This window comes from Haematobia irritans, chromosome 5 (assembly GCF_050003625.1).
Source record: "Haematobia irritans isolate KBUSLIRL chromosome 5, ASM5000362v1, whole genome shotgun sequence".
NCBI classification, from domain to species: domain Eukaryota; kingdom Metazoa; phylum Arthropoda; class Insecta; order Diptera; family Muscidae; genus Haematobia; species Haematobia irritans.
The window spans coordinates 158,920,347-158,992,435 of NC_134401.1; the positions used below are offsets into that span (position 1 = coordinate 158,920,347).

General features: G+C 28.9%; 1 protein-coding gene across 2 annotated transcripts; it reads right to left on the bottom strand.

Annotated features, from left to right (window-relative positions):
• Positions 1-50,699: 50,699 nt before the first annotated feature.
• On the bottom strand, positions 50,700-56,779 carry LOC142241159 (uncharacterized). 2 transcript variants are annotated; one of them, XM_075312911.1, is made up of 2 exons: positions 56,321-56,779; positions 50,700-51,531 (listed from the first exon to the last, which is right to left on the bottom strand). In XM_075312911.1, exon 2 carries the CDS (start codon positions 51,511-51,513, stop codon positions 51,205-51,207), a length of 309 nt encoding a protein of 102 aa, XP_075169026.1. In that variant the 5' UTR covers positions 51,514-51,531; positions 56,321-56,779; the 3' UTR covers positions 50,700-51,204. Both variants share the same exon structure in this region, with proteins under 2 accessions (XP_075169026.1, XP_075169027.1).
• Positions 56,780-72,089: the final 15,310 nt, after the last annotated feature.

The window sequence follows — 72,089 nt, forward strand, 5'->3', positions numbered from 1 at the left end:
TTATTTTTGCTGAATTATTTGTTTCATTTTTTGCTGTTTACTGATATGGAAATACAGAAACTATTACTATACCTACTCAGGGATCTGGACTATTAAACACACATATATGGCAGTTTAAACTCTTTTGTATTTTTTTATTTTTTATTTTTAATATAAATGTGGGACCATGATATTATCTCATATCATTGCTATGTGGCTGAGTCGATGGTTGCTTCAATGGATGACTGGCTGGCCGAGTTGACTGCTTGGCTTTGTTGCCTTTTGTTTTGATAGTGTAATTGGTCCCATAATGGTAACCACAAAATGAAAACCTCGATATGCACAATCATTGAATTCCCACTTTGTGTGTGCGATTTTTCTCTCTCTCTCTCTTCTGGATTCTGGGTTTTGCGTTATGTGGGTCTATGAGTTTGGGTGGGTGGGGGTTGTGAGAAAAGTTTTTGCACAGTTTAGCACATAAAAATTTTTGCAATCATCAGCAATGAGGCAAAGCCCTAGACCAAAAAGCTACCACTAAACCAACAACAAACGACATAATCGTCATCATCATGATCACCATCCAATATAATCATCATGATTATCAAAAATTATGATTTTCCAACTTTGCCTCCATCATCCCTATATCATTGCAAATCCCATAACACTGGCTTATATCCATTGCAAAACAAACAAAAAAATACTCTGTTTATTTTGCTACCACCTCAGAGAATCATTGATGCACAAAATATTCAGAGCAGAAAAAAATACACAACTAAAATAAAATAAAACCACCAAGAATTGTTTAAACTTTATGGGACTTTTTTTCAATTACTTATATGACGTTTTCCCATATAAAAATGAAACAACAACGGCAAAATATCACAAACATTGAAAAAATTGCCAAAGCGCGCTCTATGGGGAGATTGTAGTAGAGTGGAATTATAAATTACAAACTCACATACGCGCACAGATATTTTTGTAAATATATATGTGGTAATTTTATGCATAGATATATAGAAATCCCACTTTATATCCTCCATAATAGATAAGCATTTGTTGTGTTTTTAGAACCTGGCATCATATGTGTGCGATAGATGGATTTATACCACAATTGTTTGTGAAAGTTAAGTGCAATGCTAATAAAGACAAATACCACAAATCAATAAGAGATTCTAGGAAAAGGGGAATGAGGAGTATGGGGGGTACCCATTTAATTTTTTTTTCAATTAATCAAAGATTTTGTAAATATAATTTTTAGTTTAGGGTTAATGGGTCACTTATGGATTCAATATGTCTGAGTACTTGGATATATAGACTCTATGGAATGGAACTACTTTACGACTCTGTAGAATTTCTAATTCCAAAATATATTGGAGAAATTTATTTTAGGGGATTTAATGTAAGCTTAATATTAGAGGGAACCAATTGATTCCCTTATGCACTACCAGTAGACGATTAATGAACCAAACTTATAATCCCATACAAAAATAAAAAATCTTGCTTCTTGTAAATCACAGAATTTGGTCTAGGTTAAATCGAAAAGAGGATCCAGGTTTCTGTGTCTCATGTCGGCTGACATACACATAAGTCAGAATTCGACTTCTTTTTTTTTTAGGTGCCTAATCATTATTCCCAAGTCCCTCCTGCCACTCGTCCTAAACTCCATGAATAGTTTTCCACTTATTAGGCTAATTTTCAAAAAATTATGACAAATTTCAATCGTTCTAATTTATTTTGAATTAAGCTAGCGAATTTAATATGGGCTTAACATTGAAGGGAACCAATTGACTCCTTGATGCACCACCAGTAAACAAGTGGTATACCAAACTTTAAACTTATAACCTCTATTGTGAAGATAATGAAATTAAAGTCTTGTCTATGGGTACGTATATGAGAGTAAGAATTGAGAATCATATCTCTTGTAAAACAGAGTACTTGTTGTGATATTCTAAAGGTGTGGTAAATTTTAATGGCATCTAAATTCTTATTATTTGTCTATGTAGTATATGTGTGTAGAAAGGGAGAAGTGAGAGTCTTGATTTTGAGAAATGAGAATCGCATCTGTTTTAACTCCGAGTACTTGTGGTGATATTCTAATGGTGTGGTAAATTTTAATGGCATGTATGAGAGAGTGTACACGCAAAAAAATAATTCGCTGTAAGGAAGTGTATTTGGAAGAAAAGTATATACTTTTTGTGATAAACGTTTATTCTTTTCCAGGATGTAAAAACAATTTCATAAAGACAAACTCAAAAAAAAACACATTGTTTTATTGCTAATTTTCCCTCACATCTTTCTCACATCCACGAGATTTTTTAGTTCTTCCTTTTCCTGTAATACCAACAATGTAGAAGAAATTATACGATTTTATAAATTGTTTACCTTTCGCCTGGACGGAGAATCGAACCGCGGACCATGCACTTTGTAAGCCAACACACTAACCACTGAGCTATCTACCTGTTATGGCCATCAATAGATAAATATCCATATAAGTTATATTTATATAGCATAGCTTGCGGCGCCCACGAACCGAATAAACAAAGTTTATTTAACAGAAACAAACATTTAGTTTGGCACCGTGGAGCGTCCGACTTGCATGCCAAGGGTCGTGGGTTCGATCCCTGCTTCGACCAAAGTTTTTTTGTTTTTTTACATATATTCCAGATATGTTCGGAAGATTCCGAAAAAATTTTCACCACTACATTGTAGTATATTAAATTTTGAACTGTAAAATGTGTCTTATTAAAGACCTAAAGTCAGAAAAGAACAGTGTTTGATATAAACGAAATGGACTGTGTTGTTGTTTCAAAAATATCTTTTTTTATTGAAAAAATAAAAATTTTGTAACAAACGAATTTTTTGGTGATAAAAGTTTAAAATTTTCGAAGCAATTCAAAAAACTCTAACAAAAGAAAAACGTTTTCGGTATACGTTTTCCAAACGTTTTTTTTTTCTTTGCGTGTATGAGAGAGTGAGAGCGCTTGTTTAGTATATGGAGTAATAAAGATCTTCGTACTTTTCTCCATAGGAATTTGTTCTGCTGGCCAAGATAAGGCAAAGCCATTTGAATTTTAATGACTCCATAAGACCAAGGGGAAAATAGTACACTGAAAAAAAAAAACAGTAAACCCACAAGGAAGGAAAATATTGGTTAATTGTAGAAAATTTAGATTATTTTGAGAAAGTTTTAACTAAATCCCAGCAAAGCAAGCGTCGCCTAAAAAGTAGTGAAAATGTCCTTTTTGGATCTTTTTGGAAGCGATGAATTTAACATGGATGAATTTAACAGGATGGATGTCTACCATTTCAACAGCCGCTGCACTTAATTTGCATCACATCTTAAAGTGTGAGGCGAATTCATTGTTTTGGATGTGAATTAAGAAATGGTTGTGATATTTTGACAAATAAATATTTTTTTAAAATTTTTTATGATTTTGAATGCATTTAACGCTTGTCTGGTACGTTTGAAATCAAATATTTTCGAAAACTCTCTAGTTTTCTAGAATGGATTTAGCATTTTGTTGGACAAAATTCATAAATAATTTGTACCATTTTATTAATTCTTAATATGTTTCTAAGCTATTTGAAACAAAAACAAAAAACAATAAATTTCCCATAAAAATATGAAAAAAAAAACGATTTATAAAAAAAAATTGACTCAAAACTTCCTGTGCAGTTAAGATAAAGAACATCTTTGGGAGGGCATTTTTGGCGATTCTTTTAAAGTTGTGCCTTGAAAAGAACTCCGAATTTTTTTTCTGGGATAGTATTACAAACGCTGACATCATGCCAGTATCACAAAAACAAGTAAATATATGTTTCGACAAATTCATGAAAATTTATTAGACACAATTATTTTTTTTTTTCAATTGTTAAAGAAAATTTTGTAGTTTGAAGGAAAAAAATTGCAAAATTGAAAATTGCAAGAATGTCTTTAGTGCCATATGAAGTTCAATATGGGCGAATTTGTAGTAAAATTTACTAAGAAGTACTAATTTAGTAAATCTTTATGCTTCATTTGTGTATAATTTTTTGTCACGTTTTTTTAGTTCATTTAACTAACGTATGTAAAAAATTATTAGAGAAAAGAAAACTTTCTCCAAACATAATAATTCCATGAACAAAAATAATGTTAAATTCTAGTGAATTAGAGGGTTCACTTTTTTGAATGTGTACAAAAACAAAAAAAAAATGAAATAAAATGAAATGAAATGAAGACAAACGCTGTACTTTGCAAAGGTATATACTAAAATCAAGGATCATTCGCTCTCTTAAGATCTTAATCTCTCCCTAAAAGTCTATATTTATTGACAAGAGCATATTGTAATGAGAGGATGCAAAATTGTAAAGAATTGTTCTCTCTATATCTGTTACAAAAATTAATGATAATTTACTCTCTTAGCAATCTCATTTTTAAAATGTAAATCTATCCTTAAAAGTCCATATTTATTTGAAAAAAAGAGAAAATATAATGCATTTGGACGTCAATTGCCTGTTTCGGTATCAGGCTAACATGAAATATAAAGAGAAAGTATAAAACAGCAAAGGTGAACATTTTAAAGAAGTGTTATCTGGCCAGATATGAAGCACAATTTACTCTCTTACCAATCTCATTTTTAAAATGTTTATCTCTCTTTATTATAGAGAAAAATATTCTAAAGGAAGAGGAAAACGAGAAGAGGTAAACAGTTTAAAGAATTATTCTCTGACCATATATACCAAAATTAAGGATAGTTTACTCATCTTTTTTAAAATGTTAATCTCTTCTTAATGGATTATTTCCCCTCTTAGGATTCTCATGTTTATCTTTATCTCTTGTGTGGGAGAAAAAATTCCATAGCGAAAAGACAACAGATAAACATTTTCTAGCAATTGTTCTCATTTTCAAAAAAATAATACTTTCTGGATTTGTTTCTGTTGTTGTTGTTTCTGTGTTTTTTGTTTTTTTTTGTTTTTTTTTGTGATTTAGGTTATTTGGCTTTTTATCCATCAATTCAATAGCGATGATTGGTATGAATAGTAAAACAATAGATTTTCATATTGACTAAATGGGGTAAAGGCAAATTTTGGCATCAATTCAAAATAGTTGTTTAGATAAAAATAATAACCAAAAATAATGGTAATAACAAACAAAACTATTTCAGCCAGCCGCTATTCAAATGATATGGATGTGTAAAATTAAAGCCACATAGATGGATAGGGGTAAAGGTATCATGGGCCACAAAGTGAAATAGGCAAAATGTTTATTGTCATCATGGAAATTTTTTTTGCTGGGTAGAATGTATTCAACAATGGATTGAATATAGGAGAAGAGGCAAAAAATGTCAATATTTATAAAAGGACGATTAGTATATGCCATTTATTTTGTGAGGCCTTACAAATGAAAATTTATATTAAGGTTTGTTTTCTTTTGTAAAATGTAGTCGAAAGTCTCTTTGATCGTAAAGCCAATTTATAAAATTATCTATTCATTGAAATTTTTGAAAGAACCAAAATTTTTATAGGAGTTATAGTAATGAATGAATGAAAAAGTTATAAGAGCTATGTTGAAAAATAAATCTAGGTTAATATTTCAACAATAAATCCTTCGATTAAACAAACAAAAAAAAATGTCTATGGAAATATTAATTTGGGAGAAATTGAATTTCTCCCAAAATTATTCACAAAAATCCTGGAAGTCCATAGATATATAATGAATGAAAAAAAAATATTTTCACTTTAATCAATGCATTAAAAATTTTGAAAAAATTTGCCATACTATGAAAGGGGAGTTTTGAGGCCATACAAAGGCAAAACTAATGGTGATTATTTTTATACCCAGCACCATAAAGGGTATAAAAAGATTGTCATTCCGTTTGTAACACATTGAAATATTTGACTATATAAAGTACAGTCGTGATCAGGAAGAAATTCTAAGATATGACCATGTTGTTGAACACCCTTCAATGATGGCATAATTTTCCTGAAATTTGGCACAGATTCTTTTTTTGTCTGCAGACAAGTCAAGTTCGAAGATGGGATGTATCGGTACAGATTTTGATGTAGTCTTCATACTAACCGACCCTCTGATTTGGGGTCTTGAGCATCTAGAGAACGCAATTTATATTTGTTTTGGTATAGCCCCCATATAAACCGATCTACAAAATTACTTCTTGAGTGTCTAAACACACCCCTTTTTATCCGATTTGCCTGGAGTTCAAAATCTTTTTTTTTTTCGGTCCATTAATAAGTGTGTCGAATAAGGGGTCTATCGGTTCATGTCTTGGTGATTCATCGTGATATTTTTAGGATATTTAAGATTCTACCCGGTCGTATTTAAGGTCGTTTTTTTTAATTCGAAAAATGTAGATTGTTATAATATATTAAAGTTATCGTGTTTGTTGCTCTAGTTTGAATAGAACTTGTTTGGTTGATTGTGTGTTTGGCTATAAGCTACAGTGCCAGCATAGCATGCAGTGTTGCCAGTATTGGGGAATTTTCCCCAAATTGGGGATATTATTTCATGAATGGGGACGAAATTTTCTGAGTTGGGGACATGGGGATTTGGTGGGGATTTTCCATAAATTTGGGGATATTTGTGGGAATTTTTCCGAGAAATCGGTTTAATCTTTTTTAACAAAATTCTATTTCTATAGACAAATTTGCCAAAATTTTATTTCTATAGAACATTTTATTATGTTTTTATTTCTATGGAAAATTTTGTCAAATTTGTATTTCTATATAAAATTTGCTAAAATTTTATTTAAAAAAAACTTGTCAAAAATGTATTGGGGATTTTTGTGACGAATTTAAATTGGGGATTTTTGGGGACGAAAACATCATAATTTGGAGACAAAAGCCAGAATGATACTGGCAACACTGACAGCATGGAGAAAAACGTTTGAGAGTCATTGGAGGATAGCATTAAAAGCAAGAGAGTTAGATAAACACTAACATTGATAGGATTGTTGTGTTGTGAGCAATTGGGTGAGGGGCTATAGTTATGCTGGCTTGGAGAAAATAGTTTGAGAGCCATTGGAGGAAAGCATAGTAAGGACATTGATAGGATTGTTGTGAGCAATTGGTTGAGGGGCTATAGTTATGCTGGCTTGGAGAAAATAGTTTGAGAGCCATTGGAGGAAAGCATAGTTAGCAAGAGACTGAGTTAAAACCCTAGCATTGATATCATTGTTGTTTGTGTGAACAATCAGTGTAGGGGAGGATGGTGATGATTTGGATGTTTTACAACCAATAGAAGGGAATTTAGTATAATTTCTCGGGTACTGGAATTTAATATTTAGTTAAAAAAATTATATTTTTATTACCATTATTGTGCTTCTTGCTCTAGTTTGAGTAACACTTGTTTCTTTGATTGTGTGTTTTACATATGTATTTGGCTATAGTCATGCTCATATGGAGAAAATAGGGTTAGTTAAACAATAGCATTGATAGGATTAATTGATATTATAGATTTTCTCAATTTATTCATGAAAATGATAGAATATTAACGTTATTGTGCTTCTTGCGTTAGTTTGAGTAGCACTTGTTTTGTTGATTGTGTGTCACCCTATAGTTATGCTGGCATAGCGGAAAATGCTTGAGAGTCATTCGGAGAACATTGACATTGCACGAGAGTTAGTCGGTATTTGGATGTCTTACGACTAATAAAATATTTTTTGTGCATATCACGGTTGCCACAGTTGGTAGAATTATACCAAAAATGGTAACTATTTGGTTGATTGTTGATGTTTTGGTAGATTTTGCAAAATATTTCTCTCCATAGGAATAACATTTAGACAAAATTTTCTATAGAAATAAAATTTTTACAAAATGTTCTACAGAAATAAAATATTTGATTTCTATAGAAATAAAAATTCAACAAAATTTTTTTATGGAAATAAAATCTTGACAAAGTTTTCTATAGAAATATACTTTTGACAAAATTTTCTATAAAACTAAAATTTCGACATAATTTTTTATGCAATTAAAAATTTGACAACATTTCTAAGGAAATAAAATTTTGACAAAATTTTTATAAATATAAAATGTTGACAAAATTGTATACAGAAATATAATTTTGACAAAATTCCCTAAAGAAATTAAATTTTGACAAAATTGTATTTCCATAGAAATAGATAGATTTCTATAGATATACAATTTTGACAAAGTTTTCTATAGAAATAAAATTTTGATAAAATTTTCTATAAAAATAAAATTTTGACAAAATTTTCTATAGAAATAAAATTTCGACAAAATTTCCTACAGAAATAAATTTTTGATACAATTTTCTATATAAATAAAATTTTGACAAAATTTTCTATAGAATTAAAAGATTTTGACACAATTATCTAAAGAAATAAAATTTTGACAAAATTTTCTAGAGAAATAAAATGTTGACAAAATTTTCTATAGAACTAAAATTTTGACAAAATTTTCTAAAAAAAATAAAATTTTGACAAAATTTTCTATAGAAATAAAACTTTTACAAAACTTTCTAGAGAAATAAAATTTTGACAACATTTTCTATAGAAATAAAATTTTGAAAAAATTCTCTAAAGAAATTAAATTTTTGACAAAATTGTATTTCTATGGAAAATTTATTTCTACAAAATTTCTATAGATATAAAATTTTGACAAAATTTTCTATAGAAATACATTTTTGACAAAATTCTCTAAAGAAATTAAATTTTGACAGAATTTAAAAAAAAAAAAAAATCTATAGAAATAAAATGTTGACAAAATTTTCTATAGAAATAAAATTTTGACAAATTTTCCTACAGAAATAAAATTTTGACAAAATTTCGTATAGAAATGAAATTGTGACAAAATTTCCTATAGAAATGAAATTTTGACAAAATTTTCGATAGAAATTTCACAAAATTTTCTATAGATATAAAATTTGGACAAAATTTTCAATAGAAATAAAAATTTAGACAAAATTTTCTATAGAAATAAAATGTTGACAAAATTTTCTATAGAAATAAAATTTTGACAAATTTCTAAAGAAATAAGATTTTGACAACATTTTCTATAGAAATAAAATTTTGACAAAATTCTCTAAAGAAATTAAATTTTGAAAAAATTGTTTTTCTAAAGAAATAATATTTCGAAAAAATTTTTTATAGAAATAAACATTTGACAAAATTTCGAAAGAATTAAAATTTTGACAAAATTTTCTATATAAATAAAATTTTGACAAAATTTTCTATATAAATAAAATTTTGACAAAATTTTCTATATAAATAAAATTTTGACAAAATTTTCTATAGAAATAAAATTTTGACCAATTTTTAAAGAAATAAAATTTTGACAAAATTTTCTATAGAAATAAAATCTTGACAAAATTCTCTAAAGAAATAAAATTTTGACAAAATTTTCTATGGAAGTACAATCGTGACAAAATTTTCCAACGAAATTAAATTTTGACAAAATTTTCAATAGAAAAAAAATTTTGACAACTTTTCCAAAAATTTAAAATTTTTAGAAGTTTTAATTTTCTATAAAAGTCCATAGAAATTATTCTTCCTTTTTTGTAGAAGTAACTGAAATTACAAAAATAAAATAATAATATATTTTTTTAGAAGAAAAAACATTTTTTCTTACTAACCACAAAATTATGATCAAAAACTTCAAAGTAAGATCTTGTTTGTAGATTTTTTCATAAAATTTTAAGAAAATTTTGGTAGATTCTTTTTGGCACTAGTGGTAATCGTGATTGCACTGAACTCTATTTTGAAATTTCGAGTAAAAATCTGAGGAAATATTTCACAGAAAAATAAATAACTAAGGCTTTGACTTATAATAAAAAAATCCACTAAAATAATAGAGACTAAATTTTTTCTCAAAATATTCAGGAAATTCACGATAAACCACACTTTTTGACAAAAATCTTTTTTAAATATCCCCATAAGGCCCTACTATCACAAATAAATTTCTTTTCTAATTCATTGTCTATATGAATGTGAGTGTGTGTGTCTGTTTGGTATATGGAATAATTCATTTGATGATTATTTAAGACTGGCATATATATTTCTTCATAGGACTTTAGTCCCCCCATTTGCCAAGCCACAGTTAAAGCTTTTGAATTTTGATCAGTCGACAAGAGGAGAAAAAAATTAATGAAAAAAAAAAAACAAAATAAATTTGAAAAACACACGATATGTAAATCAGTTAAAAGAGGATCATATGTCAACGCTTTGAGCTTATGATAGAAAAAAAAATAATTCACATAGAAATAAAACCAAATGAAGTCTAAAAAAATGTTTTGTTATTTTTTGCATTTGTTGGATTGCTTTTTTTACAATAAAAATTAAAAAAAACAAAGACAATAGTTCTATGGTATTCCATTGTTAGAGTTTCCAAGAAGACAACACACACACATACACCAAAACAAAAAAAAAACGGGGAACCATTTTTATTCTCTTCATCATCATTTCATTTATGTACATATTTTAACTTTTAGTATGAAATGTAAATCCCATCGTCATAGACAAACGTCGAGGACACAATAACAATATACGAGTGGATGAAAGAAGAAGCAAAAAAATGCAAAGTAAACAGTATAAAAATAAATATAAAAATCACTTTAAAACTATGCAAAAAATGAGAATATATTCTTTTCTATGTCGATGATGAGGATGTTTCTGCTGCTGTTGCTGGTTTTTCTGCCACCGTTTGGAAAAATATCACCAAAACTCTCATCTTAATGTTGATACATTCATATTCAGACATACATCACTTGGAAATTCCACTTCAGAGATTGTCCTTCATATATGAATATTTGTCGATTGTTGAGTGTAGGGTTGTCAAATACAAACAAAAAAAGAAAAGGATTGCTAGACCAAGAAGGGCAATGTTTGCAAAAAAGCCTGACACAATTTACTATAGAAATCAAATTTTGACAAAACTTCCTATAGAAATAAAATTTTGACAAAATTTTCTATAGAAATAAAATCTTGACAAAATTTTCTATAGAAATAAAATTTTGACAAAATTTTCTATGGAAATAAAATTTTGACAAAATTTTCTAGAGAAATAAAATTTTGACAAAATTTCCTATAGAAATAAAATGTTGACAAAATTTTCTATAGAAATAAAATTTTGAGAACATTTTCTAAAGAAGTAAAATTTTGAGAAAATTTTCTATAGAAATAAAATTTTGACAAAATTTTGTATAGAAATAAAATTTTGACAAAATTTTCTATAGAAATAAAATTTTGACTAAATTTTCTATAGAAATAAAACTTTGACAAAATTTTCCTATAGAAATAAAACTTTGAACAAAATTTTCTATAGAAATAAAATTTTGACAAAATTTTCTATTGAAATAAAATTTTGACAAAATTTTCTAGAGAAATAAAATTTTGACAAAATTTTATTTAGAAATAAAATTTTGACAAAATTTTTTATAGAAATAAAATTTTGACAAAATTTCCTATCGAAATAAAATGTTGACAAAATTTTCTATAGAAATAAAATTTTGAGAAAATTTTCTATAGAGATAAAATTTTGACAAAATTTTCTATAAAAAAAACATGTTGACAAAATTTTCCATAGAAATAAAATTTTGACAAAATTTTCTAGAGAAATAAAATTTTGACAAAATTTTCTATAGAAATAAAATTTTGACAAAACTTTCTTTAGAAATAAAATTTTGCAAAATTGTCTATAGAAATAAAATTTTTAGATAATTTTTTAGAGAAATAAAATTTTGAGAAAATTTCCTATAGAAATAAAATTTTGACAAAATTTTCTATAGAAATAAAATTTTGACTAAATTTTCTATAGAAATAAAACTTTGACAAAATTTTGGGAAATTTTCCTATAGAAATAAAATTTTGATAAAATTTTCTTTAGAAATAAAATTTTGACAAAATTTTCTATAGAAATAAAATTTTGACAAAATTTTCTATAGAAATAAAATTTTGACAACTTTTGCTATTGAAATAAAATTTTGACAAAATTGTTTAAAGAAATAAAATTTTGACAAAACTTTCTAGAAAAATAAAATTTTGACAAATTTTCCTATAGAAATAAAATTTTGATAAAATTTTCTTTAGAAATAAAATTTTGACAAATTTTTCTATAGAAATAAAATTTTGACAAATTTGTCTATAGAAATAAAATTTTAACAAAACGTCCTATACAAATAAAATTTTGACAAAATTTTCTATAGAAATAAAATTTTGATAACATTTTCTTTAGAAATAAAATTTTGACAAAATTTCCTATAAAAATAAAATTTTGACAAAATTTTCTATGGAAATAAAATTTTGACAAAATTTTCTATAGAAATAAAATTTTGACAAAAGTTTCTATAGAAATAAAATTTTGACAAAATTTTCTATAGAAGTAAAATTTTGACAACATTTTCTATAGAAATAAAATTTTGATAAAATTTCCTATAGAAGTAAAATTTTGATAAAATTTTCTATAAAAATAAAATTTTGACAAAATTTTCTATAGAAATAAAATTTTGACAAAATTTTCTATAGAAATAAAATTTTGACAAAATTTTCTATAGAAATAAAATTTTGAAAAAATTTTCTATAGAAATAAAATTTTGACAAAATTTTCTATGGAAATAAAATTTTGAGAACATTTTCTACAGAAGTAATATTTTGAGAAAATTGTCTATAGAAATAAAATTTTGACAAAATTTTGTATAGAAATAAAATTTTGACACAAATTTTTACAAATTTTCTAGAGAAATAAATTTTTGACAAAATTTTCTATAGAAATAAAATTTTGAAAACATTTTCTATAGAAATATAATTTTGACAAAATTTTCTATAGAAATAAAATTTTGACAAAATTTTCTATAGAAATAAAATTTTGACAACATTTTCTATAGAAATAAAATTTTGACAAAATTTTCTATAGAAATAAAATTTTGACAAAATTTTCTATAAAAATAAAATTTTGACAAAATTTGCTATAGAAATAAAATTTTGACAAAATTTTCTATAAAAAAACATGTTGACAAAATTTTCCATAGAAATAAAATTTTGACAAAATTTTCTAGAGAAATAAAATTTTGACAAAATTTTCTATAGAAATAAAATTTTGACAAAACTTTCTTTAGAAATAAAATTTTGCAAAATTGTCTATAGAAATAAAATTTTTAGATAATTTTTTAGAGAAATAAAATTTTGAGAAAATTTCCTATAGAAATAAAATTTTGACAAAATTTTCTATAGAAATAAAATTTTGACTAAATTTTCTATAGAAATAAAACTTTGACAAAATTTTGGGAAATTTTCCTATAGAAATAAAATTTTGATAAAATTTTCTTTAGAAATAAAATTTTGACAAAATTTTCTATAGAAATAAAATTTTGACAAAATTTTCTATAGAAATAAAATTTTGACAACTTTTGCTATTGAAATAAAATTTTGACAAAATTGTTTAAAGAAATAAAATTTTGACAAAACTTTCTAGAAAAATAAAATTTTGACAAATTTTCCTATAGAAATAAAATTTTGATAAAATTTTCTTTAGAAATAAAATTTTGACAAATTTTTCTATAGAAATAAAATTTTGACAAATTTGTCTATAGAAATAAAATTTTAACAAAACGTCCTATACAAATAAAATTTTGACAAAATTTTCTATAGAAATAAAATTTTGATAACATTTTCTTTAGAAATAAAATTTTGACAAAATTTCCTATAAAAATAAAATTTTGACAAAATTTTCTATAGAAATAAAATTTTGACAAAATTTTCTATGGAAATAAAATTTTGACAAAATTTTCTATAGAAATAAAATTTTGACAAAAGTTTCTATAGAAATAAAATTTTGACAAAATTTTCTATAGAAGTAAAATTTTGACAACATTTTCTATAGAAATAAAATTTTGATAAAATTTCCTATAGAAGTAAAATTTTGATAAAATTTTCTATAAAAATAAAATTTTGACAAAATTTTCTATAGAAATAAAATTTTGACAAAATTTTCTATAGAAATAAAATTTTGACAAAATTTTCTATAGAAATAAAATTTTGAAAAAATTTTCTATAGAAATAAAATTTTGACAAAATTTTCTATGGAAATAAAATTTTGAGAACATTTTCTAAAGAAGTAAAATTTTGAGAAAATTGTCTATAGAAATAAAATTTTGACAAAATTTTGTATAGAAATAAAATTTTGACACAAATTTTTACAAATTTTCTAGAGAAATAAATTTTTGACAAAATTTTCTATAGAAATAAAATTTTGAAAACATTTTCTATAGAAATATAATTTTGACAAAATTTTCTATAGAAATAAAATTTTGACAAAATTTTCTATAGAAATAAAATTTTGACAACATTTTCTATAGAAATAAAATTTTGACAAAATTTTCTATAGAAATAAAATTTTGACAAAATTTTCTATAAAAATAAAATTTTGACAAAATTTGCTATAGAAATAAAATTTTGACAAAATTTTCTATAGAAATAAAATTTTGACAAAATTTTCTATATAATAAAATTTTGACAAAATTTTCTATAGAAATAAAACTTACTATACTATACTATACACCCTTACTATACTATTTTAATTTTATTGGAATTTTTGTGATTTTATGTCGTTTTTTTGTCCGTCAGGTAAACTCAATATAATGTGAATACAATTTTTTTTACCTAGGCTCCTGTACAATAAGAAGAACATGCAGCCAAAAATATCTCCTCTTATGTACTACGCGTACGAAACAAAAACGAACATAAGGAATTTTATTCATAAAAATGCAATAGGATAAGTTTCACGGTATGCTGTGTTTCCGTCTGTTGTTGGTACATATTCCTCCATTGGTGAACAAATTTTGCATTGAGCCAAAAAACATCATCCCAAGAATATATTAACATTGCAATTGAATGTGACATATTTTAAATTTTTCTTCACTCAAATTGAAACATCAACCGAGAAAAAAACAAATGGAGGAATACATCCAAACAAATGGCTTAAACTATGGAAATTTATTTTTTGAAGATTTATATTTAATTTTTGTAGAGATACCATGGAAATTGAAATAAGGAAATGTGAAGTTAATCATAAACTTTGTATACAAAGAAATGTTTTTTTGCACATAAAATTAATCAATTAATATGCTAAAGAGAAGGCTATATCACATAGTAGGTTAGGTTAGGTGGCAGCCCGATGTATCAGGCTCACTTAGACTATTCAGTCCATTGTGATACCACATTGGTGAACTTCTCTCTTATCACTGAGTGCTGCCCGATTCCATGTTAAGCTCATTGACAAGGGACCTCCTTTTTATAGCCGAGTCCGAACGGCGTTCCAAATTGCACTGAAACCACTTAGAGAAGCTTTGAAACCCTCAGAAATGTCATCAGCAATACTGAGGTGGGATAATCCACCGTTGAAAAACTTTTTGGTTTTCGGTCGAAGCAGGAATCGAACCCACGATCTTGTGTATGCAAGGCGGGCATGCTAACCATTGCAGCACGGTGGCTCCCATATCACATAGTAATAATCCTAGTACAGTGGAACCTCGCAAAAAGTGAATACCCATGGTTGTTTAAATTTTAGACACATGTGAGACGTCAAAGTGATTATAAAGGAAACGTTTCAGGAAAATTTTGCACTTCTATAGAAATAAAATTTTGACAAAATTTTCTATAGAAATATAATCGTGACAAAATTTTCTGTATAAATAAAATGTTGACAAAATTTTCAAATAAAATAAAGTTTTGACAAAATTTTCTTTAAAAATAAAATTTTGACAACATTTCCTATAAAAATAAAATTTTGACAAAATTTTCTATAAAAATAAAATTTTGACAATATTTCCTATAGAAATAAAATTTTGGCAAAATTTTCTATAGGAATACAATTTTGGACAAAAATTTCTATAGAAATAAAATTTTGACAAAATTTTTCTATAGAAATAAAATTTTGACAACATTTTTTATAGAAAAAAAATCACAAGATTTTCTATAGAAATAAAATTTTGACGAAATCTCCTATAGAAATACAATTTTGACAAAATTTTCTATAGAAATAAAATTTTGACAAAATTTTGTGGACAAATGAATTTTTGACAAAATTTTCTGTATAAATAAAATTTTTACAAAATTTTCTATCTAAATAAAATTTTGACAAAATTTTCGATAGGAATAAAATTTTGGACAAAAATTTCTATAGAAATAAAATTTTGACAAAATTTTTCTATAGAAATAAAATTTTGACAACATTTTTTATAGAAAAAAAATCACAAGATTTTCTATAGAAATAAAATTTTGACGAAATTTCCTATAGAAATACAATTTTGACAAAATTTTCTATAGAAATAAAATTTTGACAAAATTTTCTGGACAAATGAATTTTTGACAAAATTTTTTGTATAAATAAAATTTTGACAAAATTTTCTATAGGAATAACATTTTAACAAAATTTTCTATAGAAGTATAAAATTTTGACAAATTTTCCTATAAAATTAAATGTTGGCCAAAAAGTGAATACCCATGGTTGTTTAAATTGTAGACACATGTGAGAGGTTAACGTCAAAGTGATTATAAAGGAAATGTTTCAGGAAAATTTTTCACATCTATAGAAATAAAATTTTGACAAAATTTTCTATAGAAATATAAAAAAATAAAATTTTGACGAAATTTCCTATAGAAATACAATTTTGACAAAATTTTCTATAGAAATAAAATTTTGACAAAATTTTCTTGACAAATGATTTTTTGACAAAATTTTCTGTATAAATACAATTTTTACAAAATTTTCTATCGAAATAAAATTTTGACAAAATTTTCGATAGGAATAAAATTTTGGACAAAAATTTCTATAGAAATAAAATTTTGACAAAATTTTCTATAGAAATATAATCGTGACAAAATTTTCTGGATAAATAAAATTTTGACAAAATTTTCAAATGAAATAAAGTTTTGACAAAATTTTCAAATGAAATAAAATTTTGACAAAATTTTCTATAAAAATAAAATTTTGACAATATTACCTATAGAAATAAAATTTTGACAAAATTTTCTATAGGAATAAAATTTTGGACAAAAATTTCTATAGAAATAAAATTTTGGAAAATATCTCTATAGAAATAAAATTTTGACAACATTTTTTATAGAAAAAAAATCACAAAATTTTCTATAGAAATAAAATTTGGACGAAATTTCCTATAGAAATACAATTTTGACAAAATTTTCTATAGAAATAAAATTTTGACAAAATTTTCTGGACAAATGAATTTTTGACAAAATTTTCTGAATAAATAAAATTTTTACAAAATTTTCTATAGAAATAAAATTTTGACAAAATTTTCTATAGGAATAAAATTTTAACAAAATTTTCTATAGAAATATAAAATTTTGACAAAATTTTTCTATAGAAATAAAATTTTGGACAAAATTTGCTATAGAAATAAAATTTTGGACAAAGATTTCTATAGAAATAAAATTTTGGAAAATTTCTTTATAGAAATAAAATTTTGACAGCATTTTTTACAGAAAAAAAAATTCACAAAATTTTCTATAGAAATAAAATCTTGACGAAATTTCCTACAGAAATAAAATGGTGAAAAAATTTTCTATAGAAATAAAATATTCACAAATTATTCTATGGAAATAAAATTTTCTATAGAAATCAAATGTTGAAAAAAATTTCTATAGAAATAAAATATTGAAAAATTTTCTATGGAAATAAAATTTTGACAAAGTTTCCTATATAAATAATTTTCTTGACAAAATGTGCTATAGAAATAAAATTTTGACAAAATTTCCTATAGAAATAAAATTTTGACAAAATTTTCTGTACAAACGAATTTTTGACAAAATTTTCTATAGGATTAAAATTTTAAAAAATTTTTCTATAGAAATAAAATTTTGACAACGTTTTTTTTTTTTTAGAAAAAAAAGATTCACAAAAGTTTCGTTAGAAATAAAATTTTGACAACATTTTCTGTACTTATGAATTTTTGACAAAATTTTCTGTATAAATAAAATTTTGACAAAATTTCCTATAGAAATAAAATTTTGACAAAATTTCCCATAGAAATAAAATTTTGACAAAATTTCCTATAGAAATAAAATTTTGACAAAATTTCCTACATAATTGATTTTTTGTCAAAATTTTCTTTAGAAATCAAATTTTATCAACATTTTCTACAGGCATAAAAATTTAACAAAATTTTCTATTGAAATATAAAATTTTGATAAAATTTTCTATAAAAATAAAATGTTGGCCAAAATTTCTTATAGAAATAAAATTTTGGACAACATTTTCTATAGAAATAAAATCTTGGATAAAAATTTTCTATAGAAATAAAATTTTGGTAAATTTGTCTATAGAAATAAAATTTTGACAACATTTTTTATAAAAAAAAAGTTGACAAAATTTTCTATAGAAAAAAAATGTTGACAAAATTTTCTATAGAAATAAAATTTTAACAAAAATGAAAATAAAATTTTGACAATATTTTCTATAGAAATAATTTTTTTTTTTTAATTTTCAATAGAAATAAAATGTTGAAAAAATATTCTATAGAATTAAAATTTTGACAAAATTTTCTATAGAAATCAAATGTTGAAAAAATTTTCTATAGAAATAAAATATTGACAAAATTTTCTATGGAAGTAAATTTTTGACAAAATTTTCTTTAGAAATAAAATTCTGAAAAAAATCTATAGAAATAAATTTTTCACAAAATTTTTATAGAAATAAAATTTTACAATTTTGGGATTATTTGTTTGGCTTGAGGTCATGGACTAATGAAAAATGCTGGTGTTAATGTTTTTCATATATTTCAATAAAATTTTGACAAACTTTTCTATAGAAATAAAATTTTGACAAAATTTTCGATAGAAATAGAATTTTGATAAAATTTTCGATAGAAATGAAATTGTGACATAATTTTCTGTAGAAATAAATTTTTGAAAAAAAAATTCTATAGAAATAAGAAACCTAGTTTATCTAAAGGAAAATCATTATAATTGTAAAACTTAAATGTATAGCAAAGTTTAAATTTCCTCAAACCGCATTAATAAAATAACATTTCGATTTTAATTTCAGCCCACAAAATATTTCGCTTTCCTGCTTACATTGGTAAAGTACATTGCAATTGTGGTATGTGTGTGTGTGTATAGACGTCTCTATTAGTGTAAAGTATGCGTATTTTACAGTTGACCCCAACAAATGATTGATTGGCAGTTATAAAGTCACATAAAAACCTACGAAAACAATTCTTTCACATACAAATAAACGTAGATTAATAGCACACACACTCACACACATATGACTTAAAACGGAAATAGCGGTAACTGTGGTCGTCAAACGGATATTCAAGGCATAACTCATGAGTTCTCTTACTGATTGAGCGCACACGAACTCTTGAACTATGGTCCATATCTATTGTGGAAGCATAAAGGCATACACATGCTATGTCATACTCAATGTAAGTATATATGTTTGGCATATGTCACCGTTTTAATCCCTTAGTGTTGTTGATTAAATAAAAATAATTATTTTGTATAAAAATTGTTACAGTATACACGAATGAAAGAAAAACATAACCAAAAGGGGAAAACACAGAAATGGCACACAAAAAAAAGCAAGAGAAATTGAAAAAAAGCGAAACGTAAACGTGTAACCGGAAATGTAAGCAAGTTTGCTTATTCCATATATTGGACGATATACATATGTATCAGGATGTTGTTGTATATGTATGTGTATGTTTGAGTATGTCAATGAAATATAAGAGCATAAAAAAACTGTAACATGGAATAATTGTCCAGCATCTCCACCTTCAGGCTATTTCGGTGGTAATTGTATTAAATGTTTTGTGTCAATTTACACTGATTACAATGATTTTCACACCAACCATTAACCGGGTTTTGCCATCTTCACCCTCAACCATATTCAAGCAGAACTCTTCTTCTCATACTCTAAAATTGTTATACTCTCTCTTTCTCTTTGTGTTTATCACATCAGCATAACAAATTTAACTCATCACTCTTTAACCAGAGAAGAAGAAAAACAGACACGGAGAGAGAGAGCAAGAGAGTATGAGAAGGTGTATATGGTTTATATATGGCTGGGTCTATGATGATTGTGTGTATGAGTGTGCGTGTGTATGCGAGTGCATTCATTCTGTCTCATCTCCGTGCGTGGGGGGTAATGGGGGTGGTTATGATTTCACTGGGAAGCATGTGTTCTCAATTTCGAGTGTTTTTTTTCGTTCTTTCTGTTGTAACTGTAGAAAGCTCTCTTTTCTCCCCCTCCCACACGCCCCTTCTATTGAGATGAATGCTGATGCTGACGCTGAAAAGCTGTTTTACATTCTTTGGCTATGTTTGGTGTTTCATAGTTCTTGATTTTGGTGTCATTGTGACGTATGACACCGGTGTATTCGTACCCTTATCATTCTCTCGCCCCGTGTGATTTTTCCATACAACTGGACGGAGAACTGATAAGGGCTCGTATCGCCGCTACAACAGAAGAAAGTGTATGGAAAATATCCTCAGTGTTGTTAGTGAAATACGCAAAGTTTTAGTTGAAAATGTGATTTTTACTAAAGTCCTAATGTGTGAATAATAAAAAATAAAATTAATGGTAAAAAAATTAAGAACTTAAAAAAAAACCTACGATTTTTGAATCAGAAAAACAAAGTGCAAAATATAAAGAAAAATATTGAAAAAAAAAAACAAATAAATAAAAAATTTTATCATAAGAAATAGGACTAAATGTGGAAAAGAAATAAATAAATATTAAAAACAAAATTAAACTAGAAAACAAAGTGATATTACATCTTCTTCAACAAATTAACTATAAAATTTAAAATGCTGCTGTGATATTTAAAAAATACGAGTTCTAAATAAATTGTGATTAAAAACATAAATTGATTTTATAGAAAAGATGTGTGCAAGCGAAGTTTAAATTCTCAACATTAGTTGACCACAAATAAATTTGAACAAAAAATTCCAAATAAATTGTTATTAAAAACCATGAATTAATTTTTAAAGAAACAACACATGTAAGTGAAATTAAATATATCAACATTAATTGTCAAAAAAAAAAAACCAACAACTGTGATGTTCTGTCAAAAAATCGAACGAATTTCCAATGCCTTTAAAATATTGCAAAACGTCTCCAGGAATTATCCAACAAGAGTTTTGAAAATATATATAGACCTATATCCTTAAAAAAAATAAGGAATCTATTGGATATTAATTTTTGTTATAATTAAGGGCAAACTTCTAAAAATAAAACAATATTCAATTTATTTTCCAAGAATTAAAAGTTTCAGGAAACCTTAATGATAACTTCATTTACATGCAAAACAAAAAAAAAAACAAAAAAAAAACACCACAATTTGAAGAAATATCGAATATAGTTTTTTTGTTTTAAATACAATTAAGACTAATTTTTGTGTCAGTCAGATATTAATGCAGGCTGGTCCTTCGTCCAAACCAATGACTTTACATATTATTACAATGGATTATTGTCTCTTATAAAAATAAGAGACAAAAAACCACAATATTTTGTAATTAAAAACAAGTAAAAAAAATTTAAAAAAAAAATATATTTTTTTCCAAATAAAGCGTAAAAAACTCCGAAAATCTTTAAAGAAAGTAAATCGTCTCAAACTTTCAAAAATTTTCAAAGTGGACACCTCAAAAGTGAAAAAATTTTGTGAAATGTTACACACTCAAAAAATGTGAGTCCTTTAGGGCACTAGAGCCAAATTAACTCTATTTTATTTCATGAATTTATTATATATTGATAATGTTAGCTTGACTTTAATAATTATGTTAATTAAATTAATTAAACAAATTGGAACAATTATAAACAAATCAGGCATAAAGATTTATAAAAATTCGTATTTCCCACAAAACAGTTCAGAATTTGTTAAAATTTTTAAATTTTACCACAAATGCAGCTACTATGTATGGCACTAAAGACATTTTTACAATTTTAAACTCCAATTGTTTCCTTCAAACAACAACAAAATTGTATTCATAGAATGGAAAAAATTATGTCTAATATTTTTTTTATGAATTTGTTGAAAAATAATTATAATTATTTTTGTGATATCGGCGGAGAAAACGGCAGGTGGATGCACCCTCAAATACAAAAAATCGCTTCTGTAACATATACTTCCAAACACATTCTGCTTCAAGCATATATATATTTTCAGGATTGGCCCAAACAAAATATTGTTTGTAATGTTCAAGCATATTATGTTTCACTTAGGCATACATTGCACCATGGGCTAAATCATGATTTTAGCGGCAAAAATACTTCCCACCAATTTAGCTTATCAAAATTTGGTGAGTAGATTTGTAGTTTTAAACAAGTAAGGAAAGTCTAAAGTCGGGCGGGACCGACTATATTATACCCTGCACCACTTTGTAGATCTAAATTTTCGATACCATATCACATCCGTCAAATATGTTGGGGCTATATATAAAGGTTTGTCCCAAAATACATACATTTAAATATCACTCGATCTGGACAGAATTTGATAGACTTCTACAAAATCTATAGACTCAAAATTTAAGTCGGCTAATGCACTAGGGTGGAACACAATGTTAGTAAAAAACTATGGGAAACATTTAAATCTGGAGCAATTTTAAGAAAACTTCGCAAAAGTTTATTTATGATTTATCGCTCGATATATATGCATTAGAAGTTTAGGAAAATTAGAGTCATTTTTACAACTTTTCGACTAAGCAGTGGCGATTTTACAAGGAAAATCTTGGTATTTTGACCATTTTTGTCGAAATCAGAAAAACATATATATGGGAGCTATATCTAAATCTGAACCGATTTCAACCAAATTTGGCACGCATAGCTACAATGCTAATTCTACCCCCTGTGCAAAATTTCAACTAAATCGGAGAAAAAAATTGGCCTCTGTGGTCATATGAGTGTAAATCGGGCGAAAGCTATATATGGGAGCTATATCTACATCTGAACCGATTTCAACCAAATTTGGCACGCATAGCTACAATGCTAATTATACTCCCTGTGCAAAATTTCAACCAAATCGGAGCAAAAAATTGGCCTCTGTGGTCATTTGAGTGTAAATCGGGCGAAAGCTATATATGGGAGCTATATCTAAATCTGAACCGATTTCAACCAAATTTGACACGCATAGCTACAATGCTAATTCTACTTCCTGTGCAAAATTTCAACTAAATCGGAGCAAAAAATTGGCCTCTGTGGTCATTTGAGTGTAAATCGGGCGAAAGCTATATATGGGAGCTATATCTAAATCTGAACCGATTTCAACCAAATTTGACACGCATAGCTACAATGCTAATTCTACTTCCTGTGCAAAATTTCAACTAAATCGGAGCAAAAAATTGGCCTCTGTGGGCAAATGAGTGTAAATCGGGCGAAAGCTATATATGGGAGCTATATCTAAATCTGAACCGATTTGGCTGATATTTTGCAAGTTTTTCGAGACTCATAAAATATTCGGATGTACGGAATTTGAGGAAGATCGGTTGATATACACGCCAATTATGACCAGATCGGTGAAAAATATATATGGCAGCTATATCTAAATCTGAACCGATTTTTTCCAAAATCAATAGGGATCGTCTTTGAGCCGAAACAGGACCCTATACCAAATTTTAGGACAATCGGACTAAAACTGCGAGCTGTACTTTGCACACAAAAATACATCAACAGACAGACAGACGGACAGACAGACAGACAGACGACCTTCGCTAAATCGACTCAGAATTTAATTCTAAGACGATCGGTATACTAAACGATGGGTCTCAGACTTTTCCTTCTTGGCGTTACATACAAATGCACAAACTTATTATACCCTGTACCACAGTAGTGGTGAAGGGTATAAAAAACGGAGTTTAGATAAAATGGGTGGACCACGCCATTAGAGTAATGGCTATAAATACCTCGAAAAATTGTGTTATTTGTTTTTGCATCCTTCAGCAAAGTTGTAGGTATTGACTAGGCAAACAAACAATGCTGAATATATTAAGTCGGAAATTTTAGCATATTCATGCTCAAAACCGCAAAAATGTCGAAAAAATTATACAGATTTTTTCGGGTTTCCTACTACAGCTCATGAACTATTGAAAATTTTACCAAACGATCAAGATGAGAAGATAAGAAAAATAGCCTATAAAATTATGAACAATTTTTTAATACACACACTGAAAAAAAGCATACTCGGTTCCAAAGATTTTGTCTTTACTTTAAAAAATTTGGTATTGATTCCGAGCCAAAGAAGCGGAGAATACAAGTAAGGATACTTTTAAGACACAATTCTCTTTTAAATTTAGGTTTTGTGTACTTGCTTCTAGGAAGCAAATTTTAATTTTTCGCTTTCTCAGCTTTTTTTCTTCATATGCCATCAAAGTCCTTTAAAAACGAGTTAACGGCAACATTATTTTCCAAATTAGGACTCGACTTCCAGTAGAAATTATGCTATGTTTGAAGTAAAAAACTACTTTAAAATAAAGTTTTGAAAAACATGTCCTATATCTGAACGATTTTTTGCTTTGTAGTCAAGATGCAAAAAGACAACAAATTTAAAGACAATTTCATTAAAGTTAAAGAATTTTTCTGAATTATTAAAGTCAAGTTGACCTTAGCCTATAAATTTTTTCTTTCATGTTAAGATACCCATTTTTAAGTCAAATCACTAAATTATAAGGACAATACCACTTCATTGAAAAGTTTATCGACTTTTGGACAAGGAAAATAACTTTATTTTAGAGAAATGCGTCTTCTATGCTAAGCAAAATTTGTATTCGTATTTTAAAGACATGAAATCTTTGACCTCACGACAATATTTTTTTCAGTGCACAAAGTGCATACGACTATTCCTTAAAAAATGTTTGCAATTTTATTTGTTTTTTTTTTTTTTTGTAATTCAAGCATTTTAAAACGTGACTTTCCGAGTAAATTGTTGTTTTTTTTTATACCCACCACCATAGAATGGTGACGGGGGTATAATAAGTTTGTCATTCCGTTTGTAACGCATCGAAATATCGATTTCCGACTATATAAAGTATATATATTCTTGATCAGGGAGAAATTCTAAGACGATATAACGATGTCCGTCTGTCCGTCTGTCTGTCTGTCTGTCTGTCTGTCTGTCTGTTGTAATCACGCTACAGACTTCAATAATGAAGCAATCGTGCTGAAATTTGGCACAAGCTCGTCTTTTGTCTGCAGGCAGGTCAAGTTCGAAGATGGGCTATATCGGTCCAGGTTTTGATATAGTCCCCATATAAACCGACCTCCCGATTTGGGGTCTTGGGCTTATAGAAATCGTAGTTTTTATCCAATTTGCCTGAAATTTGAAATCTGGAGGTATTTTATGACCATAAAGAGATGTGCCAAAAATGGTGAGTATCGGTCCACGTTTTGGTATAGCCCCCATATAGACCGATCTCCCGATTTTACTTCTTGGGCTTATAGAAACCGCAGTTTTTATTCAATTTACCTGAAATTTGAAATCTAGAGGTATTGTAGGACCACAAATACGTGTGCCAAAAATTGTGAGTATCGGTCCATATTTTGGTATAGCCCCCATATAGACCGATCTCCCGATTTTACTTCTTGGGCTTATAGAAAACGCAGTTTTTATTCAATTTACCTGAAATTGGAAATCTAGAGGTATTGTAGGACCACAAATACGTGTGCCAAAAATTGTGAGTATCGGTCCATATTTTGGTATAGCCCCCATATAGACCGATCTCCCGATTTTACTTCTTGGGCTTATAGAAACCGCAATTTTTATTCAATTTATCTGAAATTAGAAATCTAGAGGTATTATAGGACCACAAATATGTGTGCCAAAAATTGTGAGTATCGGTCCATATTTTGGTATAGCCCCCATATAGACCGATCTCCCGATTTGGGGTCTTGGGCTTATAGAAACCGTAGTTTTTATCCAATTTGTCTGAAATTGGAAATCTAGAGGTATTTTAGGACCATAAAGAGGTGTGCCGAAAATGGTGAGTATCGATCCATATTTTGGTATAGCTCCCATATAGACCGATTCCCCAATTTTACTTCTTGGGCTTCTAGAATCCGAAGTTTTTATCCTATTTGCCTGAAATTGGAAATCTAGAGGTATTTTCGGGTCACAAAGAGGTGTGCTGCAAATGGTGAGTATCGGTCCATATTTTAGTATAGCCCCCATAAGAACGATCTCCCGATTTAACTCCTTGGGTTTCTAGAAACCGTAGTTTTTATCTGATATGCCTGAAATTGTAAATATTCTGGTATTTTAGGCTCACAAAAACGTGTATCGGATTAAGTTTTTATCGGTCCATTTGGTAATGCCTCCATATAGACTAGAGGTGTGCACGTGACTCGAAATTTGGAGTCAATCTCGTGAGCGTGCGTGAGCGTGATCAAGCTGAAAATTTTCGTGCGTGAGCGTGAGTCACGAAAAAAATTTCTTCGTGAATGTGCGTGAGTAAAAATGTTTGATAATTACACTCACGAAAACAAAATCACGCTCACGATTTGAATCACGATAACTACTTTAATCACGCTCACGATTTAAATCACGCTCACGATTTTAATCACGCTCACGATTTGAATCACGCTCACGACTTGTATCACGCTCACGATTTGAATCACGCTCACGAGTTGATTCACGATCTCGATTTGAATCACGATCACGATGTCAATCGCACTCACGATGCCAGTCACGCCCACGATTTTAATCACGCTCACGACATTGGTCACACTCACGACTTCGGTCACACTAAACCTTCCAATGTATGGATTGTGTAATAGTTTTTTTTCTCATTTAAAATTAATTGATTAAAAAAGTAATGTTGAAGCGCTGGTTTTCGGTGCAAAAACCGAGTATAGTGCCGTTCCTTAAACAATAAAACCTTTTATAAAATATTGCTTTGTTTTTTTTTTCTAACGAAAATGAGAAATATTGTCGAAAAAGTGTACCATAAAAAATTGGTAGATTAAATAAAATTCGAATTAACGAGTAAAGTAGAAAGTCGGGCCGGGCCGACTACATCATACCCCAAATCACCCCTACTGAATTAGTGAACATTGTTTGTAGGGTATCAGATTTAATAACACATTTCCAGATTTAATAACATTTCTGGGTACATGGGAGTTTTATCATAATCTGAACAGAAATGTCTGATATTAACATAGGAGTATAGTTGATTCTGAACCTACAGAGTATTTAGTATGCTACTAATATTGAGTCCTTTATTAAAAAAACTGGAAATCGCTCAATTAGTGTGGGTAATAAATTCAAATTTCTGAAAATAGGGTAATAGATTTATGTAATAGCTACATACAAGTCTCAATACGATCGGCTAATACATGTTTATTTCAAATTTGAGCAACATAGGTTAATAAATAAGAGTATTATGGTCAAATTTGGGAAAATCGATCTACGCATTTATATGGGAGCTATATCCATATATTGGTTGATACCACAGATGGTTGCCTTGTGCTAAATTAGAGTAAGATCGGGTATTAGATAAGGCTACTATGGTTAGAAATAAAGTTACAAGGGGTACATTTTTCAAAAACGGCCGAAAAATATATATAAGAGCTATATCTAAATATGACCCGATTTGGATTATATTTTGCAGGTTTTGTTGATATTACAGGAGATTACCTTGGGCTAACTTTGAGTAAGATCGGTTAATAAATGAGGCCACAATGGTCAACAATAAGGTTATAAGGGGCAAATTTTGAAAATTGGGCGCTATATATATATGGCAGCTATATCCAAATCTGCACCGATTTGGATGATATTATGAACATAGAGTCAGTGGATTACATTGTGACAAATTTGACGCCGATCGGTTAGTAAATGAGCGCAATCTGACCCCATTTATCGAAATCGGGCGATACAGATACACAGTCTTACACAAGTTTACATACGGTTTAAGAAATTGTATTTTCTTTAATTATTAAAATATAATAAAATATGCATATATATGCTTTAGATTTTGTAAATTAATTTGAAAAACAAAGTATTTGTCCATTTTCAAGAAGAAGTTTTTAGTCTGGATTATAAACAACAACAAGAAACATGTTTAGTTATAAGGTAAAAACCTCAAGGGTATGTAAACTTACGTGAGACTGTGTATATGGGAGCTATATTTAAATTCAATAGCGTTCGTCCTTGTGCCAATAAAGAGCCACATACCAAATTTAATCAAAATCGGTTAATAATTGCGACCGGAATCCTGCGAACAACAAATACATTGACGGACGGACACCAAGGGCTACATCAACTCAGGAGGTGATTCTGATATATATATATATATTCTGAACGGTATATACACAGTCTCACACAAGTTTACATACGGTTAAAAAATGTATATTTTCTTTAAATAATAAAATTTTAAAAAATATACATATATATCCTTTAGTTTTAGTAAATTATTTTGAAAAACAAAGTATTTGTAAATTTTCAAGAAGATTTTTTTGGTGTGGATTATAAACAACAACAAGAAACAGGTTTAGTTAAGAGGTAAAAAACTCAAGCGTATGTAAACTTGTGTGAGACTGTGTATGTATTTTAATTTCCATTAAGTTAGCATAGAAAAATATTTTAGTTCATTCGTACTAAGTATTCAACCTTTCAATTAAGCCAACTGCCTAAACATTTGAGAATAACAATTCGAAAATTACCAAGAAGTATTTATTTTTGTCATTACAAATAAGTCATTATAACTCACCGCAATGTAATGCAACGTGTAATGACAGCTTTACTCCTGGTAATGCCAATTCTAATGAGATGTGGTTGCCTAGTTTTTGCTGGGTATATATATTATTTATCGTCAAATTAGCATTTCTACAGTCGTGAATGTGCGTAAATTCTTCACAAAATTTTTCGTGCATTTGTAACAATTCTCTGTCGCGAGTGTGAGCGTCAAGAACAATTTTCGTGCGTGAGTTTTGGAAAATAAATTCCTTCGTGAGTGTGCGTGAGCGCCTTTGAAATTTTTTCGTGCGTGAGTGTGCGTGAGCAAAAAATTTCTTTCGTGAGTGTGAGTGAGCGTGATTTTTTAAAATAAATCCATTCGTGAGTGTGCGTGAGTGTGAGCGGCTCGAATATTTTTCGTGCGTGAGCGTGCGTGAGCAAAAATTTTCTTTCGTGAGTGTGCGTGAGCGTGAATGCCTCGAATTTTTTTCGTGCGTGAGTGTGCGTGAGTAGAATTTTTCTATCGTGAGTGTGCGTGAGCGTGATTTTTTAAAATAAATTCATTCGTGAGTGTTCGTGAGCGGTTCGAAAATTTTTCGTGCGTGAGTGTGCGTGAGTAAGATTTTTCCGTCGTGAGTGTGCGTGAGCGTGAGTAAAATATTACTCACGTGCACACCTCTAATATAGACCGACTTCACTTCTTGAGGGTGTAGAAGGCGCACTGATCATGAAAATTGCTTGAAACTCAATGTAAAATTTCCAGATTTTGCTTCTACAGATTTAAGATTTCAAATCAAGACGTTATTTTATAATTTTCTTGCACACTTACAAGAGATGTTAATGATTCCTCTAAACCTCAAACAAAAATGGTTCTTATAAATCCAGAATCTGATATAGTCCTCATAGGTGAAATCTTTACATTTATCTTCGGGTTGTGTCCTCAAGTCCTCAAGCCCTCCTGAAATTTCAAAGGAAACCCTAATATTTGGTTCATGGTGGTGGGTATTTAAGATTCGGCCCGGCCGAACTTACTGCTGTATATACTTGTTTTTTTTTAATTATGGTATGTGTAAGTTCTTGTAAACAAGAAATATATGAGCCAGAGCTATCCATAGCTCTGAGATGCATGTGAAGTATATTGTGCACTCTTGAATTCTTACGAGCGTTACCTGGTCGATCTTTTTTATAACACTTGTTTAGGGCCTCAGATTAATTTTCTGCTAGGAAATCTACAGTTACTACTGAAACCTCATTTATTTGAGATAAAAATTGGGTATATTTTGTATATTGAGGCAGACATCTGGGACCATTCATATGTTGTGAAAAATATTTCACTAGTTTGACGACGAGACTTTTGAGTACCAGTTTCAAATTCCGAGGAGAAAGCAATTAAGATTGCGTGTAAATATTTAAAAACCAATATAAATACCAGTAAAAGATACTAAAAGGTCCTTGCGAGAAAATGCTCGTCTCTCTTTCGTGCGTTTCATCACCGTTTCCACTGCCATTTGATTTTGGCTTTTCAACAACCCAAAATATTTTTTTTTTTAATTTTGTGTTTTTATTTACCACCAAGACTACGCATGCAAAGGACTTATTTATTTCTCAAACGGCCAGACTTCAATATGTACTTGCTATCATATAATTCGAATAATTTCTCTTAATTGCCAACAAAAACTCAAAGATTTCAAAATTTTTAAACCTGAGTGTTTCTGAAAAAAAATATCATTCATTCATTAGCAGACAAAAGCAGACCGTAAGTTCGGCCAGGCCGAAGCTTATGTACCCCCACCATGGATTGCGTAGAAACTTCTTCTAAAGACTGTCATCCATAATCGAATTACTTGGGTTGCGGTAACGCTTGACGATGGTAAGGTATCTTAAAACTTCCTAACACCGTCTTCTAAATTGTAAGTAAGTCCATACGAGGTATATATTAAATTAAAATAAAGCCAATTAAATACATATATAATTCAGTTTGACAAAATTTTCTATAGAAATAAAATTGTACCAAAATTTTCTATAGAAATAAAATGTTGACAAAATTTTCTATAGAAATAAAATGTTGACAAAATTTTCTATAGAAATAAAATTTTGACAAAATTTTCGTTAGAAATAAAACTTTGACAAAATTTTCTGTAGCAATAAAATTTTGATAGATTATTTTTGGCTCGAGTGGCAGTCATGATTATGAACCGATATGGACCAATTTTTGTGTGATTGGGGATCCGCTATATATAACTAGGCCGATATGAACCAAAATTTCGAAATTTGCTCCTCCAGGGGACTCCGGAGGTCAAATATGGGGATCGGTGTATATGGGGGCTATATATACTTATGGACCGATGTGGACCAATTTTTGCATGGTTGTGAGAGACCATATACCAACACCATGTACCAAATTTCAGCCGGATCGGATGAAATTTGCTTATCTTTGAGGCTCCGCAAGCTTAATCTGGGGATCGGATTATGTGGGGGCTATATATAATTATGGACCGATATGGACCAATTTTTGGCATGGTTGTTAGAAACCATATACTAACAACATGTAGCAAATTTTAGCCGGGTCAGATGAAAATTTCTTCTCTTAGAGGCTCCGCAAGCCAAATCTGAGGACCGGTTTATATGGGGACAATATGTAAATATGGACCGATGAGGACCAATTTTTGAATGGTTGTTAGAGATCTTAAATTAACACCATTTACTAAATTTCAACCGTATCGGATGAATTTTGCTCCTCCAAAATTTCTGAAAGTTAATCTTTAGGCTTCATTATACACTGCGCCACACTGTGGAACAGGGTATTATTAGTTAGTGCATATGTTTGCAACACCCAGAAGGAGACGAGCTAGACACATGGTGTCTTTGGCAAAAATGCTCAGGGTGGGCTCCTGAGTCGATATAGTCATGTCCGTCTGTCCGTGAACACATTTTTGTAATCAAAGTCGCAGTTTTAGTACAATCGACTTCAAATTTGGCATAAGTATGTGTTTTGGCTCAGAATAGATCCCTATTGATTTTGGAGGAAATCGGTTCAGATTTATATAGACCTCTCATATATATATTTCGCCCGATATGGACTTATATGGCCCCAGAAGCCAGAGTTTTACCCTAATTTGCTTTACATTTTGCACAAGGAGAACAATTAGTACTATAGTCAAGTGTGCCAAAATTTATTGAAATCGGTTCAGATTTAGATATAGCTCCCATATATATCTACCACCCGATATAGACTAATACGGTCCCAGAAGCCAGAGTTTTACCCCAATTTGGTTGAAATTTTGCTCTAGGGGTACAATTAGTAGTGTAGTCAAGTGTGCCAAATTTTATTGAAATCGGTTCAGATTTAGATATAGCTCCCATATATATCGTTCGCCCGATTTACACATACAGAGGCCAATTTTTTGCTCCGATTTTGTTGAAATTTTGCACAGGGAGTAGAATTAGCATTGTAGCTATGCGTGCCAAATTTGGTTGAAATCGGTTCAGATTTAGATATATCTCCCATATATAGCTTTCACCCGATTTACACTCATATGACCACAGAGGCCAATTTTTAACTCCGATTTAGTTGAAATTTTGCACAGCGAGTAGAATTAGCATTGTAGCTATGCGTGCCAAATTTGGTTGAAATCGGTTCAGATTTAGATATAGCTCGACTTTAGACATTACTTACTTGTTTTTACTAACATTGTGTTTCATCCCAGAGCGTTAGACGATTTAAATTTTAATTCTAGAGTTTTTGTAGAAGAACAAAAAATTGTTTCCATTAAAAGTATTTGTATCTGGAAATGCAAACTTTTATATAGCTCCCAGCAAATTTTAAGTAGTTGAGATGGTAACACAAATGTTTGTCTACATATTGGTGAAGGGTATAATATAGTCGGCTCCGCCCGACTTTAGACTTTACTTACTTGTTATACCCTCCACCATAGGATGGGGGGTATATTAACTTTGTCATTCCGTTTGTAACACATCGAAATATTGCTCTTAGACCCCATAAAGTATATATATTCTGGGTCGTGGTGAAATTCTGAGTCGATCTGAGCCTGTCCGTCCGTCCGTCTGTTGAAATCACGCTAACTTCCGAACGAAACAAGCTATCAACTTGAAACTTGGCACAAGTAGTTGTTATTGATGTAGGTCGGATGGTATTGAAAATGGGCCATATCGGTCCACTTTTACGTATAGCCCCCATATAAACGGACCCCCAAATTTGGCTTGCGAGGCCTCTAAGAGAAGCAAATTTCATCCGATCCAGCTGAAATTTGGTACATGGTGTTAGTATATGGTCTCTAATGACCATGCAAAAATTGGTCCACATCGGTCCATAATTATATATAGCCCCCATATAAACCGATCCCCCGATTTGGCTTGCGAGGCCTCTAAGAGAAGCAAAGTTCATCCGATCCGGCTGAAATTTCGTACATGGTGTTAGTATATAGTCTCTAACAACCATGCAAAAATTGGTCCACATCGGTCCATAATTATATATAGCCCCCTTATAAACCGATCACCAGATTTGGCTTGCGAGGCCTCTAAGAGAAGCAAATTTCATCCGATCCAGCTGAAATTTGGTACATGGTGTTAGTATATGGTCTCTAACAATCATGCAAAAATTGGGCCACATCGGTCCATAATTATATATAGCCCCCATATAAACCGATCACCAGATTTGGGTTGCGGAGCCTCAAAGAGAAGAAAATTTCATCCGATCCGGCTGAAATTGTGTACATGATGTTGGTATATGGTCTCTAACAACCATGCAAAAATTGGTCCACATCGGTCCATAATTATATATAGCGCCCATATAAACCGATCCCCAGATTTGGGTTGCGGAGCCTCAAAGAGAAGCAAATTGCATCCGATCCGGCTGAAATTTGGTACATGGTATTGGTATATAGTTTCTAACATCCATGCAAAAATTGGTCCACATCGGTTAATAATTATGTATAGCCCCCATATAAACCGATCCCCAGATTTGGCTTGCGAAGTCTCCAAGAGAAGCAAATTTCATCCAATCCGGTTGTAATTTGGAACATGGTGTTAGTATATGATATTTAACAACAGTGCCAGAATTGGTTCATATCGGTCCATAATTATATATAGCCCCCATATAAAACGTTCTCTAGATTTGACCTCCGGAGCCTCTTGAAGGGGCAAAATTCATCCGATTCGGTTCAAATTAGGAATGTGGTGTTAGTATACGGTCGCTAACAACCATACCAAAATTGGTCCAATCACACAAAAATTGGTTCATATCGGTTCATAATCATGGTTGCCACTAGAGCCAAAATTAATCTACCAAAATTTTATTTCTATAGAAAATTTTGTCAAAATTTTATTCGGTTCATTATATTGTGAAAATTTTATTCGGTTCATAATAAAATTGTCATCATTGTCAAAATTTTATTTCTATAGAAAATTTTGTTCAATTTTTATTCGGTTCATAATCAAGGTTACCACTCGAGCCAAAAATAATCTACCACGATTTTATTTCTATAGAAAATTTTGTCAAAAGTTTATTTCCATAGAAAATTTTGTGAAAATTTTATTTCTATAGAAAATTTTGTTACAATTTTTTTCTGTAGAAAATTTTGTCAAAATTTTATGTCTACTTTGTCAAACTGAATTATATACGTATTGGATCGATCTTTTTTGATTTAATATATACCACGTATGGACTTACATACAATTTAGAAGATGGTGTTAGGAGGTTTTAAGATACCTTGCCATCGGCAAGCGTTACCGCAACTTAAGTAATTCGATTCTGGTTGGCAGTGTTTAGAAGAAGTTTCTACGCAACCCATGATGGAGGGTACATAAGCTTCGGCCTGGCCGAACTTACGGCCGTATATACTTGTTTTTGTTTTTTTTTTTTTTTTTGAGTGTATATAAATCATAAATGCAGTTTTACGAAATTACATAAAAATGGCTTTAGATTTAAATATTTCCCATATTTTTTTATAAACATTGTAGAGCTACAAACTGGTGCTGCGCATATTATAGTTGCTCCAGCCCGACTTTAGACTTTCCTTACTTGTTATTTATAAAAATGTGGACCACTTTTTTTTTAAATAATAGGCCACCTTTTATTTGGAGTGATCATTTTTTACAGTGAAACCTTTCAAATTTGGACATTCCGAAAACCGGACACCTCTCAAAAGGGGACTTTTAACATCGTAAAATAAATTCTCAAAATTGGTGTTATTCGTTACATTGATTGTGTACTACTGGATTGGGCGAAATATTACGAAGATTGCTCGGAATCACTATCTGGTTAGTTGTTTTAAAAGTCATTTTTCAATTTTTTGAAAATATTTACAATTCTCTATTATAAGATAACAATTAAAACAACAATACACCCCCAAACACTCAGTACGAGAAATCCCATAAAAGCCTATAATTTGTAAGGTTACTCAATAAATCAAAATCTTTTTGTGCAGAGGGGAGGGGTGGACGATTTTACTATGCTCAATTTACCACCCCATATATATATAAAAATTAAATTATTGTTAAACTTAAAAACATCTGTGATGAAATTTATGATTGTTTTAAATTTCCCCCCCAAAAAAAAGGCAATCCCCAAGGAATATTAAATTTAAATGTCCTTCTTATTCCCTAAACTAAAATATATGATTGGGTCACCTACGAGTAAATATCCCATGTTTTTTTAATTGGCATTTAACTATTGACAGTATGATGAACCATTCTTGGGTCGTTGTGTGGGCCAAAAAGGCCGAGAACCAAATTTCAAACAACCGAAAAAAGGACAACATCTAAGATTTTAGTTTCGGCAAAAAGGAAATACTCACTCAGCTCCACTTCACAGCTGGCCAAAATGAAAACAAAAAAAAAATTGAAGAAGAATTTAATTTTGTCACGCACTATGTACAAAATGACAAAATCGCCTTAAAATGACAAATTTGTAAAGCATTTGATTGATTGGTGTGTGAAATGATATGGCATATCATCCGGTTTTTGTGTGATAGAGTCCTTGCATATTGGCCATAGTTTAACCCCAGTAAATGAGTGAATTTGTTTTTGATGAATATGAACGTGCGGGTGTGTGAATACATGTGTCAATGTATTATTGTTGTTTATTTTTTTATACCCTCCATCATAGGATGGGGGTATATTAACTTTGTCATTCCGTTTGTAACACATCGAAATATTGCTCTAAGACCCCATAAAGTATATATATTCTGGGTCGTGGTGAAATTCTGAATCGATCTAAGCATGTCCGTCCGTCCGTCCGTCCGTCCGTCTGTTGAAATCACGCTACCTTCCGAACGAAACAAGCTATCGACTTGAAACTTGGCACAAGTAGTTGTTATCGATGTAGGTCGGACGGTATTGAAAATGGGCCATATCGGTCCATAATTATATATAGCCCCCATATAAACCGATCCCCAGATTTGGCTTGTGGAGCCTCTAAAAGAAGCATATTTCATCCGATCCGGCTGAAATTTGGTATATGGTGTTGGTAATGGTCTCTAACAACCGTGCAAAAATTGGTTCACATCGGTCCATATTTATATATAGCCCCCATATAAACCGATCCCCAGATTTGGCTTGCGGAGCCTAAAAGAGAAGAAAATTTCATCCGATCCGGCTGAAATTTGGTATATGGTGTTGGTATATGGTCTCTAATAACCATGCAAAAATTGGTCCACATCGGTCCATAATTATATATAGCCCCCATATAAACCGATCCCCAGATTTGGCTTGTGGAGCCTCTAAAAGAAGCATATTTCATCCAATCCGGCTGAAATTTGGTATATGGTGTTGGTAATGGTCTCTAACAACCGTGCAAAAATTGGTTCACATCGGTCCATATTTATATATAGCCCCCATATAAACCGATCCCCAGATTTGGCTTGCGGAGCCTCAAAGAGAAGAAAATTTCATCCGATCCGGCTGAAATTTGGTACATGATATTGGTATATGGTCTCTTACAACCGTCGCTAACAACCATACGAAAATTGGTCCAATCACACAAAAATTGGTCCATATCGGTTCATAATCATGGTTGCCACTAGAGCCAAAAATAATCTACCAAAATTTTATTTCTATAGAAAATGTTGTCAAAATTTTATTTCTAGAGAAAATTTGTTAAAATGTTATTCGGTTCATAATAAAATTTTCATCATTGTCAACATTTTATTTCTATAGAAAATTTTGTCAAATTTTATTTCTATAGAAAATTTTGATCAAATTTTATTCGGTTCATAATCATAGTTGCCACTCGAGCCAAAAATAATCGACCAAGATTTTATGTCTATAGAAAATTTTGTCAAAAGTTTATTTCTATAGAAAATTTTGTTAAAATTTTATTTCTGTAGAAATTTTTGTCAAAATTTTCTTTCTATAGAAAATTTTGTCAAAATTTTTATTTCTATAGAAAATTTTGTCAAAATTTTTATTTCTATAGAAAATTTTGTGAAAATTTTATTTCCATAGAAAATTTTTTAATACTTTCTTTCTGTAGAAAATTTTGTCAAAATTTTATGTCTACTTTGTCAAACTGAATTATATACGTATTGGATCGACCTTTTTTGATTTAATATATAGCACGTATGGACATACAATTTAGAAGATGGTGTTAGGAGGTTTTAAGATACCTTGCCATCGTCAAGCGTTACCGCAACTTAAGTAATTCGATTGTGGATGGCAGTGTTTAGAAGAAGTTTCTACGCAATCCATGATGGAGGGTACATAAGCTTCGGCCTGGCCGAACTTACGGCCGTATATACTTGTTTTTCTTCACAGTTTCAAGGACTTAAGTTTTATAAATACAATAACGATAAGAGATATGTATTTTGTAAAATTGAATACATTAAAATCGAATATATTCCTTAAATAATATTTAAATTAAATTTATTTTCACTAAAATTTCCTTTCCAAATGAATTAAAAAATCCATAGCTGAAGTTAGGCAGAACTTTCAAAGGAGCCCGCCCTTAGTGTTATACATTTATCCGTACATTTTCTGAGGTCTCTACCACGGTTGCCAAAGTTGATAGAATTCTACAAAAAATGGTAGATATATTTACCGTTTGGTAGATTGGTAGAATTCTTGAAGTTTTTGGTAAATTTTGCAAAATATTCCCCTCCAACTAAGAGGTCCATCAATTTTCTATGGAAATACAATTTTGAGAAAATTTTCTATAGAAATAAAATTTTTGAGAAAATTTTCTATAGAAATAAAACTATTGAGAAAATTTTATAAAGAAGTAAATTTTATATAGAATTTATATAGAAGACAAAATTTTTTATAAAAGTAAAACTTTTGGCAAAATTTTCTATAGAAGTAAAACTTTTGGCAAAATTTTCTATAGAAGTAAAAATTTATAGAAAATTTCCTATAGATATAAAATTTTTGAATATTGTTGAACTAATTTATGATTATTTTGAATATTAATTTTGTTCTTGGGCTTGAGGTCATAGAAATAATCGATTATTGATTTATTTTAATATTTATAAAATTTTAAGAAAATTTTAATATTTATAAAATTTTAAGAAAATGTTCTATAGAAATAAAATTTTGAGAAAATTTTCTAAAAAATCAAATTTTTGCGAAAATTTTATATAGAAGTAAAATTTTGACAAAATGTTCTATAGGAAAAAAATTTTCACAAAATATAATATAGAAGTAAAACTATTGGCAAAATTTTCCTAGAAGTACAAATTTTGTATAGATATACATTTTAGATTAAATAAATAAAATTTCAACAAAATTATCTAAAAATTTAATATTTTTAAAATTACTATCAAAATCCATTTATTTGAATTCAAATGTATGAAGGCTTACAAAAATTAAGCCGATAATTATTTTCAATTGGTGCTAAAATATTTATGAGGGTGGCTTGGCACTATGGTTGCCGCTTGTGTCAAAAATAATCTACCAAAATTTGAAGAAAAAATGTACAAAAAAATCTACCAAATTTAAACAAGTATATACGGCCGTAAGTTCGGCCAGGCCGAATCTTATGTACCCGCCACCATGGATTGCGTAGAAACTTCTGCGAAAGACTGTCATCCACAATCGAATTACTTGCGTTGTAGTAATACTTACCGATGGCAAGGTACCTTAAAACTTCTTAACATCGTTTTCTAAATTGTGAGTTAGTCCATACGTGGTATATAAAGGGTGATTCTTTTGAGGTTAGGATTTTCATGCATTAGTATTTGACAGTTCACGTGGGATTTCAGACATGGTGTCAAAGAGAAAGATGCTCAGTATGCTTTGACATTTCATCATGAATAGACTTACTAACGAGCAACGCTTGCAAATCATAGAATTTTATTACCAAAATCAGTGTTCGGTTCGAAATGTGTTTCGCGCTTTACGTCCGATTTATGGTCTACATAATCGACCAAGTGAGCAAACAATTAATGCGATTGTGACCAAGTTTCGCACTCAGTTTACTTTATTGGACATTAAACCAACCACACGAATGCGTACAGTGCGTACAGAAGAGAATATTGCGTCTGTTTCTGAGAGTGTTGCTGAAGACCGTGAAATGTCGATTCGTCGCCGTTCGCAGCAATTGGGTTTGTGTTATTCGACCACATGGAAGATTTTTGTTGCCAAAAATGGAAGAACTGAACTTGGTTGACATGTGGTTTCAACAAGATGGCGCTACATGCCACACAGCTCGCGATTCTATGGCCATTTTGAGGGAAAACTTCGGAGAACAATTCATCTCAAGAAATGGACCGGTAAGTTGGCCACCAAGATCATGCGATTTGACGCCTTTAAACTATTTTTTGTGGGGCTACGTCAAGTCTAAAGTCTACAGAAATAAGCCAGCAACTATTCCAGCTTTGGAAGACAACATTTCCGAAGAAATTCGGGCTATTCCGGCCGAAATGCTCGAAAAAGTTGCCCAAAATTGGACTTTCCGAATGGACCACCTAAGACGCAGCCGCGGTCAACATTTAAATGAAATTATCTTCAAAAAGTAAATGTCATGGACCAATCTAACGTTTCAAATAAAGAACCGATGAGATTTTGCAAAATTTAAGCGTTTTTTTTTTTAAAAAAGTTATCAAGCTCTTAACAAATCACCCTTTATTAGACCAAAAAGTTATGTATAGGTAAGTCTACAAATAATTACGAATCGATATGGAATTTTGCACGGTACGTGGAGAGCCATAATTGAAATATGGGGGTCGCTTATATGGGGGCTACAATTATGAACTTGATATGGACCAATTTTTGTGTGATTGGGGATCGATTTATCTGAGGGCTATATATAACTATAGACCGATATGGACCTAGTTAGGCAAGGTTGTTATGAACCAAATTTCTTATGTACCAAATTTCAACTGACTCCGATGAAATTTGATCCTCCAAGAGGCTCCAAAACCAAACCTCGGGATCGGTATATATGGGGATATATATTGATTATGGACCACTTTTGGCATGGTTGTTCAATATCATATACTAACATCACGCACCAAATTTCAACCGAATCGGATGAATTTTGCTCTTCCAAGGGGCTTCGAAGGTCAAATCTGGTGATCGTTTTATATAGGGGCTATATATAATTATGGACCGATGTGGACCAATTTTTGCATGGTTGTTAGAGACCATATACTAACAGCATGTACCTAATTTCAGCCGGATCGGATGAAATGTGCTTCTCTTAGAGCAATCGCAAGCCAAATTTGGGGGTCCGTTTATATGGGGGCTATACGTAAAAGTGGACCGATATGGCCCATTTACAATACCATCCGACCTACATCAATAACAACTACTTGTGCCAAGTTTCAGCTCGATAAATTGTTACGTTCGTAAGTTAGCGTGATTTCAACAGACGGACGGACGAACATGCTCAGATCGACTCAGAATTTCACCACGACCCAGAATATACTTTATGGGGTCTTAGAGATGTGTTACAAACGGAATGACAAAGTTAATGTACCCCCATCCTATGGTGGAGGATATAAAAAAGAATATTTCATAATTCCCTATAAAATACTGATATAAATTCGTTTGATTTTTACTTTTTTATGAAACCTTTTTAAAATGTGTGTGTGTCACATTTTATTGTGAGTGATATTTTTCAGAAATTCTCAACGGTAACGCTGGGCATGGGCATTTAAAATTTAAAAATTTATTTTTGGTGACGAAAGTATACTAATTTGCCATAAAAGATCCATAATAGTACTGTCAACACTGGATATACTTATTAATATTCGCTTTTCTGATAAATGGAGACATGTCGCTCTTTTTCGTGTTCACATTTAAAACCTCAGCGTTGAATTAAATTATATAAACCAACCATAAAAGTCGCTCTGGGAGAGTCGGTCATAGCCAAAATTCGTATAAGGTAACTACATATAATGATTTTTCTCTGTTATATTTGACGAATCATCATTATCTTTTCCTATCCCCATACTAATAGCCCACATTTTTGGATAATTTTTATTACTAAAAAAATGAACTTTACCAATGAGCCACAATCCCACTCATGCCACATATCACTTTTCTTCAGACACATTCAACATGTGTTAATTTACATTCTTTGGATTTCTTCATAAGTCTGACTACAGGCATAAATTAATAGTTCTTCATTAAACAAAACCAAAAAAAACTATTGTTTAATGGTTATTTGAAAACTTATACAAAACCACCCAAAATGATTCATGGCTCAAAAAGGATCCCAACGCATGGGAGGATATAAATAATAACCCACCGTTACATACCAAAAAAAAAGAGAAGAAGCAGAAAAGTAGGAAAAGAAAAACAGTTGGAAACCAACAAACGCAAACCATGAATCATGAAAGAATGACAAAACAACATCGGCAAAAGTAGAAATTCATTGCCAAAGGACCAGTAGCGGAACTACACCCAGAGAAGGAATATGATCACCTCAAACATGTTTTAAGAGCAAAATGTTATTTTTGGGTGGTAACCATGTATCATGGTTTTCGCAACCATGTTATTTCCTCGGAAATCATGTATCTGATTTCGGCAAGCAGGTTATATTTGACGAGAAAATAAAATTTTGGTGACAAACATGTTACATGGTCACCATACAAAAATAACATTTTGCTCTTGAAACATGTTTGAGGTGATCATATTCCTTCTCTGCGTGTATCAGGTGATATAAAAGTAAAAAAAATGGGAAGGTATAACATCGCAGAAATAGGGATGCAAACGTCGAAAATAAACTAGACGACGAATCAAGTTGACAACATTTTCTAAAAAAAATAAAATATTGACAAAAATGTTCTAAAAGAAAAAATTTTGACAAAAATTTTTTATAGAAATCAAATGTTGACAAAAATTTCGAAAAAATTTAAATTTTGGCAAAATTTTCTAAAGAATTAAATTTTTGACAAAAATTTCTATTGAAATAAAATGTTAACAAAATTTTCTATACAAATAAAATTTTGACAAAATTTGACAACAACAATAAAATTTTGACAAAATTTTCTATAGATATAAAATTTTGACAAAATTCACTAAATAAATAAAAATTTTTAACAATTTTTTTAAAGAAATAAAATTTCGCCAAAATTTGCTATAGAAATAAAATTTTGACAATATTTTCTATTAAAACTACATTTTTACTAAATTTTCTATAGAAATAAAATTTGTACAACATTTTCTAAAGAAATAAATTTTTGACAACGTTTTCTATAGAAATAAAATTTGGACATAAATTTGCTAAAGAAATGCCATTATAACAAAATTTACTAAAGAAAAAAAAATTTAACGAAGTTTTCTACAGAAATAAAATTTTGACAAAATTTTCTATAGAAATAAAATTGTGACTAAATTTTCTACAGAAGTAAAATTTTGACAAAATTTTCTAAAGAACTAAAATTTTGACAAAATTTTCTATAGAAATAAAATTGTGACAAAATTCACAAAAGAAATAAAATTTCGACAAAATTTGCTATAGAAATAAAATTTTGACAAAATTTTCTATTAAAACTAAATTTTTACTAAATTTTCTATAGAAATAAAATTTTGACATAAATTTGCTAAAGAAATGCCATTTTACCAAAATTTCCTAAAACAATAAAATTTTGACGAAGCTTTCTACAGAAATAAAATTTTGACAAAATTTTCTATATGAATAAAATTTTGACAAAATTTTCTATATGAATAAAATTTTGACAAAATTTTCTATAGAAATAAAATTTTGACAAAATTTTCTATAGAAATGAAATTGGGAGAAAATTTTCTAATGAAATAAAATTTCGACAAAATTCTTTATAGAAATAAAATTGTGGAATATTTTTCTATAGAAACAAAATTTTGACAAACTTTTCTATAGAAATAAACTTTTGACAACATATTTTATAGAATTAAAATATTGAAAAAAATTTTTCTAAAAAAATAAATTTTTGACAAAATTTTCTATCGAAATAAAATTTTGACAAAATTTGCAGTAGAAAAAACATTGTGAAACATTTTCTATAGAAGTAAAATTTTGACAAAAATTTCTAAAAAATTTTAATTTTGGCAAAATTTTCTATAAAAATATAATTTTAACAAAATTTTTTATAGAAACAAAATTTTAACAAAATTTTCTATAGAAATAAAATTTTGACAAATTTTTCTATAAAAATAAAATTTTGACAACATTTTCTAAAGAAATAAAATTTTGACAAAATTTTCTAAAGGAATAAAATTTTGACAACATTTTCTATAGAAATAAAATTTGGACATAAATTTGCTAAAGAAATAAAATTTTGACAAAATAAAAAATTTTCAATAAGAATGAAGTTGTGAAAAATTTTCTATAGAAGTAAAATTTTGACAAAAATTTCTAAAAAATTTGAATTTTTGCAAAATTTTCTATAAAAATAGAATTTAAACAAAATTTTTTATAGAAATGCAATTTTAACAAAATTTTCTATAGAAGTAAAATTTTGACAAAAAACTTTGACAACATTTTCTAAAGAAAGAAAATGTGGCAACATTTTCTATAGAAATAAAATTTGGACATGAATTTGCTAAAGAAATAAAATTTTAACAAAATTTTCGAAAGAAATAAAATTTTGATAAAATAAAAAATTTTCAGTAAGAATACAATTGTGTAAAATTTTCTATAGAAGTAAAATTTTGAAAAAAATTAAAAAAAAATTGAATTTTTGCAAAATTTTCTATAAAAATAGAATTTAAAAAAAAATTTTTTTTAGAAATAAAATTTTAACAAAATTTTCTATAGAAATAACATTTTGACAAAATTTTCTGTAAAAATACAACTTTGACAAAATTTTCTAAAGAAATATAATTTTGACAAACTTTTCTATAGAAATAAAATTTGAACATAAATTTGCTAAAGAAATAAAATTTTAGCAAAATTTTCTAAAGAAATAAAATTTTGACAAAATACAAAGTTTTCAGTATGAATAATATTGTGAAAAATTTTCTATAAAAATATAATTTTAACAAAATTTTCTATAGAAATACAATTTTGACAAATTTTTTTTATAGAAATAAAACTTTGATAAAAATTCCTAAAGAAATACAATTTTGACAAAATTTTCTATAGAAATAACATTTTGACAAAACATTTTATAGAATTAAAATGTTGACAATAATTTTCCATAAAAATTAATTTTTGACAAAATTTTCTATCGCTATAAAGTTTTGACAAAATTTTGTATCGTTATAAAATTTTGACAAAAATTTCAGTAGAAATAAAATTGTGAAAAATTTTCTACAAAAGTAAAATTTGGACAAAATCTTCTATAGAAGTAAAATTTGGACAACATTTTTTAAAGGAATAAAATTTTGACAAAATTTTCTAAAGAAATAAAATTCTGACAATATTTTGTATAGAATAAAGGTTTGACAAAACTTTCTATAGAAATAAAATTTTGACAAAATTTTCTGTAGAAATAAAATTTTGACAAAATTTTCTATAGAAACAACATCTTGACAACATTTTTTATAGAAACAACATTTTGACAAAATTTTCTAATGAAATAAAATTTTGACAAAATTTTCTGTAGAAATAAAATTTTTTGACTAAATTTCCTATAAAAACAACATTTTGACAAAATTTTTTATAGAAATAACATTTTGACAAAATTTTCTATAGAAATAAAATTTAAACAAATTTTTCTATATAAATAAAATTTAAACAAAATTTTCTAATGAAATAAAACTTTGACAAAACGTTCTATAGAAATAAAATTTTGACAAAATTTTCTATAGAAATAAAATTTTGACAAAATTTTCAATAAAAATAAAATTTTGACAAAATTTTCTATAAAAATAAAATTTTAAAACAATTTTCTCTACAAATAAAATTTTGAAAAAAAAATTTCTATAGAAATAAAATTTTGACAAAATTTTGTGAAGAACTAAAATTTTGACAAAATTCACTAAAGAAATAAAAATGTTTAACAAATTTTTTTAAAGAAATAAAATTTCGACAAAATTTGCTATAGAAATAAAATTTGGACAAAACTTTCTAAAGAATAAAATTTTGACAACATTTTCTATAGAAATAAATTTGCTGAAGAAATGACATTTTAACAAAATTTCCTAAAGAAATAAAATTTTGACGAGATTTTCTATAGAAATAAAATGTTGAGAAAATTTTCTATGGAAATAAAATGTTGAACAAAATGTTCTATATAAATAATATTTTACAAAATTTTCTATTGAAATGAAATTTGGCAAAATTTTCTATTGAAACGAAATTTTGACAAAATTTTCTAAAGTAAAAAAATTTTGACCAAATTTTCTAAAGTAAAAAAAAGTTTGACCAAATTTTCTAAAGAAATAAAATTTTGACCAAATTTTCTATAAAAATAAAAGTTTGACAACATTTTTTATAGAAATAAAATTTTGACAACATTTTTATAGAAATAAAATTTTGACAAAATTTTTTATAGACATAAAATTTTGACAGAATTTTCTAAAAAATAAAATGTTTGCATAATTTTTTATAGAAATAAAATGTTGACAAAATTTTCTGTAGACATAAAATTTTGAAAAAATGTTCTAAAGAAATAACATTTTGACAAAATTTTCTAAAGAAATAACATTTTGACAAAATGCTTTTTTTGAATTTCATTATAATCCCTACTTTGAAACTTTAATGTTTGTCAACATGTAGGTTATAACCAAGTACAGATCTTTAGTATTGTACAATCGTATGTGAGTTTTGTCGTATGGCTGTGGTATCTACTGTGTATGGAGCACCCACCCATCCACACATCAACACACATGTTGAGGAAAATATATTTCCAATATAAATGACAGCTAAACGACCACAAGACCACCATGGAGTGGTTTTCTTTACCTTTCTTCCATATTGTCAGAGTTCCCACAACTCCCAGAGTTAGTACCTTTGTCACAACCTAAGTCAACAGGGGGAAAAATCTGCAAACACACACACACACGCACAAAGACTCATCTAACGCACATAAGAATCCTCAATGAATTTTGGGTGACTTAAGCCCCAATACAAACACCATAGTGGCTGAAACTTGAAACGCAACTACACACTCACACAAAACTATCATGGTATTGTGTTAACCCAAAATCAGTCAAGAATTTCTATATGAGAGAACAGTGGGATATGTAGACTATTCTGTGATGAACTTCTCTTTTATCACTGAGTGCTTTCCGGCATTACACATTAAGATGATACCACTTAGAGAAGCTTTGAAATAGTCAGAAATATCACCTGCTTTACTGAGAGCGGATAATCCACCGCTGAAAAACTTTTTGGTGTTTGGTTGAAAATGGGTTTCAGTCATGCTAACCATTGCACCACGTTCAATCCACGACGTGTTAAAATACATTTTTATAAAAAAATAGTTACAGAAGAAGAAGTGACTCAATTCTTCATAACGAAAAAACACGAATTAAATGCATATTTTGCCAAGATTTGATTTTTACAGAAAATTTTGTCAAAATTTTATTTATATAAGAAATTTTGTCAAAATTAAATTTTTATAGAAAATTTTATCAAAATTTTATAAAAAAAAAATTAGTGACAGAAAAAGTGACCCAACTCTTCATAACGGAAAAATACGAATTAAATGCATATTTTGCTAAAATTTGATTTTTACAGACAATTTTGTCAAAATTTTATTTATATAAGAAATTTTGTCAAAATTTTATTTATATAAGATATTTTGTCAAAATTTTATTTTTATAGAAAATTTTGTCAAAATTTTATAAAAAAAATTTAGTGACAGAAAAAGTGACTCAATTCTTCATTTTGTTAAAATTTGATTTTTACATAATTTTGTTTATATAAGATATTTTGTTAAAATTTATTTTTTATAGAAAATTGTGTCAAATTTTTTTTCGGGAGGTTCAAGTGTAGTTCACGTTGGGTTGAGTGAATTACCCGAATTTATTCTGATAATTGGTTGATAGTTTTGCTGCAAGTAGAGGATGCTGATGAGGAATGTGGTAATTCCGAAACAGCTGTACATCCAACCATCTTGCAGTCTATAGGGCTTTGCCCAAATAAATTTGACAAGCATACTTTTCCTCTGTTGGTTAAGCTACACTTGTAGTTTAGTCAATGCATGGCTTTAAGCTGAGATCAAAAAAAGAAACAACAATAACGATTGAAGAGAAGCCAACAATAACAAACAAAACGAATGAAGATAGAGGAAGCACGCTCAAAAACAAACCCAGCCAAATACATACAAATCGATGATTTGAGTTTGGCAAAGGAAAAGAGATATGCTGGCAAATTTGTTTAGGCAGTAGCCGACTATCAAACCCTTTTTCGGGAGGTTCAAGTGTAGTTCACGTTGGGTTGAGTGAATTACCCGAATTTATTCTGATAATTGGTTGATAGTTTTGCTGCAAGTAGAGGATGCTGATGAGGAATGTGGTAATTCCGAAACAGCTGTACATCCAACCATCTTGCAGTCTATAGGGCTTTGCCCAAATAAATTTGACAAGCATACTTTTCCTCTGTTGGTTAAGCTACACTTGTAGTTTAGTCAATGCATGGCTTTAAGCTGAGATCAAAAAAAGAAACAACAATAACGATTGAAGAGAAGCCAACAATAACAAACAAAACGAATGAAGATAGAGGAAGCACGCTCAAAAACAAACCCAGCCAAATACATACAAATCGATGATTTGAGTTTGGCAAAGGAAAAGAGATATGCTGGCAAATTTGTTTAGGCAGTAGCCGACTATCAAACCCTTTTTCGGGAGGTTCAAGTGTAGTTCACGTTGGGTTGAGTGAATTACCCGAATTTATTCTGATAATTGGTTGATAGTTTTGCTGCAAGTAGAGGATGCTGATGAGGAATGTGGTAATTCCGAAACAGCTGTACATCCAACCATCTTGCAGTCTATAGGGCTTTGCCCAAATAAATTTTACAAGCATACTTTTCCTCTGTTGGTTAAGCTACACTTGTAGTTTAGTCAATGCATGGCTTTAAGCTGAGATCAAAAAAAGAAACAACAATAACGATTGAAGAGAAGCCAACAATAACAAACAAAACGAAATAGAAAATTTTGTCAAAATTTTATTTCTATAGAAAATTTTGCCAAAATTTTATTTCTCTTGAAAATTTTGCCAAAATTTTATTTCTATAGAAAATTTCGTCAAACTTTTATTTCTATAGGAAATTTCGTCAAAATTTTATTTCTCTTGAAAATATTATCAAAATTTTATTCCTATTAAAACTTTTGTCAAAATTTTATTTATATAGAAAAATTTGCACAATTTTATTTCAATAAAAAATTTTTGTCAAAATTTTATTGGAAATTTTGTTCACATTTTATTTCTATAAAAAATTTTGTCAAACTTCTATTTCTAAAGAAAATGTTATCAAACTTTTAATGATATGGAAATTATTGCCAAAATTTAATTTCTATAGAAAAGTTTGTCAACATTTTATTTCTATAGAAAATTTCGTCAAAAATTTATTTTTATGGACTACGTTGCTCGTGAGTCCATCTAGTCCATGTATTTGTTACTCGCAGAATTTCGGTCGCATTGTTATTCGATTTTTCTGAAATTTCGTACAGGGTATTTGTTTGGAATTTCATCCAAAGGGGTCGTATTGCGCTTATTCACTAACCGATTGTCTTCAAATTTACCTCGAAGTAATTTCTTATAGTACCCTTAAAGTACTTTTGTTTGGTTAATTAATTTAAAATTTTGATTTCTTTAAATATTTTATAGAAAAAATTGTATCCACTTTGAGCCACTGTAGTACCTCATCGATAACTCTCACTGGCACTGGAGATACATTGAATCAAACATTTTACAAAATTTTTGTACTAAAATCCCAGTAGCATCACACTGACATCATAAACCCACTATAGCCACCCTAGAACAAGCAAGAGAATATGAAAAACTGTGCGAATATTAAAAAAAATGTACTTCTACTACAAAACCCCTTGAGAGTGAGAGATGGAGAACATACCAACATCCTTGGCTATCACTAAAATATAATTTAATGGTAAATGACGTCACTTCACGAACTCCATCCCTGTCACCATGTACCAGGGTCTCGAATTACCAATTTCCACATTTCTTACTGAAATATCGCAATATATGGTAACATGATTTGCAACCACCTTGATTGGTGCCTTCATAGTTCCTAGTTCTCTGCATGGTCCTTATGAAACCGATGGTATTTTCCTTTGGCGTTGAGCGGTGACCAGTTTACCACCACCCCTCGTTTCTTCAATATTGCGTGTTGAATGTTCGATTGGGCCCACAGATTGAATTTTTATTTTCAACAAAAATGTTGAAATGTTCAGGTTTTCTCATGGAATGAATGTATGTAATGAGGGGGAAGGGGTGATAGTGAGAACGGTGAGATGTTCGCAACAATGTTGGTATATAGTAAAATTTTGACAAAATTTTCTATAGAAAAAAATTTTATAGAAATAAAATTTTGACAACATTTTCTATAAAAATAAAATCTGGACAAAATTTTCTATAGAAATAAAATGTTGAAAAAATTGTCTATAGAAATAAAATTTTAACAAAATTTTCTATAGAAATAAAATTTTGACAAAACTTTCTATAGATAGTTTGACAAAATTTCCTATAGAAATAAAATTTTGACCAAACTTTCTATAGAAATAAAATTTTGACACCATTTTTACAAAATTTTTTTATAGAAATAAAATTTTGACAAAATTTTCTATATAAAAAAAATTTTGACAAAATTTTCTATAGAAATAAAATTTTGACAAAATTTTCTACAGAAAAAAATTTTATAGAAATAAAATTTTGACAACATTTTCTATAAAAATAAAATTTTGACAAAATTTTCTATAGAAAAAAATTTTATAGAAATAAATTTTTAACAACATTTTCTATAGAAATAAAATTTTGACAACATTTTCTATAGAAATAAAATTTTGACAAAATTTTCTATAGAAAAAAATTTTATAGAAATAAAATTTTGACAACATTTTCTATAGAAACAAAATGTTGACAACATTTCTATAGAAATAAAATTTTGACAAAAGTTTCCATAGAAATAAAATCTTGACAAAATTTTCTATAGAAATAAAATGTTCAAAATATTTTCTATAGAAATAAAATTTTGAAAAATTTTTCTATAGAAATAAAATTTTGACAAAATTTTCTGCAGAAAAAAATTTTATAGAAATAAAATTTTGACAACATTTTCTATAGAAATAAAATTTTGACAAAATTTTCTACAGAAAAAAATTTTATAGATATAAAATTTTGACAACATTTTCTATAGAAATAAAATTTTGACAAAATTTTCTATAGAAAAAAATTTTATAGAAATAAAATTTTGACAACATTTTCTATAGAAATAAAATTTTGACAAAATTTTCTATAGAAATAAAATGTTGACAAAATTTTCTATAGAAAAAAATTTTATAGAAATAAAATTTTGACAACATTTTCTATAGAAATAAAATTTTGACAAAATTTTCCATAGAAATAAAATCTTGACAAAATTTTCTATAGAAATAAAATGTTGAAAAAATTTTCTATAGAAATAAAATTTTGACAAATTTTTCTATAGAAATAAAATTTTGACAATGAATGCGTAGCATAAAAGTAGAAAAGAAATAAAAAGGCACTGGTTTAGAATTTGAACCAAAATGTATGGGCTTTATTTAATAAATTATTGTTCGTCAAACAATATTTACCTTCGTAGAAGCGAGAGAGTCTCAAAGAGAATGTCAAAAAGCTTGGATGCCGAAAGGCGGGGGTTGATGACATTTGACGTTAGAAAATGTCCTCATTTTCGTACCGAAAGGCAGAAAAGGTATAGACAAATCCTAACGGCGGGATTACACTTGAAAATGATTATATGATTTAACAAAAGCTAAGAAAACGGCATTTGAACTTAAACATTGCCGCCCGCCTTGCAACATCCAGCCAGGTTGCAAAGTTTAAAACATAAATTCATAGTTACACTTAAATAATGAAATAATGAAAGTATACAGGATGTACATTTCAGTTAAAAAAAATGGGCATTTTATTTTAGTTCAATTCTTTTTTTTCTCTTGTTATGGTTTCCATTTCATGTTTCATTTTTTCAAAAACAAATTCATATTTACAAATGTGCTCGTCAAGCACGCGATCGTAAATGGACTCGTTAAGCCCGATCGATTTTTAAATTTCAAATAAATTTGACTCGGAAGAGCCGGGTGTCGAGGACTCGTAAAGTCAGAAGGCTGTTGAAGACTACCTTACACCCAAGTGTGATATGGGGTGGCGAAGCCACAAACAATTCTCCTGGAGGGACCCCAGAAGCCGTCGTCAACGGTTTTTTATTGGTTGCTGTTGCAACATTGTCGGCCAGAATGGCAGAATCAGTAGTCGTACTGATGGTATGTTCATCGGCAAGGGGTGCGATGCTAGAATTAATCTCCCGTTCCTCATCCAACATGGGGACGTCGTCCTCAGACTCTGGAAGGGTAGCAGTCATCTTTGCTATGTTTTCTATCTATGAAAATATAGAAAGATTTCGGAACGGAAAACCAAATTAACATAATGGTCAGGGTGACCAGAAACCGTAGGTCGCCTCACAACTTGTAGTCTGATCTATTGCGATTCGAACGCGGCCATCAAACCAAAGATTTTTCATGTAACAAAAACTAGGGAGGACGCGAGCATAACGCGACAGATAGACCTATGTTAACTCCCTAAAAGACAAGGATGTAATCCATTTGAACAAACTACGACCGTTAGTACCCGGATGAACATCGCGAAGACGACATAATTTCCACGTAGTGGGGAGTAATAGTTCTCGTCGAGAATGTCGTGGACAAATCAAAAGTAGCATGTAAAGTTACCGCTTTCGTAGAAAAGCAGACAGTTTTTTAAATATAACCGTGATAAATAGCGTACTATAGGACAAGATAGCTCAAACTCATGGCGTGTATTGCCCCTTGACCCAGGCGCATTACCCAAATTATGGTACCCCGTCAATACGTCGTCAACGTACATGCACTTCTGTAGGACTTGTACATAAAGAGGAAATCCATTCTCCGTGTCGTCAGCCAAATGCAAAAGTTGTCCAAGCCACTGTCTGTAACTAAAAGTTCCGGATAATATTTGCAGAGAATATCTTAACTGTATTCAATGCAGAAATGTCTAGGACGGGTCAACATATATATGGCGATACATCAGTGTGATATCGCAATTGTACACAAATTTATACAACTTCCACCTCAAAACGAGGAGAAACAAGTCTGATTGTTGAGTCGGACCGACGTGTAAAAATGTCATTCAAGGCAGTGAAAACCAATCGAAGTCAAATTGTCTTTTTATCGGTGGATGACCGGCGATAAGGCAGATAACACATTTTCATTTGTAGGCGTAACCTAAACTGGCCTCATATGGTATAACTGTATATACCCGCGGACAAAGTCGTGGTGAATCGTCTTAATTCATGGTTTTCACAAGAGGGATGCCTAATTTCGAAGAAATTGTGTCAGCCAGGCCGTCCTTGGTTTCCGATTTGTCCGAAGAAATAAGTTTCAAGAGGAAGAGTATCTTCACTCAGAATACCGTCGGGATGTCGTTTTATAATTTTCCTCGCAAAACTTATCTAAATCAGATAAGAGAGGACGTCGGGGAAGCTCTTCTAGTTCCCAAAGTGCGGTGAAGTGTCTCGTGAAGACCATTTTCCTTGGAGAGGTCCACAGTAGTCGTGTAGACAGAAATATTCGAGGAAGGGATAGGACCCGTGACAACCCAGCCGAAGACTGTGTTTTGTGCTAGTAATGATCCCAAAATATTCCTTCGAGTACCGTGCAATAAAATTTTCGGATAAAGATCCGCGCCCAACAGAAGGTCAACAGGACGACAAACAAATAAATTGGGGTCAGCCAAACGTAGATTTGGCATGCTAGACACAATGTCACGATTTAGAGAAAAAGATGGCAGGTTGCCGGAAATGTTCGGAAGAACGTACGCTGTAGTCTCCAGTAGGAGCGACTCATCTAGTGGGGTACCAATGCAAAGTGAACAAAGTTCTCTCGACGTGATCGAAACACTTTGATTCACTCCAGAAATTGTAGCCGAAGTCGAAGACGTGCTCAGTCCAAGTCGGTTCCGCAATCCTTCCGTAATAAAGGATGATTCCGAAGCGGGATCCATTAAGGCCCTAGCAGGATACGTGATACCCTGGTGAACGATATTCACCATTGCAGTTCCTAGTAATACATTTCCAGTACGCGAAGTATGGAATACCTGTCTACTCGACGTCCCTGACACAATGCCAGTCGATGTAGAAGGCTGATCGGTATCCACTGATGCTACCCCGGTATCTCGTATAAGCGGTGCGGAAACGACCGGAGAAGTTATGGGATCATTTGATATATCCCTGTGCAGAAGAGTGTGGTGTCTTCTACCACATTTACCGCAATCATATGCGCTGGGGCAATTAGCTGCAATATGTCTGCGGGACAGACAATTCCTGCAGCACTGATGGCGCTTAATAATATTCATCCTCTCAAGAACTGAAAGATTATGAAACCTAGAACACGTTCTGAGGTGATGCTGTCGTCGACAGAGAACGCATAATCTGTCAGGAGAGGACTGGGAGGAACGAGGCGTACTTGTTGGGGAACGAGGTGCTTTCGCATTCGTGAAATGCGAACGAACTCTTTTGTTGGCCGGAGGCCTGGCGTCAATGCCGCGGATATCCCGAAGACATGTCAATGTCTGGATTCTTTCCGTGAGAAAGAAGTCCAAATCTGACCAAGAAGACAAAGCAGACTTGTCCTTAATACTCTGTTCCCAAAGTGTAACAGTACATTTCGGCAACCTCTGAAGGCATAAAAAGACGAGGATGGGATCCCAATCGTCAGTAGCCACATCGTAGATGGACATTGTCGAAATGCATGTCGAGATACCACGTTGTAGTTTCTTCAGTCCTGAACTGGTCTCAGACTCCAAGACCGGTAAATCGAATAATAATTTGAGTTGGTGGTTCACCAATAGGCGGGTATTATCATAAGTACCCCTTAGTGCCTTCCACGCAAGAGCGAAGCTTCTATGCGTGAGCGGAAATTTCGAAACAACCTCGCGAGCTTCACCACTGGTCTTCTTGAGCAAATGACATAATTTCTCAATTTCGCTAAGTCGGCTATTGTTAATATATACCGCTGTGAAGAAATCTCTAAATGTTGGCCAATTGAGAAAATCGCCGTCAAAAACATCTATATCACAAGGCGGTTGATTGAGACTATGGGAGGAACTATTGTCTCCCCTAGAACTAACGGAAGAACTGTGTGAGTCATCGGACCTATGAGAAACATTCAAAAGAGATGTTTGGTCCTCCAACCGAGGCGATTTAGCAGAATGCTTAGATGGTGCACGTAGTGCATCCAATTTACCTTGAATTGACTCCATGACATTCAAGTAACAATTATAAGCCACATCATATTTGCCGCCAGCAGCAGCGGCTGCCTCGGTGGCGTTGCTCTGTGTGGAAACAAAGTCAAGACATTCGTCGAATAAGCCCTTAACCCTTTCCCACAATGACTTAGCCTCGGAACCATGACATTCTAGTCTATAGGCGGTGAGATCATTGTCTCGCAAACTGTGAAACTTCGCTTCAAATCGGACTATTGCGTCAGTTGCTCTTGTGAAGGCAGTAAGTGGTGTAGTAGTCATTATGAAAAAGTACTGGAAAATTTAAAGGGCGAAAAAATTGACACGTGATGTCCAAAACTCTTGAAAAGAGTATAAATCGGTTCAAAAAGCTACTTCGATTTGTCGTCGAACAAATGAAAACGCAGTTATTCCTCTCAGTGTATGCGAAAGTTGTATCGTCAACACACAATATTTTTCGCAGTGTACCGAAAGTACTAAAAATGTGAGTAAGGTAACGTGATTACCACAAAAACACAAAAAATGAGATCCGAAACTTTCTCACAGTGTACGGAGTACAACCAATTTTTTACAGTGTATCGTCGATACACCAATTTCCTTACAGTGTATTGGAAATACCAGCTAAAATTAGCTCTGTAATGTAAATTATAAGTATTTTAACTTTTTGTAAAAATTGGCGAAAAATTTCTCCAAGTGTATGAAAACACGTAAAGTGTCTTCCAGTGTATCGTAAATACAAGAAACCCTTTTTCGCGTGGCGAAATATATGCAAAATCTTTATTTGGAAAATTTTGCAATATTTTTCCAGTGTACCCTGTGTTCCAAAAGATTTTTGCAAGTGTATCGTGAATACAAAAAATATTTTCAGTGTATCGTAGAATACAAAGAATAATTTTTGCGTGGCGAATTATCGAAAAAAATGAAAACTTTATATATTACGAGAGAGTTTCTCTCAGTGTATATATTATCCAAAATTTCTCCCAGTGTACGTAGATACACAAAATTTGTGCAAGTGTATCGTGAATATCACTTGCAAAATGGAAAAATTACAAAACAATAAAAAGTCGTGAACTTTAGATTGTAAAATATCAACTTGACCGATTGTAGGGTGCACGGACTGTAAGATGCACGCTACCAAACGGTAAGGTCCAACAACAACAATAATATAAAAATCAAAAAAGTTTCGTGGAAACTCAAATATGTCAATATTAAAATAATATAATATATGTATATAAAATACTATTATTTTATTGTTTATATCGACCGACCGTAGGGTACACTACCACGTAACATGAACGATAATAGTAAACGACCGATATCCGTAGGAATCAACAATAAATACTTTTCTCAATTGAACTTGCAAAAAATTATTTTTATAATTTCGCGCCGTAAGCGACCCACGCTAATAAACCAACGTGTATGCAGTTCGAACGTATGTTGGATGTAACACCTGTGTGCGTACGTGTGTATAGCAAGTTGAACGGCAACTGTATAACACTTTACTATTGATGCCTATTGGCAAACCAATGCTTACAACCAATGCAATTGTTTTTGTTTTTTCTATGCCGATCGAAGATCAAAAAACCAAAAGAAAAAACAACAATATGAATGTAATCAAATGGAGAAATACAGCGAAATTGAATTCAACTTTGACGTACAATATTTGGACGAAAACAAAGTGGAATTAAATGCACTTTTCAACACTTTAATGACAATGTAACCGGGTATTAAAGACCGACGGATAATTTATTTTTTTTTTCCGTAGAGATTTAATGTACAACCGATATAAAATACGAGTTGTAAAGCGACCGTAGGCGAGTGTTTATTTCTGTTTTATTTATATTTACACCGAAGGATATGCTCACTTTTTAATTATCACTGAAAGTACATACCTTGGTTGTTGATAATAAAAATATTTGTGTAATAAATTGAAAATGCCTCGTAGAGGATGGTGATCGTCGATCGTTTGTTGTTGTTGTTGTTGATTGGCGTAGCCTTTGCCTTCGAGGAAGAAATAAAAAGAGCGAATTAATTCTTTCCAATTAATATCCGGCTCGAAGGACCAATGAATGCGTGGCATAAAAGTAGAAAAGAAATAAAAAGGCACTGGTTTAGAATTTGAACCAAAATGTATGGGCTTTATTTAATAAATTATTGTTCGTCAAACAATATTTACCTTCGTAGAAGCGAGAGAGTCTCAAAGAGAATGTCAAAAAGCTTGGATGCCGAAAGGCGGGGGTTGATGACATTTGACGTTAGAAAATGTCCTCATTTTCGTACCGAAAGGCAGAAAAGGTATAGACAAATCCTAACGGCGGGATTACACTTGAAAATGATTATATGATTTAACAAAAGCTAAGAAAACGGCATTTGAACTTAAACAGACAAAATTTTCTATAGATAGTTTGACAAAATTTCCTATAGAAATAAAATTTTGACCAAATTTTCTATAGAAATAAAATTTTGATAAAATTTTCCATAGAAATAAAATTTTGACAAAATTTTCTATAGAAAAAAAAAATTTATAGAAATAAAATTTTTACAACATTTGCTATAGAAATAAAATCTTGACAAAATTTTCTATAGAAATAAAATGTTGAAAAAAGTTTCTATAGAAATAAAATTTTTACAAAATTTTCTATAGAAATAAAATTTTGACAAAACTTTCTATAAATTTTCTATAGAAATAAAATTTTGACACCATTTTTACAAAATTTTTTTTATAGAAATAAAATTTTGACAAAATTTTCTATACCCAAAAAATGTTGACAAAATTTTCTATAGAAATAAAATTTTGACAAAATTTTCTACAGAAAAAAATTTTATAGAAATAAAATTTTGACAACATTTTCTATAGAAATAAAATTTTGACAAAATTTTCCATGGAAATAAAATCTTGACAAAATTTTCTATAGAAATAAAATGTTGAAAAAATTTTCTATAGAAATAAAATTTTGACAAAATTTTCTATAGAAATAAAATTTTGACAAAACTTTCTATAGATAGTTTGACAAAATTTCCTATAGAAATTTTGACACCATTTTTCAAAATTTTTTTTATAGAAATAACATTTTGACAAAATTTTCTATATAAAAAAAATGTTGACAAAATTTTCTATAGAAATAAAATTTTGAAAAAATTTTCTATTTTCTTGCCAGAATTGTTTCACCAAAAACCGCTAGATTTGCCAAAAAAAAAACTAGCCAAAAAAAGCTAAAAAATTCTAAAAAATAGCTAGAAAAAAGCTAAATTTTTTTGTAACAAGAGTCACATTTTTGATTGAAATTTAACAAACTTAAAGGCTTTATTTCACTTAAAATGCATATTATTTTAATTGTATTCATATTAATTCAATTTATGTGAGACTGTAAGAAAATCTAAGTCATATTAGCTCTGTTTGCGTACTCGATACATTTTGATTACTATAGCAAATTTTTACTGGAAGTCCTTCGTTTATATTTCCTAGTAAAAACATTTTTCCCAATAAACTTGCAATTGTCAGCTGGTTAATCATCAGCAAGTCCCATGTGCGATATATTGCAGAATGTCACATAGAACTGCATTAAAAAATATCAATATATTTCGTTTTAACTGAATTAATGATAAATTCGAAACCCATTCTAACTGTCTTGCAAGTTTATATTGAATAACTTTTATTCGAAAATTTCCCATACAAACCTATTGTTATCCAATTTTCGTAAATGTAAATCCATTCCATTAATATAAAGCAGATTTGTTTTGATCCTATCAATACGAATTTTTTATTGCATTTTTTGATGTTAAAAAAATAATACCACATTCAAAGCTTTATTTCCTTAATTATTTCTATGTTCGCTTCCAAAGATTTTGTACACTAATGATTTTGGTATTGATTCCGAGTCAAATTTGAATTTATTCGTTTTTTCAGTTTTTTCTTCATGAGCTAACGACAACGTGCTAACGACAACTTAAATTTCCAAATTCAGACTCGACTTTAAGTACAAATTATTCTATGTATACGTTTTTAAAATAAAATGTTGGAAAACCTCTTCTATTTTTGAACGCTATTTTGGTTTGTGGTCAAAATACAAAAACTCCACAAATTAAAAGACTATTTAATTAATTTTAGGATTTTTTTTAGAATTGACCCTAGCCTTCTTTCATGAAAAGATAGGCATTTTTAAGTTGAATCACTTAACTATAAGGACGAAACGACTTTATCGTCTTTTGGACAAGGACAACAGTTAATATAAGAGAAATTCACAAATGCTATTATAACCAAAATTCGCGTTCGTATTTTAAGGACATGAAATCTTTGGCCTCACGACAATATTTTTTGCAGTGTACAAAGCAATTCACATCTACTATTTTAATTTAGTAATATCATACTTTAGAATATTATAATAACATAAAAAGGATAAACGAGTCAAATGCTAATATTCCTAATAATTTACTGACAGTTTATAGAAGGAATTTGTATGGTAATAGTAGATTTAAAGTTTATAACTTTTTATAACTTTTATGAATACGAGGGAAAGCTTTACAGCAAGGTGTATTTGCTGCAAAAATGCCCGCATAATAGCTGGAATAATTATTAATGTTTCAATTGAGCTTTGAAATATGTTGAAAACCTTATTCTGGCAGCAAGGCTTAGATAAGTACGATGTTTTATCCATATTTCAATAGGAACATGTCGAAAATAAAAAAAGCCAAAAATAGCTAAAAGGGACATGAAAAAAAGCCAGAAAAAAAGCTAAAAGCTAAATGCATTTTTTTCCCGCTAAACGTCTTCAAAAAAAGCCAAATCTAGCGGGAAAAAGCTAAATTGGCAACGCTGATTTTCTATAATATTTTGACTAAATTTGATCAAGAACATTAAAGTAAGTTTTTCTATATTTGGTTGGTTTTTGGTAGATTTTTTCAAATTTTGATAAATAAGTTTTGTTACAAGTGGCAACCGTGATAGCTATGCGTTAGTGGGGCATAGCTGTTGTTTGTTATTGGATTTGTAGTTGTTGTTCTTCTTCATCAATTTCACTTCATATTTGTATGGGCTTGTTGGGTGTGTGTATGATTTTAGCTTACACTTTAACTAGTGTGTGATTGTTGCTCACTGAGTTCTGTTTTTTCTCTTGATTTACCTCTCCCGTAAGAGGTAAACAAAGCATGAATTCAAGTGTGTTTGTTGGGGTATGGGGAATAGAAAATGATTAGATGGAAAATATAATGAAATTTGATTTTATAAATTATTACTATAAATTATAAGAAAACGCAAACACACACATACAAATACACACCTCTACAAGCAATAGGCCATGCCTCACCTCAGTCATGGTATATCCTGTTTTAGATTTCATCGCTTGTTGGAAAATGCCATGGTGGCTGATGGCTAACTACCAGCTATCATCAAACGGAAATAGAAATGTTACTTTTTAATTGGCACCCCAGCAAACATACCAGAGACGACCCCAGAGAAATGAATATCGTTATCAAGACATTCACTCTGTCTGTTTACATCTTCAAAGGACGTTGAAAAGTTCAAAACGAGGACCCTTTAAACTTTTGGGAGAATGAAATGGCAATTTGTATTTATTTTATGGAAGGACAGAAAGGATCTATGCATGGCGAATAATTTTACTGATGAAAAATTCGTTTTAATAGAGGCTTGTGAAAATCCACTATTTTAGTTTTACTTTATTAGAAACTGAGGTGTCTAGTGTAAGGGAAAATCGGGACATGTTTGACCAAAATTGAATTAATTAAATTACTCCCAAATGATGCTAAAGTAATGGATTTTTACTTCACCGATTGTAGTCTTCATCGTAATTGTTTACTGGGTTCTAATACAAACCCAATCCCTCTATCCCCCCCCTCGTTTCATACGATTCAGTGGTTTTCACAATACTCCAAGGATTTAGTCATTGTTTATTGGCAACGAGATGCACTTGTGAGATTGCCATTGATATTCGAGGAACAAGTGGCTCAAGAGTAACAGAAAAATCCAGCCAAAGAGCCACTCTGCCAGGCACAGAGCCAAAAAGCAAGACTTTGACTAAACAAACCAACCAACCAACTTCCAGCCAATAGCGATAACCCCTAACTCATAGCCCATTACCCGCAGCCCTTACCAAACGCTAAAGCTACCCTGATTGTCTGTCCCCATGTCCTATACCTACATAGCACATCGAAATGCTTTAATTCATGTTTTTACAAGGTAAGAAATTGAAAAACTACAGCTCCCCAGATGCAAAGATAATATCAAGGACAACGGCAACGAAATAGTTCACAGTGAACAAAAACAAAACGAGAGTGACAGCCACTTCCTCCTGAGTTCCCAGTTATTATTCGCAAACTAAGCTTTTAACTATGGCCTTGTGCTTAGCCTCCCAACGACCCCAGGAATTTTGGCCATCCATCCATAACTGTTACTCTTACTCAGTTACGCTGGGGAACCGGTATTTTTATTTGCTCTAACTTCCTGCCTGGGAAATGAATTAAACTCTCCTACAAAACTCACAGTCATGACTTCTGCGTTCTCGCTTAACGCTTTAGTCCATAGCTGTTCAAGTCCCTTTTCTTGCTTTCCGGTTCCTTCGATGGTCCTGTGGTGTTTTTTTTTCTTCTTTGCTTTGATGCTGTAAACAACTGAAACGGAAGTGAAAAGTTAGTTGCAAGTTTCTTATTTCGCTTAATATTGGACCATGGCTGTAAGGATGACGACGATGACGATGATGATGACTTTTCTTGTGACTCCTTTTGGCTTGAAGTTCTTTGCTGAAGGCTCAAAATCTTTAGCACAGCTCCTTTAGCCCAAAGTTTCATCGAATTTCTGTGATTATAGAGAAGCTAACTGCAATGCGAAACCCCTTTTCCTTACCTTGACTAGCATCAGGAATTGTGCAATACCAAATGCCAAGATAAATCTTTCGTTTTCACCTTAGCAAGCTTTTCACAGATGTATAAAGGGGGGAGTAAGGGAAAGGCTAGGCTATAGTGAAAAGGTAACATGGATTTCATTCGTAGATGACTCTGTCAGGGCAAAGTTCCATGGTTCTCATTGTATGAGTGTGTGTGTATGTGTGTTAATGTGTTTTTTCGTGGGTATTTGTGTGTGGCATTTGTATTTGGTAATAATGGTGTTTGTGCCACTTGGCTGCTTAAGACCTCAGTTTGATTTAAGTTTATGAACTTAACTCAGTTTGTCAACTAGGCAATTTGCACAGTGTTTAAGAACGAGGAAGAAAAAATATTCGTTGTTATAAAAATTTCTACAAAAATAAAATTTTGACAAAATTTTCTATAGAAATACAATTTTTACGAATTTTTCCATAGAAATATTATCTTCACAAAATTTTTTATAAAAAAACAAATTTGGAAAAAATTTTCTATCGACATAAAATTTTGTCAAAATTTTCAATAGAAATTAAATTTTGACAAAATTTTGTATAGAAATTAAATTTCGACAAAATTTTGTCAAAATTTTCAATAGAAATTAAATTTTGACAAAATTTTGTATAGAAACTAAATTTCGACAAAATTTTGTATAGAAATAAAATTTTGACAAAATTTTGTATAAAAATTAAATTTTGACAAAATTTTGTATAGAAATAAAATTTTGACAAAATTTTCTATCAAAATACAATTTGGACATCATTTTCTATAAAAATAAAAATTTGACAAAATTTTCTATAGAAATAAAATTTTGACAAAATATTGCATAGAAATAAAATCTTGGCAATATTTTCTATAGAGATAAGATTTTGGCAAAATTTTCTATAGAAATAAAATTTTGAAAAAATTGTCTAAAGACATAAAATGTTGACAAAAAGTTTGTCTTGTTGTCTTTGTTTGTTATAGATAAAATTGTCTATAGAAATAATATTATGACAACATTTTTTATAGAAATAAAATATTAAAAAAATTTTCTATAGAACTGAAAATTTTGACAAAATTTTCACAAAATTTTCTGTAAATAAAATTTTGACAAAATTTTCTATAGAAATAAAATGTTGACAAAATTTTCTATAGAATTAAAATTTTGACAAATTTTCAATAGAAATAAAATTTTGACAAGATTTCCTATAGAAATAAAATTTTGACAAAATATCCTCTAGAAATAAAAAATTGACAAAATTCTTTATAGAAATACAATTTTGATAAAATTTTCTATAGAAATAAAGTTTTGACAAAATTCTTTATAGAAATAAAATTTTGCCAACATTTTCTATAGAAATACAATTTTGACAACATTTTCTACAAAAATAAAATTTTCTAGAGAAATAAAATTTTGACAAACTTTTCTATAGAAACAAAATTTGGATAAATTTTCTACAGAAATAAAATTTTTAAAAAATTTTCTAAAGAAATAATATAATGACAAAATGTTTGTCTTGTTGTCTTTGTTTGTTTCAAAACTAAATTTTGGATAAAATTTTCTATAGAAATAACATTTTGACAAAATTTTCTATAGAAATACAATTTTGAAGAAATTTTCCATAGAAATATAAGTTTGACAAAATGTTTTATAGAAATAAAATGTTGACAACATTTTCTATAGAAATAAAATGTTGACAACATTTTCTATAGAAGAAAATTTTGACAAAATTTTCCACAGAAATAAAATTTTGACAAGATTATCGTTAGAAATAAAATTTTGACACAATTTTCTATAGAAATGAAATTTTGACAACATTTTCTATAGAAATAAGATGTTGGCAAAGTTTAATATAGAAATTTTGAAAAAATAAAAATTTGACAAAATTTTCTATAGAAATAAAATTTTGACAAAATATTGTATAGAAATAAAATTTTGGCAAAATTTTCTATAGGAATAAAATTTTGAAAAAAATTTCTAAAGACATAAAATGTTGACAAAAAGTTTGTCTTGTTGTCTTTGTTTGTTATAGAAATAAAATTTGGACAAAATTTTCTATAGAAAAAAATTTTGATAATATTTTGACAACATTTTTTATAGAAATAAAATATTAAAAAAATTTTCTATAGAACTGAAAATTTTGACAAAATTTTCGCACAGTTTTCTGTAAATAAAATTTTGACAAAATTTTCTATAGAAATAAAATTTTGACAAAATTTTCTTTAGAAATAAAATTTTGACAAAATTTTCTATAGAATTAAAATTTTGACAAAATTTTCTATAGAACTAAAATTCTGTAGAAATAAAGTTTTAACAAAATTTTCTATTTTCTATACAATTTTGACAAGATTTCCTATAGAAATAACATTTTGACAAAATATCCTCTAGAAATAAAAAATTAACAAAATTCTCTATAGAAATACAATTTTGATAAAATTTTCTATAGAAATAAAGTTTTGACAAAATTCTTTATAGAAATAAAATTATGCCAAAATTTCCTACAGAAATACAATTTTGACAACATTTACTACAAAAATAAAAATTTTACAAAATTTCCATAGAAATAAAAATTTGATAACATTTTCTATAGACATAAAATTTTGACAAAATTTTTTGTAGAGAAAAAATTTTGACAAAAAATTTCTATAGAAATAAAATTTTGACAAACTTTTCTATAGAAATAAAATTTGGATAAATTTTCTACCGAAATAAAATGTTTAAAAAATTTTCTAAAGAAATAATATAATGACAAAATGTTTGTCTTGTTGTCTTTGTTTGTTTCAAAAATAAAATTTTCTATAGAAATACAATTTTGAAGAAATTTTCTATAGAAATACAATTTTGAAGAAATTTTCCATAGAAATATAAGTTTGACAAAATGTTTTATAGAAATAAAATGTTGACAACATTTTCTATAGAAATAAAATGTTGACAACATTTTCTATAGAATAAAATTTTGACAAAATTTTCCACAGAAATAAAATTTTGACAAGATTATCGTTAGAAATAAAATTTTGACACAATTTTCTATAGAAATGAAATTTTGACAACATTTTCTATAAAAAAAAAATGTTGGCAAAATTTAATATAGAAATTTTGAAAAAAAAAAAATTATAAAAATAAAATTTGACAAAAGTTTTTATTGAAATAAAATTTTGACAAAATTTTGTATAGAAATTAAATTTTGGCAAAATTTTCTATAGAAATAAAATTTTTAAAAAATTTTCTAAAGAAATAATATGTTGACAAAATGTTTGTCTTGTCGTCTTTGTTTGTTTCAAAAATAAAATTTGGACAAAATTTTCTATAGAAAAAAATTTTGATAAAACTGTCTATAGAAATAATATTTTGACAACATTTTTTATAGAAATAAAATATTAAAAAATTTTTCTATAGAACTGAAAATTTTGACAAAATTTTCACACATTTTTCTGTAAATAAAATTTTGATAAAATTTTCTATAGAAATAAAATTTTGACAAAATTTTCTTTAGAAATAAAATTTTGACAAAATTTTCTATAGAATTAAAATTTTGACAAAATTTTCTATAGAACTAAAATTTTGACAAAATTTTCTATAGAACTAAAATTCTGTATAAATAAAGTTTTAACAAAATTTTCTATTTTCTATACAATTTTGACAAGATTTCCTATAGAAATAAAATTTTGACAATATATCCTCTAGAAATAAAAAATTAACAAAATTCTCTATAGAAATACAATTTTGATAAAATTTTCTATAGAAATAAAGTTTTGACAAAATTCTTTATAGAAATAAAATTATGCCAAAATTTTCTAGAGAAATACAATTTTGACAACATTTTCTACAAAAATAAAAATTTTACAAAATTTCCATAGAAATAAAAATTTGACAACATTTTCTATAGACATAAAATTTTGACAAAATTTTTTGTAGAGAAAAAATTTTGACAAAAAATTTCTATAGAAATAAAATTTTGACAAACTTTTCTATAGAAATAAAATTTGGATAAATTTTCTACAGAAATAAAATGTTTAAAAAATTTTCTAAAGAAATAATATAATGACAAAATGTTTGTCTTGTTGTCTTTGTTTGTTTCAAAAATAAAATTTGGATAAAATTTTCTATAGAAATACAATTTTGAAGAAATTTTCCATAGAAATATAAGTTTGACAAAATGTTTTATAGAAATAAAATGTTGACAACATTTTCTATAGAAATAAAATGTTGACAACATTTTCTATAGAAATAAAATGTTGACAACATTTTCTATAGAATAAAATTTTGACAAAATTTTCCACAGAAATAAAATTTTGACACAATTTTCTATAGAAATGAAATTTTGACAACATTTTCTATAGAAAAGAAATGTTTGCAAAATTTAATATAGAAATTTTGAAAAAAAAAATTATAAAAATAAAATTTGACAACAGTTTTTATTGAAATAAAATTTTGACAAAATTTTGTATAGAAATTAAGTTTTGGCAAAATTTTCTATAGAAATAAAATTTTTAAAAAATTGTCTAAAGAAATAATATGTTGACAAAATGTTTGTCTTGTCGTCTTTGTTTGTTTCAAAAATAAAATTTGGATAAACTTTTCTATAGAAATAAAATTTTGACAAAATTTTCTATAGAAATACCATTTTGAAGAAATTTTCCATAGAAATATAATTTTGACAAAATGTTTTATAGAAATAAAATTTTGACAAACTTTTTTATAGAAATAAAATTTTGACAAAAGTTTCTTTAGAAATAAAATATTGACACAATTTTCTATAGAAATGAAATTTTGACAACATTTTCTACTGAAATAAAGCTTTGGCAAAATTTAATATAGAAATTTTGTTACAAAATTCTATAAAAATAAAATTTTGACAAAATTTTCTATCGAAATAAAATTTTGACAAAACTTTTTACAGAAATAAAACTTTGGCAAAATTTACTATTGAAATAGAATTTAGAAAAAATTTTCTAAAGAAATAAATCTTGACCAAATTTTTTATAGAAATAAATATAAAATTTTGACAAAATTATCGTTGAAATAAAATTTTGACAACATTTTCTACAGAAATAAAATATTGGCAAAATTTAATATAGAAATTTTGAAAAAAATCTATAAAAATAAAATTTTGACAAAATTTTTTATAGAAATAAAATTTTGACAAAATTTTGTATAGAAATTAAATTTTGACAAAATTTTGTAAAGAAATAAAATTTTGACAAAATTTTCTATAGAAATAAAATTTTGCCAAAATTTCTATACAAATAAAGTTTTGCCAAAATTTTCTATAGAAATAAAATTTTGCCAAAATTTCCTACAGAAATAAAATTTTGCCAAAATTTCCCATAGAAATAAAATTTTGCCAAAATTTTCTATAGAAATAAAATTTTGCCAAAATTTCTATAGAAATAAAATTTTGCCAAAATTTTCTATAGAAATAAAATTTTGCCAACATTTTCTATAGAAATAAAATTTTGCCAAAATTTTCTATAGAAATAAAATTTAGCCAAAATTTCTATGGAAATAAAATTTTGCCAAAATTTTCTATGTAGAAAAAATTTTGCCAAATTTTCTATAAAAATAAAATTTTCTATAGAAATAAAATTTGGCAAAATTTTCTATAGAAATAAAATTTTGACAAAATTTTCTATTGAAATAATAGTTTGACAAAATTTTCTATAGAAATAAAATTTTGCCAAAATTTCCAATAGAAATAAAATTTTGCCAAAATTTCTATAAAAATAAAATATTGCTAAAATTTTCTATAGACATAAAATTTTGCCAAAATTTTCTATTGAAATAATAGTTTGACAAAATTTTCTATAGAAATAAAATTTTGACAAAATTTTCTAGTGAAATAATAGTTTGACAAAATTTTCTATAGAAATAAAATTTTGAAAAAAAATTGATATAGCAATAAAATTTTGAAAAAAATTCTGTAAAAACAAAATTTTGCAAAATAATTTTTTCTTTGGTAGCATTTTCTTCAAGTTTTGGTAGTTTTTTTATGACAACCGTTGTAGCATTACTAAGACGGTCCCTTTCGAAGTGATTTTTTCATAAGTAAAATTTTTCCAATTGTCAGGTACAAATGGTAATCACTTGGTGTCAGCAGCGTTGCCCCTTGCAAAAGTGGAATGTTTTAAATAAATCTTGTGGCGTAAAACTGAGACAGCCTATTAAAAAATGATACTCGTACTTGTGAACCTGAATTTCTCTGAAGTTTTAGTTATGAGGCTAGAGAATTAAAATGTCTGTCGCTAGATTATCATGAAACCAATTCGAAAGGTTGGTATTTATGAGGAGCTATATTAAAACCTGGACCAACATATCCCGTATCCTAAAATGGGAAATTCTTTTCTAGAATTGGAGAAGGGATATATATAAATCCTTCGTTTCAAACTTTTTTTATTTACTGTATACAATTGTTTACTATTTATAAATTTCAATAAGGACGAACGATCCAAAAACGTGTTTGTTCTTACGTTTTTGGATTTTGGACCCATCCTATGATATTGGGCATAGAAACATTAATAATGGACCCATTTTTGCATCTCTTCATATCAGCTCATTCATTTGCAATCACTGTTCAAATAACTGTTCCATTTATGCCTTGCTCACTTAAGTCATAATTCATAATAGAACAAAGTTTTTATTTTGTTTTTTTTTTTTTTTTGCGAAATGGTTGTTCTTTCGCTGGTCGCGCATTTTCCAGAAAATCTCAGCTTAATCAAATATTCAACTGCATTGCACCCAAAAAGCAACCATAATTTGCTTGTGTCCAAAAGAACATTTCAGCTGTTGATGTTTATTGCAATTTGTAAGGACAGATTTAAGAAAATTGCAGTGGCTAGTGACAAAACAAATGAACAGGCGAATGCAAACTTGTTTTCATTTTGGCCATACAATGCGAAAGAGACAGACTATGCAAATTCAAGAAGAAATAAAAATAAAACAAAATAGGATTATAGAGGGAGAGAGAGTTATCACAATGGACTAAATAGTCTAAGTGAATGTGAAATAAAGTGGGCTACCACTTAAAAATATAGACTTTTTGTAGAAGTAAAGCTACCACAGAGAACTATTTGGTTGATTAAGATCGATTAATAATAGAAATGTTTAGGGACGGTATCTTCTGATCATGTGATGAAAACAGGGCAGCGTTGAGAGTTTCTAGAGAGTGGCACAAAAAGTATCACAAGCTGTAAATGATGCACACTCATCTTAAAAAGTGATACACTTTTTCATAAAGAAAATTCAACAATTAAACGCATTTATATAGGATTTATATAGCGTAGTGAAATAACTTGTTTTAATTTAGATCTTAATTAGACTACTATTACTTTTATCTCCATTTAGTTGAAAATCTTTTGAAATTTAACAACCCGCTTTAATTACTATAGAACATTTTTCATGCATACTTTTAGGCGGCAAAAGTATATACTGATAATATGGTAAACAAGTAAGGAAAGTCTAAAGTCGGGCGGGGCCGACTATATTATACCCTGCACCACTCTGTAGATCTAAATTTTTTTCGATACCATATCACATCCGTCAAATGTGTTGGGGGCTATATATAAAGGTTTGTTCAAAATACATACATTTAAATATCACTCGATTTGGACAGAATTTGATAGACTTTTACAAAATCAATAGACGCAAAATGTAAGTTGGCTAATGCACTAGGGTGGAACACAATTTTAGTAAAAAATATGGGAAACATTTAATTCTGAAGCAATTTTAAGGAAACTTCGCAAAAGTTTATTTATGATTTATCGCTCGATATATATGTATTAGAAGTTTAGGAAAATTGGAGTCATTTTTACAACTTTTCGTCTAAGCAGTGGCGATTTAACAAGGAAAATGTTGGTATTTTGACCATTTTTGTCGAAATCAGAAAAACATATATATGGGAGCTATATCTAAATCTGAACCGATGTGAACCAAATTTGGCACACATAGCTACAATGCTAATTCTACTCCCTGTGCAAAATTTCAACTAAATCGGAGCAAAAAATTGGCCTCTGTGGTCATTTGAGTGTAAATCGGGCGAAAGCTATATATGGGAGGTATATCTAAATCTGAACCGATTTCAACCAAATTTGACACGCATAGCTATAATGCTAATTCTACTCCCTGTGCAAAATTTCAACTAAATCGGAGCAAAAAATTGGCCTCTGTGGACAAAGGAGTGTAAATCGGGCGAAAGCTATATATGGGAGCTATATCTAAATCTGAACCGATTTGGCTGATATTTTGCAAGTTTTTCGAGACTCGTAAAATATTCCGATGTACGGAATTTGAGGAAGATCGGTTGATATACACGCCAATTATGACCAGATCGGTGAAAAATATATATGGCAGCTATATCTAAATTTGAACCGATTTTTCCAAAATCAATAGGGATCGTCTTTGCGCCAAAACAGGACCCTATACCAAATTTTAGGACAATCGGACTAAAACTGCGAGCTGTAGTTTGCACACAAAAATACATCAACAGACAGACAGACGGACAGACAGACAGACGGACATCGCTAAATCGACTCAGAATTTAATTCTAAGACGATCGGTATACTAAAAGATGGGTCTCAGACTTTTCCTTCTTGGCGTTACATACAAATGCACAAGTTACCCTGTACCACAGTAGTGGTGAAGGGTATAAAAAGAAAAATATTAACGCTAATTCCGATTGAAATGTGTAAAATATATTTTAGCATAAATGAATGTAATTAAAAATTGGTTTGACAAAAAAAGTGCCACCAAATTATCACATTTAGTGGCACAAAAGTATAACCGCAAGAAAGAAAATGGCAAATTTGTGTTTTTGTTTGTTTTGTTTTTGATTGTTTATTTTTTGTCTTCTATATATAATTTTGTCAAAATTTTATCCTATCGAAAATTTTGTCAAAATTGTATTTCTATAAAAATTTTCTCAGAATTGTATACTTTTTTCAAAATTTTATTTATTATGGAATAACATTTTTACAATTTTATTCTAAGAGAAAATTTTGCCAAAATTTTATTCCTATGGATTTGGTCAAAATTATATGCTATAGAAAATTTTGTTAAAAATTTATTCTTACCGAAAATTTTGTCAAAAATATATTCCTAGAGAAACTTTTGTAAACATTTTGTTTCTATAGAACATTTTGTAAAAATTTTATTCCTAAAAAATTTTGTCTAAATTTTAACGTATAGAAAAATACCCATATTCGAAAATCCACTTCCAGGTGAATGTGAATCAATTCCACGATCCACTTTCACCGGAAGTTCCGTGAAATCAATTCATTTGCAAAAGGACACCAAATTTTCACGTTCGTGGAATTGGCATGAATAGTGCAAGTGGAATTGAAGTGGATATCCGAACATGGGTGTAAAAGTTTAACAAAAAATCATGTTATTAAAAATAAATAAAATCGATTTCAGAAAAAATTTCTTCAGAATTTTGTTCCTATGGAAAATTTTGTCAAAATTTTATTCATATAGAAAATGTTGTCCCAAATATATTCCTAGAGCATATTGTGTCAAAAATTTATCCCTAAAGAAAATTTTGTTAAATTCCTAAACAAAATTTTGTCAAAATTTTATCTTAGACATAATTTTGTCAAAATTTTATTTCTACAAACAAATTTTGTCAGAATTGTATGCTTTTATCAAAATCTTATTTATTATGGAATAACAGTGTGGCAATGTTATTCCAAGAAAAAATTTCGCCAAAATTGTATTCCTATAGAAAATTTGGTCAAAATTTTATGCTATAGAAAATGTTGTCAAAAATTTATTACCAGAGAGAATTTTGTCAAAATTTTGTTTCTATATTTGTCAGAATTTTACCCTTATATCAAAACTTTATTCTTAGAGAAATTTTTGACAAATTTTATTGCGATATAAATTTTTTTTCAGAGTCTTGTTCCTATGGAAAATTTTGTCAAAATTTTTATGTTAAAAATTTATCCCTAAAGATAATTTTATTAAAAGTTTACTCCTAAAGAAAATTTTGTCAAAATTTCATCCTAGACATAATTTTGTCAACATTTTATTTCTATAAAAATTTTTTGTCAGATTTTTATCCATTTATCAAAATTTTATTTATTATGGAAAAACATTTTGACAATGTTATACCAAGAGACAATTTTGCCAAAATTTTATTCCTATGGAAAAACTTGGTAAGAATTTTATTCTAGAGGAAATTTTGTCTAAAATGTATTACTAGAGAAAATTTTGTTTCTACAGAAAATTTTGTCAAATTTTATTTCTATAGAAAATCTTGTCAACATTTTATCCTAGAGATAACTTTGTCAAAATTTTATTTCTATAAAAATTTTGTTAAAATGTTATTCCAAGAGAAAAATTTAACAAAATTTCATTCCTATGGAAAATTTAGTCAAAATTATATCCTATAGAAAATTTTGTAAAAATTTTATTTCTATAGAAAATTTTGTCAAATATTTATTCACAGGAAAATTTGGTCAAAATTTTATCCTAGAGATAATTTGGCAAAATTTTATTTCTATAAAAATTTTGTTGGAATTTTATCCTTTTATCAACACTTTGTTCCTAGAGAAATTTTTGCCAAATTTTTACTGCGATAGAATTTTTTTTTTTTTTTTCGATAGAAATTTTTTTTTCTATAGAAAATTTTGTAAAAATTTTATTTCCATATAAAATTTTATTCCTAAAAAACTTTTGTCTAAATTTTAACGTATAGAAAAGTTCGTCAGAATTTTGTTTCTATGGGAAATTTTGTCAAAATTTTGTTGCTATAGAAAATGTTGTCAAAAATGTATTCCTAGAGCAAATTGTGTCAAAAATATTTATTCAAATAT

Bases quoted from the DNA above. Each gene is read 5' to 3' on its own strand.
- LOC142241159 (XM_075312911.1), bottom strand. From the start codon at position 51,513: ATGACTGCTACCCTTCCAGAGTCTGAGGACGACGTCCCCATGTTGGAT.